The following is a 72,089-nucleotide window of genomic DNA, read 5'->3' on the forward strand; positions in this document are numbered from 1 at the left end:
CATTCACCTAGGAAGTGGGAGACTTGGGTTCAATTCTCTCCTCTGCAGGGGGGGGGGGGAGAAAGGATTTGAACAGGGGGTCTCCCCCTTGTCAGGAGCTAGGCTATTGGATATTCTGATGTTAAATAGTCAGCGGGACAGAGAGAGAGAGACTCTACAGCTTGGTGGTAATGGCATCCACCGAGGGTGGGGGAGACACAGCGTCCAGGCTCCCTATGCCAATGACACTTTATTTATTTACCTAAAGTGGAACAGTTTCAACAGGAGAGACTGAGGGAATTCCCCCCCCCCCCCGAATATCCCATAACTCAGTGGTTAGCTCACTCACCTAAGGCATGGGAGGTGGCTGTTCAAAATCCTTTCTCTGCCAAAGGGAGACTTGAACCTTGGTCTCCCACATCCTGGGTGAGTGCTCTAACCACTGGGCTAAAAGTTTTATAAGGGAGGAGGTGGTGGTGGTGCCACCAACACTTCCTCTAGTCGTTTTATGTGGCATTAGACAGGTATCTAATTCCTCTGCACAAGAAAGGGCTTGGGGATCTAATGCCCCTGACTCCAGGAGAGAGGTTCTTGGTTGGATTGCAAACAGAGATAGATGCAGCCCAGAGTTGGGGTACTTTACTCTGTGAGACAGGTGGGGTTTAGGACACACCCTTCTCATCAGCATCTCCCATTGGCTATCTTAGGCAGCTCCCTGCCTAGCGTGTAGCCCTTTGTGGATCCCATTCATAAGCACCCATCTCTCCCTATGCATTGTATTGGGATATTAGGCACCTAACCCAGGCTTGGTGGATCCCATTGTTGTTCCAATGATTTCCTAGGTGCCTAAAAGTTAGGCATTGCAATGCTGAACATTTCAGCTCCTAAGACCCTTTGTGGATCTGGCCCTGAGTCTCTTCAGGCTGGCCTTCCCATTTCTGTACTATAACTTCACTAGTATTTAGTTGGAACTTGAAGCGAATCTGATGTGTTGTGCTCTGCTCAAGAAAAATCAACGTGGTGACCTATGCTAAATGAGTCAAGTCTCATTTCACTTACTAGTGGACAGATCCCTGCTTCACAAAAATCATCATCATAATCAGCATCCTTGATGACAGTCTCAGCAAAGGCCAAGAACTGACTAGGCATCAAACTTGAACCATCCTCTCACAAGTCCTCCTAGATTTGGTTTAAGTAGATAAAAAAATTAAAATGTTGATGAGATTTTTCATTGAAATTTTAAAATGTACAAAGAAAAAATATTGGCTAAAATGTTTTGGGTTTCAGCTAGCTGTATTGCAAGGGCAGTGTGAGGAAGCTGGCACTGCAAAATGTCCAGGTTATATTTTTTGTATTGCTTGCTACAGGGTTAAGGTCTTCCTTACTGCCAAGTTGCGAGTTTTCACAAGCAACACATTCATTAAATTTGTTTTAAAAGGAGAGGAACATCAGGTTAACATACAAACAAAAAGCAACCAGCCTATTTTAATTGTGCCTGGAGATAATAAATAATGAGTATAGAATTATACTTGGCACTAGTTGTATGTAGTGCTTTACATTTTCAAAGAACTGGATGAATATTAACTAATCAACTTTTCATGTGCTGGAGTAGGAGAAACTTGCTCTTTTTGCGAAAGTGGGCCTTTTCCCTAATTTCAGTGTCCTTACCTAATAATGAAAGGAGTTCCCATTTTAGTAAGAGAAACAAAAACTGGAAATCTTTTTCCATCCAAAATTGCTTGCTGCCATGACATGTGATTTTTAAATATAGATAAACATGGAACTCAGTTACTAGGGTGTCAAAAAATGGGGAAAACATGGAAATGTTTGAGAATTTCAGATATTTTCATTCTGTAGGTTTCAAAAAAAGGGTAACGTTTTCATTTATTTTATTTGAAAGAGTTTGGGGGTTTTAGATTTTTTGTTTTATTCAGTTTTCCTTTCCCATCCTCTTTCTCCCTTGTTCCTTTTCTATTTTGCTACTGAAAAAGGGGAGGGAACAGGTATAAAGGAAAGAAACTTTGTGCAAACTGCTTCCCCCTCATTATTTGTTTTTAATAAACAAAAATTTCCCCAAACGTTTTCTATTTTTTATAGGTCATATTTGGATGAAAATAATTATTTGACCAGCTCTAGACAGTCTGAAGCAAAGTGGCACAACTCCAACAGAAGAGTCTGTTAGAGATTCAGATTGGCCTGAAATATGAGAGACCCAGGTTTGAGTTGCTTGTTTGCTGTTCTGGGGTGGGGATCTCTCTCTTTCTCCTTTTTCATTTAAAAAAACAAAACAAACAAACAAAAAACCACACACACACCCTTTGAAAGGTCTTGGATTTGCCCTGATGTGGAATGGGCAAATTTTTGAAATCTCAAAAATTTTGGAGAAATGGGAAAACCATTTCCTACTCAGCTCTGTGTGGGACGTTTGCCAGAGAAAAGCAGATAATGAAGCAAAAATAAAATAAATACCAGTTAATAACTTCATCTTGAATATAAGTTATTAGCTTAGTTTCTACCTTTCGTCTTACTGGGTCTCAGTATGCTCAAGTCCAGTGGCTCTCAATTAGGGGTACGCGTAACCCAGCAGATACACAGAGGCCTTCCAGGGAGTACATCAACTCACCTAGATATTTGCCTAGTTTTACAACTGGCTATATAAAAAGCACTAGCAACATCAGTACAAACTAAAATTGCATAGAGAGAATGGCTTGTTTAATACTGCTCTGTATACTATACACTGAAATATAAGTAACAATATTTATGTTCAATTGATTTATTTTATAATTATATGGTTAAAAATGAGTGAGTCTGCAATTTTTCAGTAATAGTGTGCTGTAAACACTGATTTTGTAAGCTTGTAGTTTAAGTGAAATGAAACTTAGGGTACAGAAGACAAATCAGACACTTCTAAGGGGTACAGTAGTCTGGAAAGGTTGAGAGCCACTGCTTTAGGCCAATATTTTTGATTGTTGGCAGTAGCTGTAATGTTATTCTAATGGCAGTACCTGTGAAATGTTAGAAATTACAGACAGGTTTCAGAGTAGCAGCCGTGTTAGTCTGTATCCGCAAAAAGAAAAGGAGTACTTGTGGCACCTTAGAGACTAACAAATTTATTTGAGCATAAGCTTTCGTGAGCTACAGCTCACTTCATCGGATGCATGTAGTGGAAAATACAGTGGGGTGATTTTATATACATAGAGAACATGAAACAATGGGTATTACCATACACACTGTAACAAGAGTGATCAGGTAAGGTGGGGTGGGTAAGATCAGCAGGAGAGTGGGGGCGGGGCGCGGGGGCGGGGCAAAAACCTTTTGTAGTGATAATCAAGGTGGGCCATTTCCAGCAGTTGACAAGAACGTGTGAGGAACGGGGGGAAGAGGGGAAAATAAACATGGGGAAATAGTTTTGCTTTGTGTAATGACACATCCACTCCCAGTCTTTATTCAAACCTAAGTTAATTGTATCCAGTTTGCAAATTAATTCCAATTCAGCAGTGTCTTGTTGGAGTCTGTTTTTGAAGTTTTTTTGTTGAAGAATTGCCACTTTTAGGTCTGTAATCGAGTGACCAGAGAGATTGAAGTGTTCTCTGACTGGTTTTTGAATGTTATAATTCTTGACGTCTGATTAGTTAAGATTAACCAATTAGTTAAGCCACTCCCACACTTCATGTGGCTGAAACAGGCGTTACTATCTCCACATTACAGAGGGCGAACTGAGGTGCAGGATAGTTAAAGCCAAAATTTTCAAAATTGGCGTCTCCTGCTGGGGGCCTAAGGCCGGGTCTACACTGGAAAAATTATATCAGTGTAGCTACATCGGCCAGGGGTGTGAAAAAACCACATTATGACCAATGTGGCTATGCTGACAAAACTCCCAGTGTTAGCCGCAGCTATGTCGATGGAAGAGGGTTTCTGTCAACAACGTGTGAGGAGGTGGTGTTCCTACACCAACAGAAAAATTCCTTCTGTCAGCATAGGTTGCGTCTATGCTATGGGGCTACGCTGGCATAGCCGCGCTGATACGGTCCACACAGAGCATAGACATATCTTCCATCTTTTGGATGCCCAAGTGAAGATACCTAGTTTTAAAGCAGGGAATCAAAAACTTGAAGTGTCCTATATTTTGGCCTTTATGACTTGCCCAAAGTTAGAAACGACTCAGCTGCAGCCATGGGAATAGAACTGGAAGGTCATGATCACCAGTCCTGTTTTCTAACCATTAAGTCTTGTGCCCAATTCTCCTATTGCTTAAACAAATGTAATGCCATTGCTTAAATGAAAGTGTTTGTAATTGACCCTGGTTTAAAGCCAAGTGGAGACTGCCTCCTTTACTTATTCAGAATGTCCTGATTATTTGATGTCCTACGAAGCCTCATTAGAGTTTCTTTTCTTGGTATCCCTGGCAAAGGGAACTGAAATCTCCACAGCACTGGCTCTTTTACATGTACCATGGAGAAATGCGGTGTGCTGACCGCTATGTGGTCCCATAGCATGTTTGTGACATGTTATGCCCGTAACGCATTTTGGGTCCAAACAAAGTGTTGCCAGTTGTACACAGATGTTTGTGTAAGGCTTGGTTCAAGCAACTAGGTTCCATCACTGAGCATCAGTGTGAGGAAAAGTCACTAGTATAGTAGCCTCAAGAGTGTATATAGTCTTCCCACTCTAAGGCACTGGTCATTGGTTTGGTCACTTGTCTGGTCTGCTTTCTGCACTACACTACGCAGGAATCAAGTTGCCCTGAAGCTTCCTACCTTTACAAATCATGCTATCCTAAGCATAGAGCTCAGCTGGGCATTATTTTCACAGCAGACATCATCATCTACTTCTGTGACCCAAAAGGTTCTCTCAGAGAACACCATCTAACATATGTGAGAGGCCAACATGCAGTCCCTGTTTCCCTTCGGGGAGAGGAGGCAATCCAGAGTCAGTTGAACTCTGTCATATGCAATACAATAGGGTATGATCACTAGTGACTGGCAAAGGTGGACAGCACCAGGAGGAGCCAGCAGTGACTTGAGACTGAAACCCAATATAACAAGATCTCAGCCAGCAATGGTCAGTCAAGCAGAGGGTGAAAACTTGCCCATTTTATGATGATCTCTAGCAAATCCTTGGCTCTTGCTCTTTGTTCTAGCCCACATTTCCACTACAAAAGTCATGAGGGACATAGATGGGAGAAACACAGTGGTAACCTGACCTGAGGCTACCAGTGGAGCGAGAGGCTGGATCACGTGATGCCTGCTATATTGCCAAGATCTATTTTTGGAGACTCATAATTGTGGAAATGGAAGCTGAGCCAGTCTGGCAGGATGGGAAAGTTATGGAGTAAGAGGGGCCCACTATGGCAGTAATGATGGATTTACGGGTGCAGGGAAGACTTTTCCATGTTCTTCTGAATGCTGCCGTTAGAGCCTCACGTGAGGTGGAGCTATTCACCACTACCTCTGCTCACCCAGTGCCTACTCCCTTCCATCTCTGTCATTCCTCTCTCTGCCCACCTTTGCAGCACAAGAGGGGACAGTTAAGCCAATCGCAGGGGCTCTCATTTTGGTAACATTTCAATTCCCATCTCAGCATTCCCCATGATGCTATTCCTCCATCACCATACCTTCATGCTCCTCGTCTGCTGGGCCAAATTAGGATAGAAGTTCTCATTTTTGTACTTACTGTAAGTGTCTGTAAGTAAGCCTGATCCTATGTCACCTGGCACCATTGGAGTATGTTACCTCATTTGTGGTCAAACATTTAAGAGCTCATAGCCCCAGATTCAAAATCTACAGCGCAGTGGTATACAAATTCCACACTTGGGTCATCCAGGGTTTGACTCCACAGAGTACTCAGAATGTATGTGAAAACCACTTTAATAACTAAATTCTAGTGAAAAACTCCCAAATTAGCCAAATTAGCTACTTCACGAACACCAAGAGATTAAAACAAACAGGATATTTCTAGTTGAGACAGTTGAAACTAGGCATTGATTATAAATCCAATTTTCTCTATCAGTCGTCATAGAAATGTAGGGCTGAAAGGAAACCTAGACCATCCCTGACAAGTATTTGTCCAACCAGCTTAACTACCCTTATAGTTAGAAAGTTTTTCCTAATATTTAATCAAAAACTGCCTTGCTACAGGTTAAGCTTTCCTACCTTCAGTAGATATGGAGAACAATTGATCACAGTCCTCTTCATAACAGGCCTTAACATACTTGAAGTTCGTTATCAATTCCCCCCCCCATTCTTCTTTTTGTAAGACTAAACAGGCCCAGTTTTTTTAACCTTTCCTCAAAGGTCAGGTTTTCTAAACCTTTCATCATTTTTGTTGCTCTCCTCTGAACTCTTTCTAATTTATCCATATCTTTCCTACTGTGTGGGGTCCAGAACTAGACACAGTACTTCAGCTGAGGCCTCACCAGTGCTGAATAGAGTGGGACAGTTCGCTCTTGTATCTTACTTACAACACTGCTGCTAATACATTCCAGAATCATATTTGCCTTTTTTTTTCCACAACCGCATCACATTGTAGACTCTCATTCAATCTGAGGTCCACTAAAATCCGCAGAGCTTTTTCAGCGGTACTACCACCTAGCCAGTTATTCCCCATTTTGTAGTTGCACATTTGTTTTTTTCCTTCTTAAGTGAAGTACTTTGCACTTGTCTTTATTGAATTTCATCTTGTTGATTTCCGACCAATTCTCCAATTTGTCAGGGTTGTTTTGCATTTTAATCCTGTCCCCCCAAATGCTTGCAACCCCACCAAGCTTGCTATCATCTGCAAATTTATAAGAATACTTTCCACTCCATTATCCATGTCATTAATGAAACTACTGAATAATAGCAGACCCAAGACTGATCACTGTGGAATTCCATTAGATACACCCTCCTAGTTTGACAGTGAACCACTGATAATTACTCTTTGAGTAAGGTCTTTCAACCCATTCTGTACTCAAGTTATAGTACTTTCATCAAGACTATACTTCTTAATTTTCTTATAAGAATGTCAGGTGGAAGCGTGTCACAAGCCTTACTCAAATCAAGATATATCCAGTGGTGAGCTGGAGCCGGTTCGCACCGGTTTGCGTGAATCGGTTATTAAATTTTGAAGCAGTTTTAGAACCGGTTGTTAACCCGCTTCCCTGCAGGGGGCGCTGAGGCTTTGATGGGCTCCGGCTGGGAAGTGATGTAATTCCTCCTCCGGCCGCCGGGGGCGCTGTGCGGCGGGAGCCATGTGGGCTGCCGCCTGGCCCTGGGCACGAGCCCTGGTGCTGCTGCTGCTCCCCCAACCCCTGGCCCTGGGGCTCCCGCTGCTGCCTGGTGGGTCCCCGGCTGCTCTGCTGTGCCTGGGCTGCGTCCTGCTGCTCGGGCTTCTCCGAGCCGCTCTCCCCGTGAGTTCCCACCACCCTGCCCGCAGCCAGCCCCTGCCTCCAGTCAGCCCCTGCCGCACCTCCTGCCCTGTATCCAGCCAGCCCGTCTCCAGCCACCCCTGCACCCCCTGCCCGCAGCCAGCCCCTGCCGCACCCCCTGCCCTGCCCGCAGCCAGCCCGTCTCCAGCCACCCCTGCACCCCCTGCCCGCAGCCAGCCCCTGCCTCATCCCCTGCCCTGTATCCAGCCAGCCCGTCTCCAGCCACCCCTGCACCCCCTGCCCTGCCCGCAGCCAGCCCCTGCGCACCCCCTGCCCTGTATCCAGCCATCCCGTCTCCAGCCACCCCTGCACCCCCTGTCCTGCCCACAGCCAGCCCCTGCTGCACCCCCTGCCCTGCCCGCAGCCAGCCCCTGTCTCCAGCCACCCCCGCACCCCCTGCCTGCAGCCAGTCCCTGCTGCACCCCCTGCCCTGCCCACACCAGCCCGTCTCCAGCCACCCCTGCACCCCCTGCCCTGCCCGCAGCCAGCCCCTGCCGCATCCCCTGCCCTGTATCCAGCCAGCCCGTCTCCAGCCACCCCTGCATCCCCTGCCCTGCCTGCAGCCAGCCCCTGCTGCACTCCCTGCCCTGCCTGCAGCCAGCCCCTGCCTCCAGCCACCCCCGCACCCCCTGCCTGCAGCCAGCCCCTGCCGCACCCCCTGCCCTGTATCCAGCCAGCCCCTGTCTCCAGCCACTCCCGCACCCCCTGCCCGCAGCCAGCCCCTGCCGCATGCACCCCTGCCCTGCCCGGAGCCAGCCCCTGCCACACCCCCTGCCCTGCCCGCAGCCAGCCCCTGCCACACGCACCCCTGCACTGCCCGCAGCCAGCCCCTGCCACACGCACCCCTGCCCTGTCTCCAGCCAGCCCCGCACCCCCTGCCCGCAGCCAGCCCCTGCCACACGCACCCCCTGCCCTGTTTCCAGCCAGCCCTGCACCCCCTGCTTGCAGCCAGCCCCTGCCGTATCCCCTGCCCTGTCTCCAGCCAGCCCTGCACCCCCTGCCTGCAGCCAGCCCCGCACCCCCTGCCCTGCCCGCATCAGCCCCTGTCTCCAGCCAGCCCTACACCCCCTGCCCGCAGCCAGCCCCTGCCACACACACCCCCTGCCCTGCTTGCAGCCAGCCCCTGCCCGCAGCCAGCCCCTGTCTCCAGCCACCCCTGCACTCCCTGCCCGCAGCCAGCCCCTGCTGCACCCCCTGCCTTGCCTGCAGCCCGCCCTGCACCCCCTGCCCTGTCCGCACCAGCCCCGCTCCCCCTGCCCTGCCAGCAGTCAGCCCCTACCGCACCCCCTGCCCTGTATCCAGCCAACCCCTGCCGCATGCACCCCCTGCCCTGCCTCCAGCCAGCCCTGCACCCCCTGCCTGCAGCCAGCCCCTGCCACACGCACCCCCTGCCCTGCCTGCAGCCAGCCCCTGCCGTACCCCCTGCCCTGCCTGCAGCCAGCCCCTGTCTCCAGCCATCACTGCACCCCCTGCCCGCAGCCAGCCCCTGCCGCACCCCCTGCCCTGCCCACAGCCAGCCCCTGCCACGCCCCCTGCCCTGTATCCAGCCAGCCCCTGCCACACGCACCCCCTGCCCTGTCTCCAGCCACCCCCGCATCCCCTGCCACGCCAGCCCCTGCCGCACCCCCTGCCTCCACCTAGCCCTGCCCCATGCCCCTGTCTGCAGCTGGCCCCATGTCCACTGGTGCCCTGCAGTTCCCAGGGCAGTAACCCAGCACACCTGCTTCAATGAGGGGGGCAGGGAGCAGCTGGGACCCACACATGTGCACACCCTAGGCTGACCAGACAGCAAGTGTGAAAAATCAGGACAGCGGGTGGGGGGTAATAGGAGCCTATATAGGAAAAAGACCCCAAAATCGGGACTGTCCCTATAAAATCGGGACATCTGGTCACCCTAGCACACCCCCAGGGAGCAGCGGGGACCCACACATGTAAAACGGAGCTCATTTCTAATTCAGGCCCATCTTTTTAAAAAAGAACTTTAGGCAGGGTTAACACACACCCATATTTTCCTGGACAGGTCAGGCTTTTTGGTTCTTAAATCACCGTCCAGGAGGCATTTTTAAATTTTAAAAATTCCTCCCGGGAAAATACTGACGTATGGTAACCCTGTCGGTACAAAAAATATATACTGGGGCACATCCCTTACATCAGAACTTTTTATAGGGAACCGGTTAAGATTTTGGCAGCTCATCACTGGATATATCACATTTACTGTTTTCCCCCTATCCACTAGGTCAGTAATGTTGTCAAAGAAGGAAATTAGGTTTGTTTGGCATGATTTTTCTTGAGAAATCCATGCTGGCTATTCCTTATAAGCCTATTATCCCCTAGGTGCTGATAAAATAACTTGTTCCAGCATCTTTCCAGGTATTGAAGTTAGGCTGACTGATCTATAATTCCCCAGCTTCTCTTCATTCCACTTTTTAAGGTTAGATACTCTGTTTGCCCTTCTCCAGTTCTCTGGATCTCATCTGTCCTCCATGACTTCTCGAAGATCGTTGCTAACGGTTCTGAGATTTCTTCAGCTAGTTCCTTAAATACTCTAGGATTAATTTCATCAGGCCCTGCTGACTTGAATACATCTGATTTATCTATATATTCTTTAACCTGTTCTTTCCCTATTTTGGCTTGTGCTCCTTCCCCCTTGTTAATATTAATTGTCTTGTGTATCTAGTCACCATAAACATATAACTAATAAGTAAACAGATAAATAAAAGTAATTTGCAATTTGATGGCATCTTTAATCTAAATATCTTTAAGCACCTACAGACATTTCTTCCTTTATTTTTATTACTGTAGTGTCTAAGAGCTGGGGTCATGGACCAGGACCCCATTTGCTATGTGTTGTTCAAACACAGGACAAAAAGACAGTCCCTGCCCCAAAGAGCTTACAACATTAATTAATTATGTCCAATCATACCACTGCATGGTAGATTAGTAGTTTCATGCCAATTTTATAGTGTCACTGGCAACACACAGTCACAAAGTTAGTGATAGAAAGGGAGAGTAGGATTTGGGTGTCATGATTCCTAGTCCCCTTCTCTAACCACTAGATAGCACTATCTCCCAAGCAAAGATGCATTAAACTGCAGATGAAAGAGTCCTGGAAATTTTATTCTTTGTTACGCTAAACTAAGTATTAGAGCTGCTCTGAAACCAACAAAAGCAAATTTTGGAAAATGTCCATGTTTTGTTGAATTTTTGTTTTTGGTTAATTTTTTTCAGCTAGCGCTTCTAATAGCTCTCTTCATTTTTCTCGAATCTGTGAGCTTTCAGTATCCGAGGTCAAAATATGGAAAGGAAATTGGACAATTGGCATGTGGCAGCTTAGAATAAAGCAGAAGTGAAAAGTCCCTCCTATGGCAAGAACACAGGCAAGTGTGCCTGTGCATGGAAAAATACAAACTGTATGTCACGTATCATGAGTGTTAGCATGAGTAGAACAAAAGATGTTCAATGTGAGAAATTCTTCTGGAAAAAGTTAGTTATCTGTCATATTTTAGTACTACAGACCAATTAGTCAACCCAATCTCCTAATTTACTGGTTGGTCTGAAGCATTCTAATCCAGCTCAAAATTGCACATAATAAAACCAGATTTTTAAAAAACTTTTCCCATACATTTTTAAATGAAATGTAAGGTATGACCTTATGACTGAAAGATTAAATCCAGTCTTAGCCAATAAAAATAGATTAAAAAAAGAGATGATGCTATTTTAAGCAGTGTGTTGGCTCTACTAGACAATTTCAGGCAGGCTTGAGCCCCAGTCTTGCCAAAGATTAGCACAGTCCAGAAGGCTGCAGCTGGCATGTCAAAAAATTACAGCCACAGTGATGGTAAAATATATCTGTTTAGGAAATAAATATTAAACAGAAAGCCAATGTTTATAAATAAATTAAGAAAGTGATCCCAACCTATGTATAAGTGTACCTGGAATGCAAAGGCAAGATCAGGCTTATAGAAAGGCCACACACAAAAAACCAAAAATCCCATTCCAAATTCCAAAAACTAAATACAACAGAAGCTTCCTTAAGCACTAAGGGTGCAATCCTGGCCCCACTGAATTCAACAGGAATTTTGCCATTGACTTCAATGGAGCCAGGAGTTTGCCACATAGGCGCCAACTCCATGTGTGCTCTGGAGCTGGAGCACGAATGGGGAAAATAGCTGCTGAGCACCCACCAGCAGATCCCCCATTTGCTCCCCCACCGCCTCCCACCCTCCGGCAGGCCCCGCAGATCAGTGCCTCCCCCTCCCTCCCTCCCCACTCCTCCTGCCCACCGCAATCAGCTGTTTGGTGGCATCCAGGAGGCTCTGGGGGAGGGGGAGGAGCGACGACACAGCACACTCGGAGGAAGGGGCAGAACTGGGTAGGAAGAGGTGGGATGGGGGTGGGGCCCTGGGGGAAGGGGTGGAGTGGGGGCGGGGCCTGAGGCAGAGCCAGGGGTCGAGCACCCCCAGCACTTTGGAAAGCCAGTGCCTGTGGTTTGCCATAAAAGGGCAGGTCCTCAGCTGGTACAAGTTATCATAGCTTTATAGATTTCAGTGGCGCTACCACATTTTATACCAATAGAGAATGGCCTCAATTCCTGGCCATGGACCTTGAATAGTCCTTTACACCAACGCAAAGGGAGTGTGATTGTCGACCAAACATTTATGTGTGTTAGGCCACAGTCACAGATTCAAAGAGAACCAAGTTAACATCTTCCACCCAACCTCTTCCCTCTACTCTGAAATTCTAGCTGGAAACAGCAGAGGCTAAAACAGAGCTTTCCAATAACCGCATACATGGCACTCACTGTCTTCAACTGGGCTTGCATAGTTGTAACTGAGAGCAGAATTTGATGCTACAGTTGGAACTTATTTAACAATTCTGCCAGAATAGACGCCACGTCTCTTCCCCCCAGTCATGCTAATTCTGCAAAGTTAATAGGAATAAAATTATATTTGTCTCTAAAGTAGGAGGACATGACTGAATATTTATATTATTTATTGTTTTCATTGTAATAGTGCCTAGAAGCCCCAGTCATGGACCAGGACCCCATTGTGATTGGCGCTGTGTAAACACAGATCAAAAAGATGGTCCCTGTCCTCCAATACTTATGATCTAAAGGAAACCTGCACAACACCTGCAAAACCATGGGAGCTTAAATTCATAACTTTGCTAGACCCTAAAAATCATGGACTGAATAAAGAAACTGGATTATGGCTTTTTACAACAATCTAACCTACTAACCCCCCCTTTTTTATCCCATGACCCAAGAGGTGTTGATTGGCCACTTCATCTTAAATGGTCTCTTACTACAATGGTTTTCAAAGTTCGGGCCACGACCCAGTACTGGGTTGCCTTGCTCAGCACCCAGGGACCCTGGCCGGCTAGTAAAAACGAGTAGTCCCTACCTGTTCTGACACTGCGCTGCGCCCCAGAAGAGGGCAGCAGCAGGTCTGGCTCGTAGGCAGGGGGGCCATGGGGCTCCATGTGCTGCCCCCACCCCGAGCAGCGGCTCCATTTCCCAGCCAATGAGAGATGGGGGGAGGGGGTGATGCCTACGGGCAAGAGCCACGGGGAGCCACTTGCATGCCTCCACCTAGGAGCTAGACCTGCTGCTGGCGGCTTCCGGGGTGCAGTGTGGTCCACGGTGCCAGGAGAGGTGGGAAGCCTGCTTCTGTACCCTGGCTGTGCCGGTGACCAGGAGCTGCTGGAGGTAAGCCTGTGCCCCAACCTGCTGCCCCAGCCCTGAGCTCCCACCAAACCCAGAGCCCCTTCCTGCACTCCAACTCCCTCATCCTCAGCCCCACCCCAGAGCCCACACCCCCTCCTGCACCCCAATCCCCTGCCCCAGCTCTGAGCCCCCTCCAAAACCTGGAGCCCCCTCCTGCACCCCAAACTCCTCATCCCTGGCACCACCCCAGAGCTTGCACCAGAGCCCTGATCCACTCCAGCATCCCAACCCCCTGCCCCAGCCCAGACCCCCCTCCCACATCCCAAACCCCTCATCCCCCCTCTGTTGGGTCACCGGCATCAACAATTTTTTTTCAAATGGGTCGCTAGAAAAAAAGTTTGAAAACCACTGTCTTACAATATAAATGTGTAAACTATTTATGCAAAACTAAACAATCTATTCCACCTTCATGGTTAGCATGTGCAACCCCCATTCGGGGAGGGTAACTCCCTACCCCACCTCTTCTGCAGAGGCCCCACCATGCCCCTTCCACCTGAGATCCTGCCCCAACTCTCGCCGGCCAGGAGTGCAGCCCTGAACCCCGGCCGGCCTGCTTGTGCCCGGAGCAGCCTTGAACACCAGCCAACCTGCCGGCACCCAGAGGAACCCTGAGCCCCTTCTGGCTGGCCGGGGCTGAGCCATTAGCGGTGGTTTGGCGAGGCTTAGCCTCCCCCAGCCTCCATTGCCTGCTGCTCACGTCCACCTTGTACTCAGAGTAGAACAGCTAAATACCTTTCCCAGACCTGCAGAAGAGCTCTGTGTAAGCTTTAAAATTTCTTTTTCACCAACCAAAGTTGGTCTATTAAAGGATAGTACAGAGACAAGACAGGTAATATCTAAGTATAAGACAAAAGGTAGATATGGACAGATAGATGAAGAAGCAAAAGGAAAAAATGAGATAGTAATGATCAGCATAATGGGCAGTGGTTTCATCACACAAGGAGCAGATCTGCTGAGCATAGGGACAACCATCACAATTAGCCAGAAGTTTTCAGGGATGATGACACACATCTGTCAGATGGAGGTGCTGACTTACGGCTATAGCACATGCAGGCATGAATTGGGTAGGTCTTGTGATACCAGGCGGCAAGGAGTGACCAAGCTAGTCGCAGGTGCCTCCTGTGGCTAGTTTCCAGTGCAGTGAAGAGAATAAAATGAACAGTTCCCAGAGGTTAAAGACCTGGGATTTTGGTGACGGGTCTTGAACTCATGATAGGGTGAGACCTTGTGGCCTTTGTGGGCTGAGGTCCCTTCCCCGCCCCGCCCCGCTGTACCCACTATCCCCCTTATGTGGGGGAGGCTGCTAGGACTCAGAGAGAGAGCTGAGTCCCGCGGGGCAAGATGAAGAGACCCACCCTGCATTGTGGGTTTTATGGTAAGGAGCCCTGTAACCTCCTACACTGAAACCACTTAAATGTCTAGCATGGGAGAGTATGGGTGATGGGCCGGTAGCACCCCTCCCCTGTGTTAAAGTGTCATAGAAGTTGCAGCTTACCACTTAATTCAATGCATGTGTCCATCCTCATTTTGCCGCTGTGTCCACATCAATAGCCAGTGATTTCAGGACACAGGGCGCGCACCTGCAGAGTAAAAAGGGGCTACTTTTACACAGCCACTTTTCAGAGCAGACAGAGCATCAAGAAAAGAAATAGTGATTCTCTCCAGACACGTAAGAGTGTGAAGCTGAACCAGTTACCTGCAGTAGCTGGAGCTACACTACAGAATCTCGAACCAGGAGAATATTTTCATCTCATACACTATTCCTGGAGGACATGCTATGATGCCCATTGCCAGGGCATCTCGTGGTACCTGGTTCTCTTTCACTGAGAAGCAGTCTTAAGAGAAACTTTCACAAAAAGTTTGAAGTAAGTTTTCAGTTTTTCCCAGGAAAGGTGAAAAAAAAAAAAAAGCTTCTGTTTGACTGGTTTCTATATATCTATTCTCTCTAAGCACCTTATGGCCACGAACATATAGCTGAATTGACTTCACTTGGCTATTTTATTAATGTGTAGGTAGTAATTAATTATTCTTAGCCACTGGGGTTAATCTATATGGATGTAGCAATGCAGAATAACCCTTCCCTACACATGATTTCTTTGAAGATGGAGTTTGATCAGTTGTACCCCTGCTCTGTTCATATTGGGGCTTGATTATATGAAGTGCTGAGCACTGCCATGAGATGTAGATCACTCCCTACCCCTTACTGACTTCACTTGTATAATTTAAGTTGTAATTTGAAATGGATTTATGTTAAACTATTGCAAGAGGCTATGGGGACATGATCATGTCAGTTTAAACCAGCCTTATTTAGGTTTAGTATAAGTCAGTCAGGAACAAGTTTAAGATAAACTGAAATCAGAGTGCCTACTCAGGGGTTTGCACATGTTTAACTCAACACGTGCAAGCTTGTGTCTAGACAAGGCCCCAACTCTGCATCTCACAGGATTATTCAGCATTTTGCAGGATTGAAGCCTTTGGGAGGTTCTGACCTAGTCACTGTGATTCAGATCCACAAAAGGACTTAGGTGTTACAATGCTCAGCTTCGCAACACTTAACTTTTAGGTGCCCTTTAAAAATCACAGGGACAACAATGCGATCCACAGAGCCCGAGTTAAGCACCTGGGCTCCCTGTACAATAATGAGGAGCCACAGGCTACATCTACACTGCAATTAAAAGCCCACAGCATATTTAAATGAGATGCCAGAGATATCAAAACCATTTGCTTATATATGGCATGAATAAATACAGATTTAAAGATTGTTGCATGCAAATTTATCATTTTATATGACGGAAAAATCATGTGTGCAAATCTTGCATCAAAGTTGTGAAATGGGCTACAAATGCAATAAAAATAAGGTATTAAAAAGTTTAACAAATGGTGGAGGGAGGGAGCACAAAGATCCTCCTTGCCTAGGGTGCCATGTGGTTTAGGACTGGCCCTGCCAGGAACCCCTCTCCTGGAGTCAGGCAGCTTAGGCTCCCATGTTTTTTCTTGTGAGAATGAGTTTGTGTGGAGTGAGGCAAGTGCCTAGAAGGCCAGTGGTGTGAGTGACAGCCTTATAAATTTTAATTCAGTGTTTAGAGCAATCTTAAAGAGTCACTGGGCCAGAGAGAAAGTCAGAGTCAGAAATACAGGATGAACTGGAATTTTTAGTACGTGAGCTACATTATGACCTAAATGGCATCAGAGACTTGGTGGGATGAATCTCATGACTGCAATATTGGTATGGAGAGGTAGACTGTAGTTTATTCCGGAAGGACAGGCGAGAAAAAAAGGGAGGAGGTATTGCATTATACAGAGAGAATATAGATACTTGTTCTGAGATCCAGAAGGAGGTGAGAGGCAGACTGTTTGAAAGGCTCTGGGTAAAATAGGGATGACATCATGTGAAGGATCTATAATAGACCACCAAATCTGGAGGAGGAAGTAGATGAGTCCTTTCTAGAACAAATAACAGAAATATCCAACCCACAAGGCCTGGTAGTAATGGGGGATTTTAATAGGGGAAAATACAACATTTCCAGTAAGTTCTTGGAATGAACTAGGGACAACTTTGTTTCAGAAAGTGGAGTAAGTAACAGGGGCGTAGCCACCGGTGGGCCTGCAGCCCACCCACTTAGCATCCAGGCCCACCCAAATCTGAGCAGGGCTGTAGGGCTGCCACAGCGGCCCAGAGCGTCACTTGGGCACATGAAATCCAGGACGGAGCTATGCGCCTGCCCTTCAGGAAGCTGCACTCCCTGCCTTGCCATTTCTGAGCTGCAGGCTCAAGGGTCCCCACTGCCCTTACCTCTCGGGCTGCCCAGCCGCAGGAGCACACGCTGGCATGCAGCAGCCACACCCAATGAAGGGGCAAAGGACAGCGCTGCAGAGACACATTAGCCCCAGCTGTTCTGTTGCCCTGCCCCCATCTCTGCCTGACTGTACCATCAGGCCTCTAATGGGGGAGGGGGGGGAGAGAAGAGAAAGGAGGCAAGGGGAACAACCACCCCACACACAGAGCATGGGCCCTCCCCCACCCAGAATGCAGCGTGGGCTGTTTGTGCTGGGAAAGCAACCCCGTGCATGGAGAGGGGTGGTCTCCCCCCGGAGGGGGAATGGTTGGGTGCCCACCCGTAGGGAGAACGTGGGAGTCCTCTGCGGGGGCCCCTGTCGGGTTCAGCAATGTGCAGCGCCGTGTCTAGCCCCTGCGGCGAAGAGGAGGTGCCATGGCTCCTCCAGGAGAGGTGAGCTGAGTCCGGCAGAGAAGAAGCTGCTGGCGGTGATTGCCCAAAGTGAGGCATGAACGTGCCCAGCTCTGCAGGTGTAGCCCTGTGTATGGGGGCACTGGGGCTAGACATGACATGACATGACATCAGGGGAGAAGCTGAGCTAGCACAGTCTGTCATTGCCCATCTACCCGAAAGTTGGGGCCCACCCAAATTTCCACTCCTAGCTATGCCACTGGCATGTAACCAGAGGGACAGCCATTTTAGACTGGATTCTGACCAACAAGGAGGAACTGGTTGTGAATCTGACTGGGAAAGGCAATTTGGGTGAAAGTGATCACAAAGTAATAGATTTCATGATTCTGAGGAAAGAAAGGAGTGAGCAGCAGAATAAGGGCAACTTTAAAAAAAGCAAACTTTAACAAACTCAAAATAGAAGTGAGGCCCCTGGGAAGAAAATATAAAGGACTTCAGGAGAGCTGACAGCTCCTCCAGGAGACAGTATTAAACACACTACAGCCAACTATCCCAATGCAAAGGAAAGGTAGGAAGAATATACAGCTACAAAAGGGGAATAACTGGCTAGATGGTAGTGCTGCTAAAAAGGATCTGAGGGTTAAAGTGGATCATAAATTGAATATGAGTCAACAATGTGATGCTTGTTGTGAAAAGGCTAATGTCATTCTGGGGTGTATTAACAGGAGTGCCATATATAAGACACAGGAGGTAATTGTCCCATTCTACTTGGCTCTGGTGAGGCTTCAACTGGAGTACTGTGTCCAGTTCTGGGAGCCAAACTTTAGGAAATATGTGGATAAATTGGAGAGAGTCCAGAGAAGCGCAACAAATGATGAAAGGTTTAGAAAATCTGACCTATGAGGAAAGGTTTAAAAAAGCTGGGTTTGTTTAGTCTTCAGAAAAGAATACTGACCAGGGATCTGTTAACTCTTCAGCTCTGTTAAGGACTATTATAGAGAGGACTGTGATCAGTTGTTCTTCTTGCCCACTGAAGGTAGGACAAGAAGTAATGGGCTTAACCTGCAGCAAAGGAGATTTATATTAGCGCTTAGGAAAAATCTCTCACATAATGATAAGGGTAGTTAAGTTCTGGAACAGACCTTCAAGGGAAGCTGTGGAATGCCCATCACTGACAGTTTTAGGAAGAGGTTGGACAAACGCCTGTCAGAGATTGTCTAGGTTTACTTGGTCCTACCTCAGCTCAGGGGGCTGGACTAGATGACTTCTCCACATCCCTTCCAGCCTTATACATCTATGGCTCTCACCCGGTGGTTAGGCACATACCTGAGAGGTGGCAGACCTGGGAGTCAATCCCTTGCTCCAATGACTAATTGTTTAGTCAAAGTGGAACAGCTTCAATAGGGAAGCCCACATCAGAATACCCTATATCTCAGGGAAAGATTTGAAGTGTGGTCTTTCACCTGTCAGGTGAGGTGAAAGACCACACTTCAAATCTTTCCCCCCCTGCATCAGGCAGATGGGGGAACAGAACCTGGGTATCCCACATCTTGAGTGATCACTCTGGGATAACAGCGATAAGGTATGCACCGGCACTATCACCACTGCCTCCTCCAGCCAGTTTTTGAATGGAGTCCTATCTGGTAGGCTGCCTTTGAGCATGCCTATTGGATTGGGCCCCACATGTGAGTTAGGCAGACAAATAAATACGTTCCCCAGTTCATGGGTTGCTCTGGGGCTTCATCGGGAGATAGACACCCAGGCACCTAGCATGGGGCACCAGTGCGCACGCTCAGAGGCAGAAACTTAGGTGCCTACAGAGTTAGGCAGCAACCAAGTGAGTTATGGGTCAGAGGGTTGCTTGAAACTGGGACTCAAGCACGCAAGTCTTGGCCTAGTTCTGCCCTCAAACACCCTGGGCAAAATTTAGTTGACTCAAACCAGAGTTACAGGGATGTAACTGAGTGCAAATGTTTGCCCAATGTAACAAACTGACTTCTGACTATGTAGTTGAAATTGATTAAAGGTTAAATTCCTGTGTATAGTGGATTTGATGCTGAGGTCTGCAGGGATGAGTTCAACTGTCTCAGCTGGAGGCAGGTTGTAGTGTTTCACTAATTCTCTGTATTTATTTGGACACAGAGGGCCTGATGCTTATTTATACTGAGGCCCCTTTATACCACTCTGGGTCCTTAATATAAATGAGAATCAGGCCCAGACTGCTAAATCAGAATACCATGGATCAAATCCACCTCTGACAGTCTGATGTAACTTTACTGAAATCAATAGGGTTGACACCAGACATGAATTTAACCTAATAAGTTTGATTCTCATATAAGCTAAGGCTGCTTCACATCACCCTACATTCACTTTAAGGCCCCTTTACACTGCCAAAGTGATGTGAAGCAGCCTGAGTGTAAATGAGAATCAGGCCCCATAAGTATACATTTGTAACTTCTTTCCATACACCTTGCATGTCTAAGTCTTTGTTTCTTAGGCACACACATTTTGCATATCTAGCCTTTAGTATCAATTTGACTTCAGATAATATTCAATAATCACTTCTTATTCCTGTTTAAGGTCTGACTTAATTGAAATGTACAGTGTTTTCACAATGAATATTGTTTATAAGCTCCGTTTCTTTTTCAAATTCCCAATATAAACAATCTCATAGGTAGGTAATTAAAACCATCTGCTTCTTGGTAGCCCTGTTACATTTGCAGCAGCATTTACATTTTTTCCCCTTTAACTTGAGAAAATAAACTGCCATAAATTTTTACCTTAGTGGATGAACCATCACAAAAAACCACTCGTGGCAGTATAATTCCTCACGATGACAAGACATATGCTATTAAATTTTCCTCCCAAACGAGCTTTCAGTTTGCTTATAGTGGAAGTCATTCTGAATCCTACTTTTGTTCCTTGTGCTATCAGAAAATTTACACATCTCAGTTCTTTAATCAAGCATTAAGGTATTTATAACAGGAAAAATGCCCACTTCTATTGTAGCTCTCTTCTGAGATCTCATATTGCTTTGTAGACATTAGTTCTCATAATGCCATCCAGCAGTAGATAAGTATAGAAGATAAGTACTAAAGTCGATGGAGCGATATTGATTGACAGTTGCTCAGTTTTATTTTACTATACCCATTGTATAGATGAGTAAACTGAGACACGGGGCATACAATCAGTGGCAGAAATAGAATGGCAAGGAGTTCTGGCAATGAGCCATAGCTTTCTGTTATTACTCTGACAAAACTCAATGGGCCCCACTACCTCACTGTATTCATGTTCTATAAAGATGTGGCCACAATATGGCCCAGCCTAATGCAGCCACGTAAGGGAATAAGAGACGTCCCCCCAGCACCTTGTGCTGCTGCAGCAGCATTAGCTCTCCTTACATCATGTCTTGGGTGAGGGGAAGAGAACAGAGTCTAATGTGCTTGGTACCCTTCACCTCTTCTCATTGCATAGGTGGGAGGAAAAGTTGAAGAGTCAGCAGAAGCTCTGCCTGCAAATACACTGGCTAGCGGTGCTAGACCAGTGACAGAAGAGAGCTGCAGGATATAAATAGGTGCTGTAATTTACTTCCTCCCAGGAGAAGAGAGGATCAGGGAAAACTGGCCCCTTTCTGATTCAACAATCCCTTCCCTGGGCTCCTCTCTACATGGGGCTGAGCCTAAAGGCTCAATGTAGTGCTCAGTAACTCACATCCAGTATTCTTCCCAAACCACAGCTCCTTTCCCCCTTACATCAAAGTTTTTCTTGCTTTTGTTCTTATTTTCAAATGATTGTTATATAAAAAATATTGGTAACGTTGTCATGTCATATCAACATAGCTGTACGTTTAAATAGTTGAGTCTATTTTAAAGGGAGAAGAAGCAACTTGTCAGAACCCATGCTGCATTTTGATCATTAAACTTTATTGCTTCAGTGATATTTCTTTCCTTCACAACTGAGTCCAATGCACTTACCACACAAAGACTGAACTACTTGATCCTTTTATTCTTGTTTTATTTCTATCTTCATTTGAAACAAACCAAACAGAAGCTAGTCACAATATTTGCCAAGTTTAGTCTGAACTGTTAAAGAAACAGGAGGGCAATTAGATCCCAGTGACCTTCAATGTCTTTTAAAGTTCCAAGGTTTCTGATGCTCATTACCTATGTCTACGTCTGCAATATCGACTATAGTTGGGAATAGGGAGAGATTTTCAGATGTGCCTTGGGTATTTAGGAACAAAAGAAAAAACAATTGTCACTTTTGACTCCTTTTGTTTCTTACGAAAGCAAAAGGCCCTTTTCCACACAGACTAGGTGAAATCCATTCCACCCAGGCAAAGATGGAGTATTAGGGCAGTATGTAGGTGGTGTGCAGCTGTGGAAGGGAAATCCATTATCATAAGCCCAGGGGCCAGCATACGGGCTTGCTGTAGCTGAAGCATCTTAAGCTGCAGGATGGTGAAGTTTGAAAGATTGTCCCCCTGAGCTATATTTTTTCCACAACAGTATGTCTACCCTTGGATATTTCTTATACCACAAGAATGCTGTGGGTGGCAGAGCTCTTCTCGCGGGAGATACAAGATAGGTGAACCTGATGCTGCCACCATTGATGGACCTGAAGTTTTGCACTTCTTCTGGGGTTCTCTGCATCAATAAGAATGTGAGGTGTCCTAATTTTTTTGCCTGCTACTTCTATAAGCACTATAGGATTCTGCTGTTTAATTACTATTCCACATTGTAGGATATCTGTGTTACAGTAGTGCCTGGATGCCCCAGCCACGGCCAGGGCCCAGGCCCCATTGTGATAGGCACTGTACACATATATAATGAAATGCTGGTCACACTTAGATCTTACAATCAAAGTACTAGAGACAACAGGTGCATAAAAGAACCAGACAGGGGAAACAGGGTAACCGTGAGATGATTATGATTAGTGTAACAAGCTGTGGTCATAGCACATCACAGGTTTTAGTTGTCTTTGTCAAGTGCTCTATAGCTCCTACTCCAGCCCCAATACAGCATAAGCAAAGAAAAACTAGTGCAGGTCATTCCCAGGCCTTATGCATTGCTTACCAAAACTTTGCATACAGAAAATCTGTTTGCTGCATAATATACTCCTGGGGGAATTCTGTGCCAAAAATTTTAAAATTCTATGCACAATTTTAAAATTCTGCAAATTTTATTTGGCAAAATAACACTACATAATAATGCCAGTTTCAATTATTTTGGCAATTTATTTCAAAATACCTTTTAGCAAGTAGGTCTGTAACAATATACACACAAAATTTCACCCAGGAGTAGAGAGTTAAAGAAACCCCTATGACAACCCAGCTTCTGTTTCTCAGCCCCGTCCCCTCCCCAGAGCCTAGCCACCTAGGTCCCCCCTAGCCTAGACACCTGCCCCTCTCTTTCCCCAAGAGCCCAGCTGTGGGCCCCCCACCCTTCAGAGCCCAGGGATCCAGAGGGAGAAAGCCTGATGCTGGGTCCAGGTTTGTATGGAGTTTCCTGCCTGCCACCATGTCCTTCCCTCAGGCGTCCTGGGAACTGCATCTGTCAGGAACCCTCTAGCTCCCTCTCCCTCCCCCTGGCAGTATCTGTGTGTGAGCTGGGCTCTGCAGAGTCCAGGTGCCCCTAGTGGCAGCTAGCAGCATTGCAGCCCATTTTGAGGGGGGAGGAAATTCTGCATGCACACCATTAATTTCTGCAAAATTCTGTATTGTGCAGTGGTGCAGAATTCCCCCAGGAGTATTAATAGTAAATCTATGGGATGTGGCAGGTATACAGTTGACAAGAGGGGTCAATCAGAGCATGTTTGGCTTAGTTTAATTCCTGTTGGGAAGTTTCATTGCTCAAAGACAGATGTTGAATGATTATGTGGATGAGGTGGAAACCTGGACAGATGACTAGGGAGGAGTATAAAAATATTGCTCCAGCATGCAGCGGTGTAATCAGGAAGGCCAAAGCACAATTGGAGTTGCAGCTTGCAAGGGATGTGAAGGGTAACAAGAAGGATTTCTACAGGTATGTTAGCAACAAGAAGGTGGTCAGGGAAAGCATGGGACCCTTACTGAATGGGGGAGGCAACCTAGTGACAGATGATGTGGAAAAAGCTGAAGTACTCAATCATTTTTTTGCCTCCGTCTTCACATACAAGGTCAACTCTCAGACTGCTGCACTGGGCAGCACAGTATGGGGAGGAGGTGAACAGCCCTCAGTGGTGAAAGAGCAAGTGAAGGACTATTTAGAAAAGCTGGACATACACAAGTCCATGGGTCCGGATCTAATGCATCTGAGGGTGCTGAGGGAGTTGACTGATGTGACTGAACAGCCTTTGGCCATTATCTTTGAAATTATCTTTGTGGTGATCAAGGGAGGGCCTGGATGATTGGAAAAAGGCAAATATAGTGCACATCTTTAAAAAAAGGGAAGAAAGAGAACCCAGGGAACTACAGACTGGTCAGCCTCACCTTAGTTCCCAGAAAAATCATGGAGCAGGTCCTCAGGGAATCCATTTTGAAGCACTTAGAGGAGAGGAAGGTGATCAGGAACAGTCAACATGGATTCACCAAGGGCAAGTCATGCCTGACGAACCTGATTGCCTTCTATGAAAAGATAACCGGTTCTTTGGATATGGGGAAGTGGTGGATGTGATATATCTGGACTTTAGCAAAGCTTTTGATATGGTCTCCCACAGTATTCTTGCCAGCAAGTTTATAAAGTATGGAATGGATGAATGGACGATAAGGGGGATAGAAAGCTGGCTAGATTGTCGGGCTTAATGGTAGTGATCAATGGCTCGATGTCTATTGGCAGCCAGTATCAAGCAGAGTACCCCAGAGGTCAGTCCTGGGGCTGGTTTTGTTCAACATTTTCATTAATGATCTGGATGATGGATGGATTGCACCCTCAGCAAGTTTGTGGATAACACTAAGCTGGGGGGAGTGGTAGATATGCTGGAGGGTAGAGATAGGGTCCAGAGTGACCTAGACAAATTGGAGGATTGGGCCAAAAGAAATCTGATGAGGTTCAACAAGGACAAGTGCAGAGTCCTGCACTTAGGATGGAAGAATCCCATGCACTGCTACAGGCTGGGGACCAACTAGCTAAGCAACAGTTCTGCAGAAAAGGACCTGGGGGTGACAGTGGATGAGAAGCTGGATATGAGTCAACAGTGTGCCCTTGTTACCAAGAAGGCTAACGGCATATTGGGCGCATTAGTCTGAGCATTGCCAGCAGATCGAGGGAAGTGATTATTCCCCTCTATCTGGCACTGGTGAGTCCACATCTGGAGTGTTGCATCCAGTTTTGGGGTCCCCACTACAGAAAGGATGTGGGCAAACTGGAGAGAGTCCAATGGAGGGCAACAAAAATGATTAGGGTGCTGGGGCACATGACTTATGAGGAGAGGCTGAGGGAACTGGGCTTATTTAGTCTGCAGAAGAGAAGAGTGAGGGGGGATTTGATAGCAGCCTTCAACTGCCTGAAGTGGGGTTCCAAAGTGGATGGAGCTCGGCTGTTCTCAGTGGTGGCAGATGACGGAACAAGGAGCAAGTCTCAAGTTGCAGTGGGGGAGGTCCAGGTTGGATATTAGGAAAAACTATTTCACTAGGAGGGTGGTGAAGCACCAGAATGGGTTACCTAGGGAGGCGGTGGAATCTCCATCCTTAGAGGTTTTTAAGGCCTGGCTTGACAGAGCCCTGGCTGGGATGATTTAGTTGGTGTTGGTCCTGCTTTGAACAGGGGGTTCATCCCCCCTTCCCCCGGGTCAGCTTAGTCCAAGGCTTTCCCTTGGTGGGGAAAACCAAACCAGAATAAGTAAGAGGATGTTACCAATGTCCAAGGCCCACAGGATACTTCCCTCTCTAGAGTAGGTCCTCCATTCCCTTAGGGAAGACCCCTTTGGACAACTGTATCAGAGTCTTGGGGCTTCCCACTGCACTACTGGAGCTGTAGGCTGCACATCGGCTCACCTCTAGCTCTGCCACCCATGTAAGCTAAATCCCTGCCTTTTAATTTCTCCAGCAGATGGAGCATTTGCTGCGGGTGTAGGAGGAAGGGGCAGGGCTGAGCCCAAAATTATCCCTTAACCCCTTGTTGCCTAGTGTGGAGTTTGTACACCCCATCACACACCCTTAGTTCCATCTCACCAGGTGAGGTCACATAGACTAGGGCTTTTGATCACCAGAGCTTCTGAGGTTAGGATAAATACAGTCTTGTAGCTTTGGTTCTCCAGCCCTGGAAATGGAGAAGAGACGATAGATTTGGAATATTTTGGGATTGAGGAAGCAGCGGTGCCTAGTGCATAGAGAACTGGACCAGGTTCTGTTCCTGGCTCTACCACTGGATTTCTGGGTGACCTTGGACCTACCTGTGTCTTAGTTTCCTCATCAGTAAATTGATATTTACTCTCTTCTAAAGTATTTTGATATCTATGGATGAAAAGCATAATAAAAGAGCTAGGTACTATAATTATTATTTAAGAGGTCTAAATATTTTTTATGGGAAATAATATTTGGCATGGCACTTTCTAATTTTAGCTTTAGTTATTTTGTGCTGTAGTTTGTTACTGGTACATTTCAATGATGCTAGTGTTTTTATTCTGAGGCTCCTAGAATGATACAGTGAATCTTAGGAATGAAAATTATTATTAATAATGCTTATTTTTTGTAGAATGGCAACATGACCATACAGGCTGAATATTCATATTTTTAATCCTGAGCCAGTAAAACATTTTCCTAAGTGAATAAAAACTGGAAAATATAAGGTTAATTATTTTTATTAAATGATGAATCTGCTAACTGCTCTTTATGAATATATTCAGTTCCATCAATGCATTCTCTAATGATTTACTCATTAATCTAGTAGTGCACAATAAAATTGTACAGTACATGTGTTTTTTGGTTATGGCCAATTGAAATTATAATTACTATTTTGTTTCCTATGGAAGTTGTACAAAAGCAAATTCTGGATTTGCATTTTAACAGCTTATTCATGTTGTTTTATTCCAGTGGTCTTCCTGTCCTACATACTGTTTTCCATATGAATATGATGTCTTGCAAGCATCTGACATTTCATTTAAAGAAACCTGATCTTCCTTAACTCTGGTTATTACAGCTTAGCTGTTATAAAAAGAGTAAGAAAATACTCGTAACATTACAGAAATAAATGGGACAGAGATTTCTAACAAGTGAAATTCACCCCATAGAGTAGGCCTGTACAACAGTTAGGTACCACTTGAGCACCATTTTGGGAACTTGAGGGGGACTTAAGATTTGCACAGGCCTCATGCAGACCCTCTGCACTGGTGAATCACATCCAAAAAGAATAACAGTAAGAGCTGAATTTTTCTTTCTCTTGTAAATTTAGTGCTCAGGAAAGGTGATAGGTTAACAACCTTATTGTCCTTCACAGTGCGCAGGACAGTGGAGCTGAGATGGCATGGAGGGTGTAGTAATTTGCTGAAAGAGGCCATTCACAAATTATTTCCAACCTCTATGATAGTAAAGTGGTCATCATGGAATTATGGCAAGCATTATGGGATGGAGCCATGCTCTATTCCTCCTTTACTTCCTGTTCCCCACCACCACCGCTCTATCATGATGAAGTTAAATAAAGCAGCAAGTTCCCAGACTGCTGTCCTGTAAGTACACTTATTTTTGTTGCACTGAGCAGTCCCTTTACAAAACCTGGAGCAAGGAAGGAGAAGGGTATTCTTTCCCTGGGATGCTACTATAATGGCTCAGCAATGTATTGCCCTAACCCTGGTCTGTGTCCCCGAGACACAATCTGACCCATGGGATGATATAGTCCTCTTGTTATCCTCCGCTCAGACAGAGTACACACAGTGAGAGTGCAAGCTTTCCCACACAGACCCACAAAAGAAGCATTAACCCCCCTGACCCTAGAGGTTACACCTCTAGGGCAGATCAGGTAGTTTGGTTGAGTCACAAGGCATGGAGGTGTAAGTTAAAAGAGAAAAAAATGGAGTAATTGACATTTAGAGACAAAACAAACAAATACCTTTTGAGGTTTAGACCTGATATAGTCTTTCTCCTACAATAAAAGTTAAGATATCACTACAAGTGTGACTGAGCGTTTGGCTACCTCAGGGATGCTGAGAAGAATAATTAATGTTCATAAAACTCATTGAAGGTGAAGAGGGCTGTAGAATTGCTAACTGCATTGTTATTTTCACCACAAAGATCACTGGAACTTTTTGCCTTATCATTTTAACCCTATTTTGAATGAGAGCCAGATTTTCAGTGGAAGTAAATTGGCACAAGCTCCATCAACTTCAATGCTGCTCCATTGATTTACACCATCTAGGGATCTTGCCCCCTGAATTCATTAGTGCTGCAGGAATCCCTTGTATTGTTCCTATTTTAGCATGATTTATTAGCTATCTAACCTGTGGCATATGTAGCCATAAGGTACATTTTCTTAATGATGAGTATCTGTAAGAAAAAAGAATATGGGACAAATGCTGCCCATTACCTTGGTGTAAATCACAGCAAATCCATTGACTTCAGTGGAATTTATTTGGATTTTAAGTGGTGTAACTGAAAGCAGAATTTGGCCCTGTGTCTATACAATTTCCAATGTCATTTTCTGGGAAGAACACTTTTGTTTAATAGTCATTGGGCCAGAGTCTCAGCTGGTGTCAGTTGGCATAGCTCCATGTTGACGACAATGAAGCTATGCCAGTTTATACCAGCTGAAGATCTGGCTTATTGACTTTTGGAATTATTTTTAAAGTCTTTGTGATGAGGTTTTATAACTATGAACAGAATAAGCTAAGAAGCAGGGGGATTTTTTTTTTAAATCAGTTATTTATTTATTTAAGGCGGGATCATATGAAGATCCCACTGTGTCATGTGTGTGTGTCCTACTCCTTCCTACAGTTCAGAATAATGATGATAATAATAATAATTCAGAATAATTTTCCATTAATGAGACTTCAGCAGCTTGCCAGAGTTGTCACACGCCTTGATGTCTTTGAACTTCTTCCTTGGAAGCTGCTGAAATCCTACAGGCAACTGCTCCACTTGGATATAATCCAGGAAGAGCTTTCTCCAGCTGCTTTGGTTTATTGTGCATCAGCTTCCAAAATTTGAGATCACAAGTCAAGCAAAAAGACTAAATGTAAATGCATACAGAACAGCCGGCACTCTCAGAGCCTGTGCTCCAGGACACCGCCATGACATGTTCTCAAAGTTATTGTTCACCAAGTTGCTTTCAAGATTTCTGGGGTTATGTCTGTCTATGATAACAGATCAACAAATGTCAGTTTGAATTTATGGAATGAATTAAAAGAATAAAACAATAAAAAGTGGCCTCCTATCTACAGCGGAGTCCTTTGGAAGGTCCATTTCAGATACTTTCCTTCACAAGCTAGGACTGAAGTGCTAATGTTCAAATCTCAACTCGGAGAAATAGATATGGGGAAGGACTGAGGTTCACAATGCTTAATCTCTGCAATCTCAAGAACTCAATTGTGTGGGATATGCGCTTCTGATACTGCTGCTGCTCCATAGGAACTCAAAACTCTCCATGTATCTCAGATAGTCTTCTCTTCTGCAAACTTAAACTGAACAGCTAATCATTTTTATCATCCTTTTTTAGGATAGAAGCTCTTTCTTTCAATTTGATCAAGTAAAATTTGGCCATATATAAGTAGCAGAATTTGCAAGTGAACAATATAGTTGAGACAAATGAAGTAGATGAGATAGTGTTCTCTCAGCTTTCAATATGTGAGTAATCCCCTTAAAGTTAAGGACATGCTTAAGTGCTTGGCTGGATCATGTCCCAAAGGATCAAATCCACTCTCATCTTTAAGTTCGGATATCCTGTGGTTTGAGAATTGCACTTGAAAAATAACTGGCTGAAAACTTAGAGCCTTTATCATGCATGTTTTCCAACAGCAGCAGTCTGATAGCCCCGAACAACTCATTCTTTTTACAAAATGAGAGGAAGGGACCTACAAAAATCTTCTGGGTGCCTCCTGTAAGAAAATAAGGCTCAGGAATGAAGCTGAAGAAAGGTTTTTCTCTTTCATAGCTCAAGGAAGATGTGCCAGATTTATACAGATGATCAAACATCTTTTCCACATTTTCCTGAAGAGGATTAGAACTTCATTGCCTCTCTCAGTAACACCTGAACACTTTATAACCCAAGAAGGTGTTGCCAGGTTTTTATGAGTACCACTAGGCAGCTTAGTGGAATTAGACTTGAATGGTATATGTGCATTTTATATGAGATGCTATTCTGTTGTTTAGTAATACAAAGATCACTGGACTCCGATTTTGCTCTCCTGTACATGATACACCATGTGTGTCTGACAGAAGGGAGCAATTCTTTCAAAAAGCCCCAAATCCTCCTTTGTCCTCTATGTATATGGAGAGCCCTGAGTGCAGTGAAATTGGTGCATAGGTAAAACTTTTTCCAACTGAAAATTGGGTTTTGAGTTAGATAATTTTTTTTTACAGAAAGTGTCTGTTTTCCACAAAAACCAAAACAAACAAACAAACAAACAAACAAGGGCTTTTAATCTGAAAACCCCAAACTGAAGTTTTTGGCTGAACACACAATGTTTTCAGGTTTTGAATTTTTGACAAAGAGCTAGAAATTTTCTGAGGGATAAAACCCACCTTTTTCTGATCAGTTTTGCTCTTGCTATTCCATAGTACAGGGGATGGTTGGAGGGATTTTGGAAACCCCCAAGGCGGTTACATACCATCTGTGTTTGAGACAGAGATAAGGTATTGTTTCCGATTCTCAGTTCAGATCCATGATCTGATGGGAAGACTTTCCCTTAGGTAAATAATGTCTTGCTCTTAGTTTAAGTTGTTGTTCTCACCAACAGTGTCTATTCACATTAGTCGTTGCATTTGTTGGACTTCTTTGTTGTTATCATGTTTCTACCATTTATGGGATCAAATTCTTTTGTTTCTTTCCAACAAATCTCTCTTGAGTAAGTGTAGTAATGTGGAGGTGCTAGTTACTGACTTTTCATATTTTATTATACAAGACAAAGCCTTCCCCCCTAATTTTTCTTCTCTCAAACTATGTTTAAAAGCATTCTGTACCGGCAATTTTTAAATCCTTTTATATATTCAGGAAAGCAGTGTAGTATAGAAGAGTGAGCCCAAGTCTGGAAGTTAGGAACTCCTGAGTTCTAGTCCCAGTTCTGCAACTGACTTGCTGTATGACCTTAGGCAAGTCACTTAATGTCCCCATTCTGTCTTAATGTCCCCATTCTCTGCCACAATGTCCCCATTTCTAAAATGGAATTAATACTTACTTACCACACAGGGTTGTTTTAAAGATTGATTAATGTTCATATGGTGTGTTCAATAGGTTCTGATATACATGCTAAGGATTAAGTGTGTGCTACATCAAAGAGTTTTCTTTTCTGATGTGCTATTCTGAAGCATTGAAAACTGTATGCTGCATATGGTATAATTGTTACCGAATTCCATTGTTGATGTGATTTAAATCCTCTTCCTTATGCTCTGGTAAATCTCTTTTAAATATAGATTATTTTAATTAGAGAGGAGCAAATTGGTTTGGATAAAATAAGAACCAAGCTGAACATGAACCTTTACACACAAACTTAAACCAAGCCCTTTTTGAGGTTCATATTTAATTTAGCTGCTGTTTTTAGTTTTCTTAATTAATTTTTATTTTTGCATAATGCTGTACTTCCTGTCTCCAGCTGGTAACGGAAAGGTTCTAAATACCAAGAAAAAAAAATATATTTTTGGACTTTTCTTTCCTTGAACAGATTTCATGCAGTTCTCACTCAGATTTCACTCTGCTTACTCAGGCAAAGTTCCTATTGAATTCAGTTGGGTTTTTACATGAATATAGGTTAGAATTTGGCCCTATACAAGCAGATTTGAAATTTGAAGATAGTTTATGTTAAGCATGTGAACTTTTTGGCCTTTCCTCACTGAACCTCTGAACTTTGATAATTAGGCTAGCTCCCGATTTCTTATATTTTCTTTACCCTCTGGTAAAACTGGTATATTGACTTTCATCCCCACTATTGTGAAATCAAGTCTTCTCTTCTTTCTAGTTTGAATGAGCAGTTAAAGAATTATTTTTATTATTAGTGGCAACTGTTTATAGGATCAAACCCCACATTTTCTTCTGCTGTAGGAAAGTAGTTCTCAGGCTCTCCTGTACTGTGAATTGTAGGTGAGATAGACTGTAGGACTAGAACTTCTCATTGACATCAGTGAGACTAGTCATGTGAATAAATGCTTATCAAATGAGCAAGAGTTGCACTAGATCTTGGTTAGTGAAGCTTTTTTAATGGCTAGTGATGTCGCCATTCCTTCTATGGGCTCAATTCTGTCATCCTTACTCATCTGGAATAGTACCATGCTCCAGTGCAGTCATACTCAAAAAGAGTGGCAGAACCTGGCCTCAAGTTAGTACTGAATAGAGCTCAGTGAATAATAGGCAGGAAATAATTTGCTCTCCCTGTGCAACCCTAATTTACAACGTGGCTAGGCAGACCTGAATCAGGGTACTGAAGTAGGCTCGCTGTGCACCCGCAACTTCACTCTGTGTGAGTGTGTTCAGATGGATTAGAAAATCAAGCTCTCAAGTCCACAAATAGTTTGTGACTTCCTTGAATGTATTCATTATTTGAAATTACCCAGTGAATATTTTTTCCATGTGAATTAAACAGACAGCGCTGCTCAGTGTGAGGAAAGATGGCAGAATTTGGCCCCTTTCTTAGCCTTGAGTTATATAAAATCTTTCCATAAAACATACATTTTATACCATATTTGGCCAGATTAAACAGTTGTAGTGTTCCACCCATTTGTGGGTGAGGCATTCCTTAGTATCTTTAACTCCCTCACTAGGGAGTACTGTTGAGGCTTTCTTCATGTTGTATAGCACCTTTGAGAGCTTCAATTAAAAGATATTAGGAAGTGCAAAGTATTGCTGGGCTCTGATTCCTGAGGTATAGACAAGGCTCCCACGGCCACCAGCATTCATATCAATGAATTATCCAGCCCTGCCCAGGGCATGGGCAGATGACTATGTACTTGGAGCTCCTGTGCCTTGTCTGCAAACAGCTGCCGCTGTTTCAACCATCAGTAGAGTCTCACCATTAGTGGTAATGGTGGGAAATTTCTTTTTTATTGAAGGGCTGGGGGAAGAAGGTCAGCATACACAAGACCATTCACTTCATTTGGAGTTTTGGAGCTCAGGATTTGACCCTAATTACTTCAAGTTACTGTTCAAGGGGGGCTCAATGCTGCAAGGTGCTGTGAACCCTCAGCTCTCTCTGACTCCAAGGGGATTTCATAGCTATTGTTGTGTGGCAGAGAAGATGATTTAATTCTGCTGGCAAGCTATTTAACTTAATAGTGAGAGCCAAGTTGGTTAGTTTTATTCTCATCTACAATTGCATTTCCAAGTCCACTAAGAACTGAGGGGAAAAACCACTATAAGGAGCAGAGGTGAAGGCACTGAACAAACCAGGCAGCAGAACATTACCCAAAACTCAAACCAGGCTTAAACCAAAAGGTATTTTGAGGCTATTTATAATAACAGTTAATAATGATTTGTCTTAATTTTCTTATATTTACATGCACTACAGCATTTCCTGGTTGAGGCCAGGACAGGTACACACTGGAGCTAGTTTAAATGTTTCAAAATTATTTTAATGAAAAAAGGATATTTTTTTCAGAAAATATTCACAGAAAAAAAATTCATGGAAGTAATTTTCACAGAAAATAATTCTCATTTTCTGACCAGTGCTAGTACTGATCTAGTATGGTATTTTACTCCTTTTTATATGCAGATCTCAAAATATTTTGTGAAAATCATACACGTTCATGACCTGCTTTATAGATTGACCAATTGAGACCTGAGTAGACAAGAAGTATATATCAGGTTTCTCGGGCCAGATTTGCAAAAGCAGCCTGTAGCTGTGTGTGCCTCACTTTAAACACAAAGGCCAAAAATCACAGTTGCCTAAAATTAAGCAACTAAATAACCTAATTCTCAGTGTTGCTGAGCACTCACGGCTCCAATTGACTGGAGCTGAAGTTCTGGGTGCTCAGGAACTCTGGTGATCTCGTTCAGGTGTCTGAAATTGGGTACTCAAAAACTGGAGTGCTCAGAGTTGAAAAGGTGGTCCTAAATCATTGGCAGATCTGGCAACAGTCTTCAGTCCAGTGTCCTGTCTGCTATCTCCCTGTAAGACCATTTTTTGCAGTACTGTATTTCCAACCTGATTAGCACCAGAAAATACTGAAAATCTCAATGTCATATGAAAGCCTGATCATGAAACATTTCCATCTTGATTACTAGAGCATGGGGGTTGGTATATATTTTTTAAAGCTGTTAGATACACATTTAGGAACATAGGAATTTCTACACCTTGTCTGATCAGTAATCCACCTAGTACAGTGTCATCTAACAATCGTGAGAGCCCGATGTTTCAGATTAATATTGCCAGAAACCCATAAGAGAAAACTGTTGAATAACCTGCCCATAGGGGAAATTTCCTCTAAACACTTATTTTGTTAGTGATTGGCTTATAGCCTGTCAGGGTTCCCTCCCCACTCTGAACTCTAGGGTACAGATGTGGGGACCCGCATAAAAGACCCCCTAAGCTTATTTCTACCAGTGTAGGTTAAAACTTCCCCAAGGCACAAATTCTTTGCCCTTGGACAGTATGCTGCCACCACCAAGTGATTTAACAAAAAATCAGGGAAAGAACCACTTGGAGTTCCTATTCCCCCAAAATATCCCCCCAAGCCCTTACACCCCCTTTCCTGGGCAGGCTTGAGAATAATATCCTAACCAATTGGTTACAAAGTGATCACAGACCCAAACCCCTGGGTCTTAGGACAATAGAGAAAACAGTCAGGTTCTAAAAAGAAGGATTTTATGTTAAAAAAAAAAAAGGTAAAAATCACCTCTGTAAAATCAGGTTGGAAAATAACTTTACAGGGTAACAAAAGATTCAAAAACACAGCAGAACTTCCTCTAGGCTTAGTTTCAAAGTTACAAAAAACAGGAATAAACCTCCCTCCAGTAAAGGAAAAATTCACCAGCAGAACAAAAGATAATCTAACACCCCTTGCCTGGCTTTTACTTACAATTTTTGTAATATGAGAGACTTTTAGGATGGTTTATAGGAGAAGGAGTTGTCTGACCTGATGCTTTTCTACTTCCCAAGAGAACACACACAAAACAAAGCCTTCCCCCCCACCCCAAGATTTCAAAGTATCTTCTTTCCCCATTGGTCCTTTTGGTCAGGTGCCAACCAGGTTATTTGAGCTTCTTAACCCCTTACAGGTAAGGAGGAATTCTAGGCTACCCTTAGCTGTATGATTATGACAACCCCCCCCCCCAAATCACAGACGGTGCTGGACAGCCTGTACCACACTGGCAGTGATTTCTTCCTGGAGCTCTAAGAGAAACCAGAGTTAATAAGAAACATGCACCTCTAGATATACTACTGATTCTATAAAAACTAACTATATTTTCCGCATTTCAAGGACGATTTTAACCAGTTGATTCTGGGAAACTTTCACGGGAGAGTGTATCAGCTGCTTTGTTAGAAGCTCCTGAAATGTGTTGTATGTCGAAATCAAAATCTTGGAGAGCTAAACTCCACCGAAGAAGTTTTTTGTTATTGTCCTTGATGGTATGAAGCCACTTCAGCGCAGCATGGTCTGTTTGCAAGTGGAAATGCCGTCCCCAAACATATGGGCGTAGCTTTTCCAGAGTGTATACAATGGCGTAACATTCCTTTTTGCTGATTGACCAGTGACTTTGCCTCTCAGACAGTTTTTTGCTGAGAAACACGACAGGATGGAATTCTTGATCTGGTCCTTCCTGCATTAAAACTGCTCCCATACTACACTCGGACACATCTGTGGTTACTAGGAAAGGTTTGTCAAAGTCTGGGGCCCTTAGCACAGGGTCAGACATGAGTGTTGCTTTAAGCTGGTTAAAGGCCTTCTGACACTCTTCAGTCCACTGAACTGCATTTGGCTGTTTCTTTTTGGTTAGGTCTGTCAGTGGGGCGGCGATTTGGCTGTATTGCGGTACAAATAGCCTGTAATATCTGGCCAAGCCTAAGAAGGATTGGACCTGTTTCTTTGACTTTGGGACAGGCCACTTTTGGATAGCATCCTCTTTGGCCTGTAGGGGGTTGATAGTTCCTTGACTCACCTGGTGTCCAAGGTAAGTCACTGCCTATTTGGCACTTTTTAGCCTTAACAGTTAGCCCTGCCTCCCTTATGTGCTCGAAGACTTTTTGCAGATGCTCCAGGTGTTTTGCCCATGAATCAGAAAAGATGGCCACATCATCAAGGTAGGCAACTGCAAATTCTCCAAATCCTGCTAGGAGACTATCGACAAGTTTTTGGAAAGTGGTGGGTGCATTTCGCAGCCCGAAAGGGAGCACATTAAATTCATACAGCCCTACATGGGTGATGAAGGCTGACCTTTCCTTGGCAGATTCATCCCGCGGTACTTGCCAGTACCCCTTGGTTAACTCTAAGGTAGAGATGAACTGGGCACGTCCCAGTTTCTCCAATAGCTCATCTGTGCGTGGCATTGGATAGTTGTCTGGGCGAGTTACAGCATTTAGCTTACGGTAGTCCATGCAAAAGCGTATCTTCCCATCTGGTTTGGGAACTAGAACCACTGGAAATGCCCATGCACTGTTAGAGGGGCGGATTACACCCATCTGTAGTATGTCCTGGATCTCCTGTTCTATAGTAGTTTTGGCTTGAGGAGACACCCAATAAGGTTGGGCTCTAATTGGGTGAGCATTACCTGTGTCAATGGAGTGGTATGCCCGTTTCATCTGTCCTGGGGTGGCTGAGAACATCGGCGCGAAGCTAGTGCACAGCTCCTCGATCTGCTGATGCTGCATACGCCAGAGGGTCATTGAGACTTTCACCTCTTCCATGCCACTGTCACTTTTTCCTTCATAGTAGACACCTTCAGGCCACTCAGCATCATCTCCTCCCTGAGCTCTAAAATGACAAACCCTTAATTCTTTGGAATAAAAGGGCTTTAGAGAATTAACATGGTACACATTAGGCTTTAGGTTTGAGGTGGTAGATGCTATGAGATAGTTAACAGCTCCCAGGCACTCCTGGACCGTAAATGGCCTTTCCCATGATGCTTCCATTTTATGGGCCTGGAGCGCCTTCAAGACAAGACCTGGTCCCCTACTTTAAAGGAACATTCTCCAGCATGTTTATCATACCAGGCCTTTTGCTCTTCCTGAGCATCTTTTAGGTTTTCTCTAGCAAGGGCTAAAGAGGTTTGGAGGGTGTTTTGTAGGTTGGTTACAAAGTCCAGAATGTTAGTTCCTGTAGAATGCGTAAACCCTTCCCATTGCTGCTTCACCAACTGTAATGGCCCCTTAACCTCGCGGCCATACACAAGTTCAAATGGTGAAAACCCTAAACTGGGATGTGGTACAGCTCTGTAGGCAAAGAGCAACTGCTGCAACACTAGGTCCCAATCGTTGGAGTGCTCATTTACGAATTTACATATCATGGCCCCCAAAGTTCCATTAAACTTCTCCACCAGGCCATTTGTTTGATGGTGGTAAGGGGTGGCAACCAAGTGGTTCACCCCATGAGCTTCCCAAAGGCTTTTCATGGTTCCTGCCAGGAAATTAGTTCCCGAATCTGTAAGGATGTTGGAGGGCCAACCTACCCTGGCAAAAATGTCTGTTAATGCCTGGCACATACTTTTAGCCCTGGGTGTTGCTTAGAGCTACTGCTTCTGGCCATCGGGTGGCAAAATCCATGAAAGTCAGTATGTACTGCTTTCCTCTGGGTGTCTTTTTCGGGAAAGGATCCAGAATATCCACAGCTACTCATTGAAATGGGACCTCAATTGTGGGGGGTGGCTGGAGAGGGGCTTTGACCTGGTCTGGGGGTTTTCCCACTCTTTGGCACACCTCACAAGACCGGACATAGGTAGAAACGTCCTTGCCCATTCCCTCCCAGTGGAAGGACTTCCCCAAATGGTCTTTGGTCCTGTTCACCCCAGCATGGCCACTAGGATGATCATGGGCTAAGCTCAAGAGCTTTTCCCGGTACTTCGTTGGAACTACCAACTGTCTCTGAGGCTGCCAGTTTTCCTGGTGCCCACCAGAGTTTCCTTGTATAAAAGTCCTTTTTCTACAACAAACGGGGATTGATTAGAAGAGCTGAGAGGGGGTGGGTTGCTCCGTGCCACCGTCCAAGCTCCCTGGAGGCTTTCATCTGCTTCCTGTTCAGCCTGGAACTGTTCCCCTGATGCTGGAGACATCACTGGATTCCTCACTGGATTGTGGATTGGTCCCTCTGAAAGCGATGCAGGTGATGGGGCTGTTTCCGCTGACTGTGAACCACTCTCCGCTGGTGCACTATGGGGTATTTCAGGCTCTGGCTGAGCCTCTTGTGTAGGGTTATCTGCTGCTGCTGCCAGTGCAGGCTTGGTGGTGCCCTCTGGTGTTGGAGCGGTAGACGGGGTTGTAAGTGCTGGACTCAGTGCTGGCAATGGTTCTGGTGCTGGTTGCTCCGCCAGTTCCGGTTTTGGGACTGGCTCTGGCTGGGTCTCTGTGACTGGATCCACTACTGCTGTCGCAGATGTTGGCATGGGGTCCGGTTCCACCACCTCAGTCTGGGTCTCTGGTAACACAGACTGGGCCCTTGTTGAAGGCTCAGGAACAGAGCTAGGTGTGACAGCTCGCTTAGCCTGGCTGCGGGTGACCATTCCCACCTTCTTGGCTAGCTTCACATGGTTGGCCAAGTCTTCCCCCAGCAGCAGGGGAATAGGATAATCATCATAGACTGCAAAAGTCCACATTCCTGACCAGCTCTTGTACTGGACAGGCAACTCGGCTGTAGGTAAGTTTAAAGATTTTGATATGAAGGGCTGAATCATCACTTGGGCCTCTGGATTGATGAATTTGGGGTCCACTAAGGATTGGTGGATAGCTAACACCTGTACTCCAGTGTCCCTTCACACTGTAACCTTCTTCCCGCCCACACTCACAGTTTCCCTTCGCTCTGAGGGTACCTGGGAGGCATCTGGGTCTGAGGACCTTTGGTGTGACTCTGGTGTAATGAACTGCAGTCTGTTGGGGTTCTTGGAGCAGTTGGCTTTCACATGCCCCAGCTCATTACTTTTAAAACATCGCCCAGCTGACTGGTGTGGGGTGACGATAAGGTGTTTGGGTTTTTCCTTGGGATGTAGGTGGGGCCTTGAGCTGCCCCCGGTGATAGGGTGTTGTCTCAGGTTGCGCCTTCTGATAGCCGCTCCAACTGCTACTAGTTTTTTTCTTTTCCACCATCTCCACCACTTTGGTTCCAATCTCCCCCGCCTCAATTACAGTTTTGGGCTTCCTATCTAGCATAAACCTTTCTGTTTCCTCAGGAACACCCTGAGGAAAAACAAAAAAAACAAAAAACAAAGCCTCGCGCCCCCCTCACCTCCCCGCACAGATTTGAAAGTATCTTCTTTCCCCATTAGTCCTTTTGGTCAGGTGCCAACCAGGTTATTTGAGCTTCTTAACTCCTTACAGGTAAGGAGGAATTCTAGGCTACCATTAGCTTTATGGTTATGACATAGCCTAAAGTATGAGGGTTTATATCCCATATAAATATGTTTTTTAACATAACTAATATAACTAGGGATGTTCTCATTACCTATAGAAATACATACTGTAATCCTTTTTTTGAATCTTGTCCTCAGTAATCACAGGTTTCAGAGTAGCAGCCGTGTTAGTCTGTATCTGCAAAAAGAACAGGAGTACTTGTGGCACCTTAGAGACTAACAAATTTATTTGAGCATAAGCTTTTGTGGGCTACAGCCCACTTCGTAGCCCACGAAAGCTTATGCTCAAATAAATTTGTTAGTCTCTAAGGTGCCACAAGAACTCCTGTTCTTTTTGTCCTCAGCAGTACCTTGTGGCAATGAGTTTCACAGAATAATTCAGTAAATAAATTATTTCCTTTTATTAGTTTGGATATTTGGATGTTTAGCCAAACTGAACTTAACATTCAGTATAAAGTTGTGTGAAACTTTTTCACCAGAGATCTGAATCACTAGCCAGATTTGCTGAAAGGTTCCTAAAGCTTGGCTAACCTGTGTTAAGTTTCAAGGATACCTGAGCCAGTCTGTGAAAACTAGATGCAACTCAGATGTTCTGGCATTTTAGGATGAGGATTTTAGGATTAGCATGAACCCCAGACTGAAATGAAAATTCAAGGGATGCAGATCCCTGTGGATTAAAACTGGAAGGAGAAAAATGGTTTGCATGAACCACACCGAACCAAACCGACACCAATTTCTACAGCTATTCTCTAATTGATTTGAGGTTAGCCATTTCCTGCTATTTTACAGCTTAATTATAAATTTGGCCTACTGAGCCTGATTGACCAGATGAATTGGGCATACTGATTCTGATGGTAAGAAAATCTCGGTTGATGTAGTTAATATGGCAAGGGGGCCAGAAGAGAGGAGTAGAGCAAAAAAGAAATTAACAGAGAGAGTATAGGAACGTGTTAATTGAAGTAGATTGTCCTTACTACCTTCTTCCCGCTCCCCCATATAGCTATTACACTTCTGCAGACTCTATTACAGTAAGTTATATTTCAGTAAGTGGATGTAAGTAGTTCAAAAGGAATCTAACTTACACCAACTTACACATCATCTCTGAATTTGGCCCTCTGAATCCTTCTGAGGAGCTTTGATTTTCAAGAGGAATGATTGCCACTCAGAGGCTAATTCTCTCATTGTGGAAACCACCCACCACATGACACATAGCACATTGGAGTAATAACTTGTGGGTGCTATTTTTAAGTGCTTTTCACCACATCTTCTAAACCCTCTTGCTGTGACATGCTGTCACAGCTCTGCTCAGAAATGTATGCAGACTGAAGAAAATGTATGTTAGTCTCATGAGTGGCTTTGCTCTCTGTGACAGATTATAGCCATTCTATCCAATTTTAATCTTTTCAGTACTGGTGCTTATGATTTTTAATTTTATAGTATTAGGACTGTGAACATGCCATGCATAAAACTGAGGATGCCCAGATTCAACTCATGCCTTCTTTTGGGAAGACCCAAGCACCTCTAGAACTGTAAGTGCCACAAGGCTATTTGAATATTAATGACATCTCTGCTTGACTAGTCAGAAGGATTTCTAGGGAAACATATGGGATGTCCTAATGACTTGGACTGCAGGCTAAATATAACCATTAAAAGTTATGCTGAGGACAGTTAACACCAGTCAAGAAATTTCCTAAAACTTCTCAGGAAAGGCATTGGCTAACATCTTGGTTGAATATCATTCCACAAATTAATCATAAGTGCGCTTGAAAGAAAATGGGTTACTCTTTCTAGGAGTGAGTTTCACAAGCGTGGGATGTAAACAGCTCTTGGAAGTTACAGGGGACCGACTCCATCTTGAGAGCAGAATGACAATGATGAGACGGGTAATAGGTCAGAAGTTATTATAATCTTTATTATAGGTTTAAGATTTATGAATGTCTTAAATTATATTTCCTTTCTGTAATTTAAGAAGGAACTAGTTCACAGACATTTTTGCAGGAATAAGTGACATATTTAAAGGTTTAACCTATTTTATTTTCTTTACTATAGCTTAAAATAAATACTGTTCCTCTTTGGTTTTATCTAATCTGGGTTGAATCTGACTGGAAATGAAAGCTGTACTGTCCTTGAAAAATGTGTTCTTCATCTGCCTTCAGTTCATAACTAGGTGGTATAGGGGGAAAACAGCATCAACTGCTGAGTTGTTCTGCTGACAGAGTGAATGCTTGGCCAGAGAGATAGGATTTAGCTGAGATAAATTGTTCTGGTAGAGGCGAGGGCCAGACTGGACATCCGAAAGGACACAGATTGAGTTTAATCCTTTCCTTGCCATGCTTCGTGAGAGTTATCACAACCAACAATGTAATTTGATATGTATGGTCTCATTCTGGTGAGGCCTTCTGGACAGACAGTCCTCAGCATATGTGAGCTGCTATTTCTTGCTGCAGGAATCTTTTCCTTTTGGTATGTACATGTTTGTTTAGCTTTTCTGGATGACAGCAGGGAAGGAAGGAAATCCTGAGATTCAGTTACCAGAGATGGTTGGGAATATGATATAAATATTTTTCAACATAACTTTTAAAATGTATTAATCACATATATATACGGTTCAAAGCACTGTAATATCTGGGCACTTCATTTATGTGTATCTTGCATATCATCTATGCTTTTATCATCTAATGTTTATTTTTGAGCTTTTTCTGTTATATAATATTCAGGCCTTTTTAAAAAATTACAATTTTAATTTCTAAAAGTATTTGTTTGAAAAATGTTTCAGGAGACGAATAGGCATGAACTCCATCCCCTTTGCTAACTCTCGTTTGCTGCTGTTTATTTCTTCTCACGGCTAGTATACATTTTGAAGTTTTCCATGGATTTAAAAAAAAAGACTTTCTGAAACTGAGAAAACGTGAAACAGGTATTCTCAAACATACGGGCCTCGATTCTCCTCTTGCTGACATCAATCTTACATGAATTACTTAAATGGAGTTACTTCAGATTTACACTGGTGTGGAGGTGAAGACAATCAGGCCCACAGTATCTGTAAAGAGAGAGAATGTTCATATGTTAGACGGCAGCCCATTTATCCCCTCTGTGATTATGCTACGCTATAGTCTCAAGATTTTGGGGGGGATTTTTGGTTATTCAGCAATTTAGGGTAAATCTTATATCACAGCTTCCATGTATATCATATATTATGTGATTCCTGTGATGCTGTTTAACAGGAGTGTCCCTTTAGGGGTATGTTTTCACTGCAGTTAACTTAAGTGTTGCTGCTTCTAACCCCACTCCAGTCCAAACACAAAACCTTTTCACCTGAGTTAAGTGGTGCTTTCAATCTGGGGCTGTAGGCTAAAATCTAGGTACAACTTTCATTTGGGCTGGCAAGAAGTTGCCCGCCCTCTTTGCAGTGAGACCACAGGCTAAATCACTCAAGTGCTGATAGTCCTCCAGTGCCTTGTCACAAGACCTCCCATGCTCTCACGACAGAAAAATTGTCCCATAACCCACTGGAAGAGAATCACAGAATGGCTCAGTTACTGCAGCATAAAGAACCGGGGGGATATGCCCCTGGAAGTTCTAATGACAACACACAAGTGAGTGCACTATCAGTAAGAATACAGAAAACCAAGTATGGCTTTGCAGTATGTCTGCTCAGACCCAGGCTAGGCCAAACTGGGTGATCAGAGCAGGGGGCCCACCACCTGCAGTAATTCTGCAGTGAAGAGATACCCTAAGGGAGGCTACTGGGCAGCAAGTCCCAGCCCCAAATAAGGGCATTCTGGTGGAGGGACCAGTGGGAGTTGTAGACTTAGCAGCAATGTGCGCTGGGAAAGGAGCAGGGATATAAATGCAGAGCTGCCTTTTCCTCAATAAGAGAGAGAAGCTAGACCTGTAGAGGGTAGGCAGGACTAGGGAGGAAGCCAGGCATCATGTATATTATATAATCCAAGTATATTGAAAAATAAGTGTGTGTGTGTGTGTGTGTAAAGATTATTACTGTAAATGCAGCTGCATCTATTCACCCTTATTTTAGGAGCTTATCAGCTCCATATCCGCTGACATTATACAGTAGAAAGAACATTTTCACAAATTATCTTTTCATGTTCTCTTTTTATCATCAGGACCTTTGTAAACCAACAAAGCTGTTGAAAACAGACACAGTTTCTTTACAACTTTTATGTATTATTCTGCAGTCACAGGAAATGGAGACAAAACTAAATGTGGAAAACAGTACAGTATTGAAGACTGCTCTTTTACTTTATTAACATTAAAACAAAAGTAACTGCTCTGCAGGATGTGAGAGAAATTGGACTCTTCCCACCCCATTGCTTCACCGAATAGTCTTTTATTTCTCTGTATCTAATTTAAATTAACATTGGAAGACAAAATTCAAGAGGTCCATTTTTTTTAAGATTTGTGAAAGATTAAAGAATTCTGACCAAATACAAAACATAATCTGAAATGCTTGATTCTTAGATGATTTAAAAACTGGGGTTTTTAAAAGCATATGTGATCAAATTCCATATATTCCCACCACTTAACTGGGAATCATAAAGATTGTTTAAGTGGTTATTCTGAAATCCAGTAAATCCACAATTAAGTATGAGTACAAGAGTAAAAATAACAAAAACAAAAATCGCATGTGAAAGGCAAGCAAAGTAGGTAAAGATGATCCCATTGCCAGTAAACCAGATATAAACTATAAACTAATAGAAATGTACTATTTAGGCTCAGTATGATTTCTTTATAATTAAAATGCCTAAATAACATTAAGTGGTGTTAATGATTGCATGATCAAACACATTTTTCTTCACACATTTTCCATACCGCTGAGAGCCGATGCAGCAGTGGGTCTCTCTCTAGGAAATAAAATAAAACTACTAGTTGTAAGTACATATGCCCACTAGATGTCACTACTAAACTGACAAAACACTGCCACCAACAAGCTTTTACACAACATGCTATTAATTTATAATAAAAGGTATCTGACAGCTTTATTCTGATGAATTATGGGAATCCAAAGCATAATTCCCAGCCTTTGGTTTATAAATTGTCATTGATTTTAATGTTCTTTGTAAAGTTGTGGCACGCAACAAATTTTCCTGCCAAGAGCTGTTAAATAAATAGTCATCCTTTGCTCTGAGTAGTACATTGAACTTGTTAGAGTGATGAGCAGAACGAATTGATGGTTATCCATAAACCATTTATGACAGAATGCACAGCATCAATTCAAACAATTATTGAATGCATTTATTATAGTTTTTTTTTTAAAAGCTCAACTGAGACGAGAGGAATATACACAGGTAATAGACAGTAGCAATTCCACACAGTTCTTTACAAGACACTTCTTAACTGACAACTGATTAGAATTGTTATAGGATTTGCTGGGGTACATCAAACCTTGCACTTGTTTTGTTTCCCGGTGTACAAAATTTGTCTTTAAAAAGACAGTTATTGTAAAGATAAGCTTATTGTCCTTTTTAAATATCAGCTACAAACTACCTGCTTTAAATGAAAGCTGACATAATGGATGTCTGTTTGCAGCTGATTTTAAGCTAGGATTTATATGTTTGGGCAGTGTTACTTGTGGAGATAAGACTATGGAAGAAATGCTTTAGTCGGTTACACGTAACATCCAACTTTAAACCAAACAGAACTACCTTTATGTAGGAATGACTAGACTGGGTTTTGGAAAAAATAACAGCCCCCAAACCTTTGCCCATGTCTAGACTTGAGCTATGACCAAACCCTTTTTAAGGTTCTAAAAAAGTTAGGTAAGTTTGTCCATTTTGGCACATCACCATGGTTCTGAGTTCCTGCAGGGAATGGAAGGGTTGAAACACTACTAATTAAAAAAAAAAAAAGTTGCTCCTGTGATATTCTTAGCCAGGATTGAAAGTGGGGGTGCCAGAAATCTTGCAAGAAAACTTGGTAAGGTTTTGCAGGTTCAGGGATAGATCCACAGCTGGTATAAACTGGTGTAGCTCAGACTTTGAAGACGTTTTTCTGATTTACGGCAGCTGAGGTCAAGACCCTGAGAATGTTCCATTAGCTAAGCTTCAGATAAGCATCCACATCTTGGGATGCTTCTATCATGTGAGACCTGGAAGTTTTTAAGACTTGCTTAGTGCTGTTTTTTAAATAATGTTAAGATTTCAATACAGGTGTCAAAAGACTGGAGAAACAAGATTGCAACTCCATTCTTACCTTATTTTATTGCCATCTCGATATTGGCAGCCCATGAGGTTCCAGAATATCACACTCTTGTCCTGGATTGACTGCTTCCCAGAAGGGCCACTTATGGACACACAACAGGTTTAAATTTGAATTTATTTTGGCTGATAATTTATCTCAGTTTGACTAATGAAAAAAGATTCTTTTCTGTGTGGTTTTTGTGGGTTTTTTTGTCATTTTAAAAGAGAAACTTAAAAGGGGGGGAAATAACAACGGAGAAACAAACAATCAAGTAGGAAATTTTCCTAAAGATGATTCCAAATGGCAGCTTATGGCCTTAGATATAAACACTGTATTTACCAACAGTTCAAAATGAAGTCTATAATCCACGCACGCTTATTTTTGTAATAGTTCTTTTTATTGCAGGCTATAGACAGACATTTGAATGCATGCAACACAATGTAGTTCACAGGTATAAGTGAATGCCAGCACACTTCAAAAGCTTTTAGAGATACAAGTCCAAAATCACAAGTATTTAAGCTATGCTAAACTAAATTAGATGGGAGAACGGTGTGTGTGTGGGGTGGGGGTGGGGGTGGGCAGGGAAAGAGTGGAAATAAGTGAGCAATGAGCTATATTAGTCAGTTTAAACTTATGCAGATTTTCAGTGTATGTGAGGAATAGTAACTATGTATTAAAGCCTACATTTTCTGAGGGCAGGTACTGATAATGCTGCTTGCCCTTCCTTGAGATGAATCTTACCTTGAGCACAAGGGGGCTCATTGGCATAAGATGCAATCCCTGCTCCAGTACTATTGAATCTAGCCCATTGAAATAATGTACTTGGAAGATGTATATTACTGGGGGAGGGGGTTGTTTTTTTGAGAGACAAGAGAATGTTTGTTAAAATCCACAGTGAAAGCTCTGCCAGTCGGTTCTTCTGTATCTCAGGAATTCAACATGGGGGGGGGGGGGGGAACAGGATGGGATTTTTTTAAGCATTTTTGACAATCATATCCAGAAAGTACAGCCGTTTTTCCCAATGAAACATCGGAAAGCTAAACTAACAGATCCTCCAAGTCCTTAGACAGACACCTAACCCAAGTTAGCAAAATAAACAAAAATCCTAAAGAAAACCCGTGGTGCTTTGAAGGACGACAAGGCAATATTCAAGATCTCGCATCACCACGCAGCTTTTTAAAAGAAACCCCCAGGAAAGATACCCTCCTGGTGCAAAACATCAAATTGCCATTAAAGTGAATGGAGCTATGATGATTTACACTGCCTGAGGATCTGGCCTCCTGAATTTAGAGAGATTTATCTGCAGGTCCCATGGGTTCAAGACAAAGGAGATTATATTCTTTCTCCACAAATATTTTCCAGTTCATTTTTTTTTTGCTCTCCCCCACCCCCAAATACCCCAAACAAGCCAAAACTAATGCTTCACACAATTTTTATAGGACCTTTGAGGACCTAGAATTTTTAAGTAATCTTTTTTGATGATTTTAGACAGACCATTAAGCTGAGGATAAAAGTCCCTGTGTTCAATATCTGGATACATTAAGCATTAGGCTTCAAATTTACAGCTTTCATTTTGACAAGGAAAATGGCACGTTTGGTCTCGAGTGCTACCTTGAACTGTTTTTCAACACTGAGACAGGTTGTCAGTCCGAGGGGAGGAGGTCTCTACACCAGCGGCAGTGGCGACTGCTCTTGTGGTATGTACACAAAGGTGGGGGACAGGCGGCGCTGCTGCCCATCTCGAAAGGCAACTTCAGTGTGTTTTTAAAGAAAAAAATTATCTGGGTTTGTGGGAGGTAGAAAGCAAGTGGGATGCGGTAGCTGACTGCAACAGTGTGGCTTCCCCCTATCACGGGGTTGAGTGTGTGTGTAAGTAAGTAAAATTAGGAGCCCCACCTGAATGATTCAGCTGAGATATCTTTGGAGGTTGGAATAAATTAGGACTTTGATTTGAGCCATCACTGGTGGGATTATTCCAAAATGCCTTCCTCCCTACGACACACACAGACAAAATGATATTTTGGCACACAAAAACCACCTTGTTTGAAAGAGAGGTTGCAAAACCAGACCCATTTAGCTGAAGCTCCCTTAGTTTGAGGAGCTTGGATAAAATAAGACTAAGTCAGGAATTTCGAGGACATTAAGGGCTTGGTTACACTTGCAGATGTAGAGCGCTGGGAGTTAAACCAGCCTTCGGAGACCGCAGCAGGGAAAACACCACTGTGTGTTTACGCTGTCAGCTGCAAGCGCATTGGTGTGACCACATTAACAGCTCTTGCAGTGTCACAAAGAGCAGTGCATTGTGGTAGCTATCCCAGTGTGCAAGTGGCTGCAGCGTGCTTTTCAAATGGGGGGGGGTGGAGTGTGACAGGGAGTGTGTTGTGTATGTGGGGGGAGGAACAGTGTGTTTTGAGGGGCAGAGAGTGTTTCAGCATGCTGTTTTGTAAGTTCAGACAGCAGCAGACTCCCCTCCCCCCCGCCGCGCTCTCTCTCTCTCTCACACTCACAGCAGCAGCTTTCCACAGTAATGGGTTGCTTTGTCCCGGAGCAGATAAGCAGCCGGCTGTCAGAAACGGAGCTTTGAAAGGGCATATCTGCATTCCTACAGCTGAGGTCAAAACAATGACGAGAGTGGCCACTTGACTTCAGGGGATTATGGGACATTTCCGGAGGCCAGTCATAGCGCTGTAATGCAACACGTTGTCCACACTGACACCCGTGCGTTTCAGCCAGGGCACAGCAAGCTTTATGCTTCTCGTGGAGGTGGATTACCAGGAGCGCTCCAGCTGCAGAGTCCAGGCACTCTAAGTGCCTTGCCAGTGTGGACACCTCAGGAGTTAGGGTGCCCGGGGCTGATTTAATGAGCTCTAACTTGCAAGTGTAGCCAAGCCTTTAGTCAAGGGAGATTGTATCCATGGAAGAAAAATGTGTTGACACACAGAAATATTTTTGGTGGGAAGGGAAGAAATCCAATGCATTCCAGTCTGATGTAGTAATGGATCAAGACTGATTTTATGTATAATATGTTGGTGTTTCTCCTTTTGAGCCTTAATCCTGTAAGCACTTACTACCGGTTTAGTGTACTGCTTACCACCTTGAGTAGTTTCAGGATACATCTAAACTACAGTTGAAGGTGTGATTTGTAGCTCAGGTAGGCAGACATGTACTAGTTTTAATCTAGCTAGCTCACTAAAAATAGCAGTGAAAATATGGCAGCACTCAGGCTTCAGTACTGGCTGTACAAGCTCACCTGGTCCCCCTGAGTATGTACTAGCTAGTGTTCCTAGACTGCACTGAAACCAGGGCTGCTACATCTTCATGGATATTTTTATCAAGATGAATAGATTAGCGCTAACACAGTGGGGCCTATACACACTGCAAATCACACCTTCAATAGCAGTGTAGACATAGGCTCATAGACTTAGTGGAGCTATTCATGGAAGTAACCCTTTCATCTAGTAATAGGTGTTTTCAGGATCAGGCCCTTAATTTAGGAAATGCGCTAAAGTGCCTCAGTTCAAAACTGTGTCTTGATTCTAGAAATCCAGGCAGACCTGCCAATCTACATCAGAATGTGCAACTAGGTCGCTTTCTTATAAAGCTTAATTTTAGTGAGCCCACTTTCTGAAAACAATACTTTTGATACTGTATGTATTGGAGAAACTGACTGAATCACAATCTACTTCCTTCTGCTTTCCTGAAGACAATAGAGTTAAATTGGTGTAAATAAGAGAGTAGAATTTACCCCCTTGATTGATCTTCATCCAGATTAATCTGCATTCAAAGTGAAAGTAGAACTGAAAATCAACATGGTCATAGAAAAATGCCTGAGAATTTTCCCATTTGAGCAGAGCTAGCGACAGTACCAACATGTGTCCTGATAATGGTCCCAACTCCTGAGGCGCAAAAGTTGTACCAGCCACAAACAGAGTATCCCAGAAAGCGCTGAAGAACCTACAAATCTCTATCCTGTCTAACTGTAGGAGACAACACATGATCAGTTTATGTAAATGCAAGAAGCATATGACTGGATTGCTGGCATTGGTCTGCTTTTATTGTTCATGTTTTTAACTTGAAGTGTCTTGTGATGCATCTGAGACTTGAAAAGAAGAACAGTAACAAAAGGAGTTGTTGTCTATTTGTTTGTATTTTTAAAAAAAAATTCTTATGGGCAGTAAATAACTCACTCAACGCAAGTACACTAGGCTGTTGTGTACAATTCTTTGTGGTGTGAGCTGACCTATCACCACAAATACCCCTCACATGTTTCTCAGAGACATTAATGAGAAAATAACATTGCAAGTCACAAGAGAGTGAGTCATAACATGGTCAATTAAACAGGCTTAATTCCAGTGGGACTCATGGGTGCTTGCCTTCCTACAGGGGCAAGATTTATGGAAAGCTGTGGGTTCAAGTCTTGGAGCTGGATTTTGGCTCCTAGTTTTTGTTGGTTTTATGACTATTTGCATATGAAAAACTATGTTCTGAAGGAGTTGGGATTGAGAGTATATATCAGTAATTTAGGGTAAAGAAATGTTATAGCAGTGTTGTAATTATCCTGCAAACAAGTATTATAAATCCAGGAAATTAAGCTGCAGAATTAAGGTTAAACATTGAAGAAATCTAAACATATAAAGCTACAGAAATGCACACTTAAGTCACCCATAACAGCCTTAAGTCTGAAGTGACATCTTGGGCAGGAGAGAGAAGTGTAATGTCAGGGATGGTGTCCCTAGCCTCTGTTTGCCAGAAGCTGGGAATGAGCGACAGGGAATGGATCACTTGATGATTACCTGTTCTGTTCATTCCCTCTGGGGCACCTGGCGTTGGTCACTGTCGGAAGACAGGATACTGGGCTAGATGGGCCTTTGGTCTGACCCAGTATGGCCGTTCTTAGTGTGTGAAATCCTGGCTCCATTCATGTCAGCTGAAATTTTGCCACTAACTTGAATGGAGCCAGGATTTCACCCAATGGTCTTTAAAAATCCAGGAGTACAAACAATATTATGCATTTATCATAACTGTACAGTTACTGCATGGCATCATCCCTCCTTTTAAGTTTATTTGGAGCCTAACTAATTTGTCTCTCCTAGTACTTATACCCTTCACATACTCATAGGCACTCATTCCGCTACTTGGTGTTTAGCCAACTGAGCCCTTTTTTAGAGCTGGTCTTCATTTGCTGACATAAGAGTTCCATCTGCAAAAACTAGTTTGGCAAACCTGAAATTTCTGACTTTATAAAACAGTCCTGTTCAGCAAACTTTTGTTGACTCGCGAGCAGGGTTCCAGCAGAGCTCTGCCTGCCAGGGTAGGTTTCCAATGGAAACCTACTTGGTTGGTTCCCTGCCAACTTGCCTGGTGGGCTGCTGCACACCCCCAGCTTCAAGGGTCCTGGACAGCCCTGCTATGTGGACTGCTTTGAAACCAGGAATCCTGGGTTTCCAAGGTCCGCAGATCCAGTGCAGCCCTGCCATGTGGATTGCCCTAGTGCTGGGGACCCGAGGGTTCCAGGGTCCGTAGCTCTAGGGCAGCCCTACCACGTGGACTGCCCCAGGCTGTGGATCCCTGGGCCTCCAGACTCCCAAGCCAACTGGGTCCCCAGGCTGTCTGCTCAGGAGTCAGGCAGCCCAGGGAACCAGTTGGCCCAGAGGTCTGAAACCCCTGGAGTCCATGTCATTCCCCTGCAGCAGAATTTTCAAAATGAAATTTGAGGTGGATTTCTGGCTCAGAAGAAATTTTGAAAAGTTTGGTTTTGGTCAGATTGAGAATTAGCCCAAATTCTGAAATATCAACATTTCTCGCAAGCCAGAAATCTGGAGTTTCAATCAGCTCAGATGATTTGTACTGTAACTTCATTGACTTGAATAGATTCATTTTGCTTTTTGAACCTTACCCGATCAGTAAAGCTGAGTTTTTTGTTGCAGTCACACCCAGAGGTCTCATCCCTCCAGCTCTTTAGTTGTTTTCTTTCTGTCAGACTGTATACGTACACACGCTAGGCAGAAAGCCCTATTCTCATCGATTTACCAAAAATAATCAAGATGGCTGTTTTGAACCTGCATTAGGGCCTGATCCTGTTAGATGCAGAGCACTTGAGCACCCCCTGAGCCCACGTTAGTTACCAGAAAATGACTGAGTGAGTTTGGATCAAGTCAACTTTTTAATCCCCTCCTAGTCCACTTTAAATAAAGTAACAGGTATTCCCCATATTCAACAGATGAATCTGCTGAGCAGTGATATGTAAGAGATGCTTATGCAGTGAACCAAACTGCACTCTGCTACACCCCTGGAGACTCTTGGCTATCAACAGGTTTGCAGTGGCATTGCTGAGAGCACAGTTTAGGGCAGCACATAACATGCAGGTGTTTGAGCTTTGCACTTCTAGATTTTGCACAGTGATAGAAAGTTATGTTGAGTGCTCGTGTTGTTATATGTAGTGCAGTAGTGCCCAGAGCGCCGGTCAGAATCAGGGGCCTGTTGCACTTGGTGCTGTACAAGCACAAAGAAATAGATAGTCCCTGTCCTGAAGAGCTTAACGGATCAAATTTTCAAAAACACCTAAATCCCTTTTCAACAGTGACATAGGCACTTAGGCGCTTAAGTTCCATTGACTTTCAAGTCAGTTTTGAAAATGAGACTTAGACTTTTAAGTTACTTAAGTGCTTTAGAAAATTTTACCTACCATCCAGTTTAAGAAAGGATTTTACAAGTGGGTGGAATAAACAATATTTAGTGTAGCAGGAACATTAGGGTAACAGCAACATATCCAGCTTGATGGTTCTAAGTCATCTAAAACCATTGTGTTGTAAAATAGAGGTATCTGCAATCCTCACTGACCATCCACCTAGCCATTGTCATTTGGCAATTTCCTACCAGCCATCATGGTAGAAGTAACTCTTGTTGAGGGATTTGAAGGAGGAGATGGAAGTGGCCTTATGGATTAGTTTGCAGAAGGTGTTTGATACAAAAGGTTGATCATGGTGGGAAGGACGGGTGGTGAAGCTGGCAATATTGGTGAGCTGGAAGGGACGGGATGGCAAGAAATCAAGAGGATGATGGATGATACCTATGTGGAGGGGGAGGAGAGAGTAGTCACATGGGACTGAAAGAATCGGGATCAGGAAACATCCCTAATACCCCCATCATGGTCTTTTTAGTGTAATTCAGAGGGAAGGAATGTAAGATAAATGGGAGGCTGCTGTAGGAGAGAAAGAGTGCAGAGGCAGTGTCAGAAGGGGAGACCTTGGTTTCTGTGAGAACAAGATGGAAGGGGCAGGAAATTGAGGTCATGGATGGCTGTGATCTTTCTGAGATTGCATGAACATTCCTGAGAGATCAGGAGGTGAGAAGTGGGAGATTGGAGAAGGTTTGAAGGGAAGGTCCAGGAGGATGGAGTTGGGGGTGAAGAAGAATGCAATATGAAATGTATACACTATAATGGGCAAAATGCAAACTAAGTGCTGTCCCATGATTCTGGCTGCTACTATATTTCCTTAACTTCAGCAGGATTTAAGCATGTGCTTAAACTTAAGCATGTACTTAAGTGTCCTTCCTGGGTAAGAATGTTTTCCTACTTAGGGCCAGTAGTGTTGATGGAAACTGACCCTGCCATGTGTATTGTAACCCTGATCCATGTCAGATGACTGAGGCCAGGAAATAAATACCAGTCTCTCTTACCAGTGTGTCTATGTGTCATACTCTTATTATAACAACCAGCATGAAACCCTGTTGTTTTTTAGGAGTTGTGTTTTCTGTACAGAACTCCAGTGTCTCTAGTCATAACAGCAGAAGGAGTTGTAGCAGCAACAGCATGCCCCCCTGTAATTTCTATTTGGATGAAGTTACCAAACTGCGTGAAGCAATGGGGAATTGAATCTGTAGTTGCCTATTTATTTATTTTTTTCTTATGTGACTATATCTTCCCCCATTGGATTCAAGATTACATTATAGTTCTGCTTAGGCCAGAAGGGTGAGGTGATTGAATGAAGTTTCAGTGAAATATCCAAGAGCTCAAACAAGTGGAAGAATTACAAATTACAAAAGAAAGGGCATTTTTAACGGGAAGCTGGTGCGGGAGGAGGGAGGTGAGGAAATGAAAATCTCGTACATATTTTGGAGTCGGGGGAAGAGAGAGAGAGATCGACAGTCACCAGTAATTTGTGTTTATAGTACTTTTCATCTAGGGGTTTCCCAACACTTTACAAATTGAAGTTAAAATAAGCTTCACTATTATCTCTGTGAACTAAGGAGTATTCATCTGGTTTATATATGGGTAACCTGAAGCATAGAGGTTAAATGACCAGGGTCACACTGTGATTAAGGCATAGAGCCAGGAACAGAATCCAGTATTAACTTCTGTTCCTTGCTGTAATCACTAGACCATACGGCCTCTCAATGAACACAACTGCTTTCTTCAATCGAATTCCTACTTAAATATTTAGCGTGGGATTTTCAAAGGAGTTTGACACTCATATTCCATTGAAATTCAAGTCCCTTAGGCTTCTTTGAAATGGCTGTTCTGACCCTTATAACTAGCACATGTACCATTTGTTCAGGGTGATGTAAAATGAAATCTCTGCACCTAGAGATTAGACAATGCTTTGCTATGATACAGGCTATTAGCCAGATGTCTTTGATGGGCACATATTGAGAGGGACAACTCACCAAGTCCACTGCCACTGGTGAGGCACTTCTAACATTACATTTGTATTTTTGTTTTGCTTTGTTTATTCCCTCATCTCCTGTTGTTACAGATGCCACATTACCTGTCTCAGTACCAGAGAGACATGACAAAATGTCTACCCAGACGCAAATGATAGAAGCAAAGATAACTTCTGATGAAAGGAATAGACTGAATTATGCAGTCTTTCTCTTGGATCAACCCAATGGCTCGGTGGTGGGGGCATTGTATGGTGAACACACCCAGGTTCAACACTGTGTAGACCATTATGGTCTGGGTATTCAGAAGCTGGATATGACATTTTTTGCCTTTAAGAGAGGTAGGGATGTGTGTGAGAGAGAGGATTGTAATGCATTGCTCATGATCATTCTCTTGGCTTGCTTACAACAGCCGAGAAACTGCAAAGGAGACATTCCTTTTCCTGCTGGGCCAAATGACATAGCCTGAAGCATGATTTGCCTATAGGATGGCAGGGAGGAGAATGAGGACATATGGGAGGTATGAAAATCAGAGTCAAGGAGGCAGAGGAAGATGATAATGACTTCCATACAACCCAGCAAAAATTCATAAGTAGCAATCTTGAAGGAATTGAAAAATGCTCAGTTGGTAGAAACCCTAGTGAGGGCAAAGAAATCTGAGAGGGAACCCACTTTCTGATACTTGAGGTCAGGAGTTAAAATTAGAAAGAACAAGGAAGAGGAAAATAATATGGAAGTCTTGAATGAACACATTAAGACTGAGTACTAGGCTAAGGAACCAATAGCATGGCTGGATTAGTGCCATTAAACTTAACTAAACACTCTCATAGTTTCCAGTTTCAGCACACACAGGGCTGTATGACACTTGGAGTAGATTCCTCTTGGGAGTTGCTGTCTGTATTAGTTGCTCCAAAATCCTGGTGATGAACATGGAGGGGATACTCTCTGGACATTACTAAAACAGCAGCCTCTTCTTTAATTTTAACTTCACCCCTCTAAATTCAGCAGATACTGCATGTCAGCTAGTGGACAGATGTCAATACAAACTGGTAGTTACAAGGTTTAACCTCACCAGGTTTAACCTCTGTCTAATGGCACCCACATTTCATCAGACCATTCAGCACATCTCTCCTTTCTGTTTCTTTTCTGTATGTAAAATATTTAAAGGCTTTTTTTTTCCTTCAAGGAGGTTGAACACTGTAATATCATTTTTGTTCATGGACCAGTGAACACTCCAGCTTGTCAGTATTCAAATTACTATCAAACTGTTTAGTACCTGTCTAATTAAAACAGAACTCACTTGCTGATCCCTTCATGCTAAAGCAAATTAAATCCTAATAGGAAAAGTGATATATCATTTAGATCAAAAGAAAATGAATAACTATAACATAACCACCTCCCTCACCATCTTTTTTTTCTTTTACAAGAAGTTGGGGAGGGGAATGGCAGGTGATGCATGCTCTCAAACAAAAGCATATGCATCACTGTAGTCTTCAGACAGCTCCTAGTGTTAGCAAAAAAAGCCTTCACTTGTAAAGAGGATGGAAATTTCCATCGCAAAAGGGGAGGATGGTATAGGGGATTGGAGAAGGGGGAAGGGCAGAGGAAAAGAGCATGGATTAGAAAGAGAATATATCCCTGCAATGTTTAAAACTGAATGGAGAGTTTTTCACCATTACATCATCTGCAGCAGGAGGGGTGATCTTCCTTGGAATTCCCTGTACTCTTTGTTTGGCACCATTAAATTGTGCAAGTTTCCTAGGGGAAGGGGCCACCCTAGTCTGATACTCTTGGGTTATTGATAAAAATAGAACAGAGAATATCTCCTTGTTTTCATTCTATCTTAACAGTTCTTCCAAGTGGAGAATGGTCTGTTCTTCTTCCATTAACAAAGGGTCCACTTGTCCTGGGGTATTGACTTGTTCTATGAGGCCTTCAATTCTTTGCCTTTTTTTTCTCCCCTTCCCCTGACCCTTCCTCTTGCTGAGTTGTAGCATGTTGCCTCTGGCTAGGAATACTAATGAGCATCTCCTTTCAAGAGCTTATGCAGATTCCACTCTGTGAATCAGCTGGCAAGGGATGCTGTCCAAGTAACTTACTTAGAGTACTGCCCAAGGGCAGAGTGTATTGCTGCATGGCATGCCTCATTCCCTGGTCTGAGAATAAAAGGTCAAAGAGTCTATTTTCAATTCAGGGGCTCCTATGGTATGGAGGAAAGGAGTACTTGTGGTACCTTAGAGACTAACAAATTTATTAGAGCATAAGCTTTCATGAGCTACAGCTCACTTCATCGGATGCATACAGTGGAAAATATAGTGGGGAGATTTTATATACACAGAGAACATGAAACAATGGGTGTTACCATACACACTGTAACAAGAGTGATCAGGAAAGGTGAGCTATTACCGGGGGGGGGTGGGGGGAACCTTTTGTAGCGATAATCAAGGTGGGCCATTTCCAGCACTTTACAAGAACAGTAGGAGGGGAAATAAACATGCTTCCTCAGCTCTCGTCCCCTAATGCCCCTACTCTACTTGTGCTACATTGATGACATCTTCATCATCTGGACCCATGGAAAAGAAGCCCTTGAGGAATTCCACCATGATTTCAACAATTTCCATCCCACCATCAACCTCAGCCTGGACCAGTCCACACAAGAGATCCACTTCCTGGACACTACGGTGCTAATCAGCGATGGTCACATAAACACCACCCTAAACCGGAAACCTACCTACCGCTATACTTAACTACATGCCTCCAGCTTTCATCCAGACCACACCACACAATCCATTGTCTACAACCAAGCTCTATGATACAACCGCATTTGCTCCAGCCCCTCAGAGACAAACACCTGCAAGATCTCTATCAAGCATTCTTACAACTACAATACCCATCTGCTGAAGTGAAGAAACAGATTGACACAGCCAGAAGAGTACCAAGAAGTCACCTACTACAGGACAGGCCCAACAAAGAAAATAACAGAACGCCACTAGCCATCACCTTCAGCCCCCAACTAAAACCCCTCCAACGCATCATCAAGGATCTACAACCTATCCTGAAGGATGACCCATCACTCTCACAGATCTTGGGAGACAGGCCAGTCCTTGCTTACAGACAGCCCCCCAACCTGAAGCAAATACTCACCAGCAACCACATACCACACAACAGAACCACTAACCCAGGAACCTATCCTTGCAACAAAGCCCGTTGCCAGCTGTGTCCACATATCTATTCAGGGGACACCATCATAGGGCCTAATCACATCAGCCACACTATCAGAGGCTCGTTCACCTGCACATCTACCAATGTGATATTTGCCATCATGTGCCAGCAATGCCCCTCTGCCATGTACATTGGCCAAACTGGACAGTCTCTACGTAAAAGAATAAATGGACATAAATCAGATGTCAAGAATTATACCATTCAAAAACCAGTTGGAGAACACTTCAATCTCTTTGGTCACTCGATTACAGACCTAAAAGTGGCAAATATTCAACAAAAAAACTTCAAAAACAGACTCCAATGAGAGACTGCTGAATTGGAATTAATTTGCAAACTGGATACAATTAACTTAGGCTTGAATAAAGACTGGGAGTGGATGTGTCATTACACAAAGTAAAACTATTTCCCCTTGTTTATTTCCCCTCCTACTGTTTTTGTAAAGTGCTGGAAATGGCCCACCTTGATTATCACTACAAAAGTTTTTTTCCCTGCCCCCCCCACCCCCATCCCCGCTCTTCTGCTGGTAATAGCTCACCTTTCCTGATCACTCTTGTTACAGTCTATATGGTGACACTCATTGTTTCATGTTCTCTATGTATATAAAATCTCCCCACTATATTTTCCACTGTACGCATCCGATGAAGTGAGCTGTAGCTCACAAAAGCTTATGCTCTAATAAATTTGTTAGTCTCTAAGGTGCCACAAGTACTCCTTTTCTTTTTACGGATACAGACTAACATGGCTGCTACTCTGAATCCTATGGTATGGCTGGCTTAGACAGAGCATTGAAGGATTCCTTAAAGAAAAAATGAGGAAAGCTTTTACAAATATACTTAAAGGCAGGGGAATGGGTGGCTCAGGGCTTGCTACTGGACTGCAGAACCTTTTAATTTTATGTTGCTGGTTCAAATCTAGCCCAAGTGAGAAAATAAGTAGAAAATGTAACCATATGAGGACTTGTATCTAGCCAATATGAAATGAATTTAGTGGTCTCAGTGCAGTTCTGAGTGGACAGTTGTCCACATTACAGATTTTCTAGTACAATTGGGCAACCTTCTTGAGAGTGACAGATGAAGTGTCAAGAGCTGAATGGGCCAGGTAAGTAGAACACACCAGAGAAACCATGGAGTGGCAGTTGTCGGAAATTGTGTACTTCCTCTGTTATGTGGATTAAAAAACTTCATTCACCAGTGACACTGTAAATAGAGTTATCTGTACATTTCTGAACCTAAAAAAGGGTGTACTTTGAGTTTATCTCTAAATATGGGTGAAAGGTTTAGCTTTTTTGGTGGACGAGGAGGGTCTGATCTACACTGTTTTGCCTATCCGTAGACTTAAAAGAATGTAAAGACTTTTAGAATGATGCCAGGGATTGAAAAAGTCAGTAGATACATTTTATATATATTGCTGGTGAGGGAGAGAAATGACGGTCCAGTGCTAGCCTGGGTTATGGGAGACCTGTGTTCAATTGCCTGCTCTTCTACCAACTTCCTCTGTGACCTTGGGCAAGGCACTTAGGCTACATCTACACTTTGAGCTGGAGTTGTAATTTCCAGCTCAGATAGACATGTCTATGCTAGAGCTGATTGAGTGAGAGCACTAAACATAGAAAAGTAGCTCCAGCAGTGTGAGTGGCAGGACTGGCTGGTCACCTGAGTACATGCTTTAGGTTTCAGATGGGATTGTACTTGGGGGCAGCTAACTTGTCACACCCCTGCTGATACACTTCTGTTTTTAGCACATCAACTCAATGAGAGCTAGTCTACTCAAGCTGGAAATTGTACCTTAGTCTCTCTGTGCCTCAGTTCCCTGTCTGTAAAATAGGGATAATACTGCCCTACCACCCAGGGTGTTGGGTAGAATACATACATTAAAGGATTTGAGGTCCAATACTGCAGGGATCAGGGCCATATAAATAGCTAACATTGAGTCTGAAAACTAAACTTTTCCAAATCACAGGATGTGGAGTCAGGGTATCCTGGTTCTTCCCCTGGCAGAGTGGTCACAGGCAAGTCACTTAGTCTCTCTGTTTCTGCATCTGTAAAATGGGAGTCATCTACTTTTATCACAGTGTTTTATAGTATTTTATTAAGTTTTTAATAAACTACAGTCCCCTGAGCATAGTGACAGGATATTGCCCTAGAAATAAAAGTTATTAAAATTATATTGATAACGTTTTATTTTGTAGCCATGTCACTGCCTGGATATTAGAGTGACAAGGTGGGTGAGGGAATATCTTTTATTGGACCAACTACTGTTGGTGAGAGAGACATGCTTTCAAGCTACATAGAGCTCCTCTTCAGGTCTGGGAAAGGTACCAAAGCCATGTCTACACTAGAGAGCTTTCAGAGGCACAGCAATACCGATGCAGCTGTGCTGCTGTAACATCTCTTGTGTAGCTGCTCTATGCTGACAGGAGAGAGCTCTCCTATCCACATAATTAAACCACCCTCAATGAGCAACGGTACCTATGTCAGCAGGAGAAACTCTCCTGACGACGTAGCGCTCTGCACACTACCCCTTATGCCGGCATAATTTATGTCTCTCAGGGCATGGAATATTCACACCCCTGTGTGACATAAGTTTGCTGACATAGCCTAAGAGTGTCACAGCCAAATATAAGATCAAACAGATAGTTTAGCATAAGTAGTTAGCTTACATTTTAAGGCAGTGGTCTCCAAAGTGGGGTGCACGCACCCCAGGGGGTGCGCAAGACGATCCATTGGGGGCCGCTGGAGCAAAAGGGTGGCACCGCAGGAGGAGCGCCGCGGGGGGTGGGGGGAAGGGGGCGGCCAGAGGAGCGCCGTCCTAAGATTGGCCGGAATGCGCCCCTTACAGCGTGCCACCCTAGACACGTGTTTCCTACGCTGGTGCCTGGAGCCGGCCCTGCGAGGTATCCTGAGGGAAGGGTGGGAGTTCCACAACGCAGAGGGGTTGATGATGGCTCCCTCACTCGTTCGTTCGCTTTCAGTGTATTGCAGTTTACGTGTGTCCGGTTAAATGGATTTATGGATTATATTATCTAGTTTTAACTAAACTAACCCTCACAAAATGGACAAGTGGCTTAAAAAGATTCCTGCAAAGAAACCGCAGATTGAAGATAATACTAATAATGTGAGCACAAGCGAACAACAAGAAAATGGCAGAGCCGACAGTTCTCCTACTCCTAGTACGAGCTCTTCGTCAGCCACATTACGAGGTAAAAACAATGATGATCTAATCAGATCTGACAAGAAGTCGGCCAAAAAAATTCAAAATTATCAAGAAGACTATTTGAAATATGGATTTACATCCACTATCGTTAACGATGAACCTCGTCCTAAGTGTATATTGTGCCTTGAGATATTAGCTAATGATAGTATGAAGCCATCACAATTAGCAAGACATTTAAAAACTAAGCATCCAGAAAATGAAGACAAACCTCTACAATTTTTTCAGCGATGTTTAAAGTCATGCAATACTCAATCCAGTACTTTACAAAATTTCACCAAACTTAATGATAAATGTTTAGAAGCTTCTTTTGAGGTTTCTTACTTAATAGCGAAAGACAAAAAGCCACATACCATTGGGGAAACACTCGTTCTTCCTGCCACAGTAAAAATAGATGAAATAATACATGGAAAACAATATGGCGACAAACTAAAATGCATTCCTTTGTCAGCAAATACTGTTGGAAGATGCATAGAAAACATTGCTGAAGATTTGAAGAAACAAATATTAGAACACATTACGCAGTGTGGGAGGTTTGCTATACAGTTGGATGAAAGTACAGATGTTTCTAACATGTCTCAACTTATGGTATTTGCTAGATTCTGTTTCAATAATGAAATACACGAAGAACTACTTTTTTGTGAGCCACTAAAGGAAAGATGTACCGGAGAAGATATATTCTCAACAGTAAATGACTTCTTTAATAAAAACAATGTTTTATGGGAAAAACTATGTAAGTGTAACCACTGATGGAGCGGCTGCTTTGACTGGAATAAAGAAAGGATTCCGGGGTAAGGTTACCGAGATAGCACTGCATCATTCATAGGCAAGCTATTGCAGCAAAGAAGTTGGAGCCAGAAGTGCACAAAGTGCTACAGGATGTCATTGATGTGGTTAATTTTATAAAAACAAGACCTTTAAATAGTAGAATCTTTGCAATACTTTGTAATGAGATGGGGAGTGACCACGAAAATCTTTTATACCACACAGAGGTTCGCTGGTTATTTCGTGGCAAAGTGCTTAAAAGAGTTGTCTAACTTAAAGATGAGTTACACATTTTTCTTTTACAAAAAGACAAGTGTTCCAAATCTGCAGACCTTTTCTATGATGACAAGTGGCTGTCAGTAGTACGCTACCTAACAGATATTTTCAAAAAAATAAACACACTTAATCTGTCCCTTCAAGGCAAAGGTGATGTTTTAACAATGAGTGAGAAAATAATTGCTTTTCGAAAGAAACTCGTGCTATGGAGAGAGCATTTTGAAAACAGATGTTTGGAAATGTTTCCATCGTTATGTGATTTTTGTTGCCGAAAACGATGTAAGTGTGTCACCTATAAAAACTCTCATATCTGCACACTTAAAAAAACTTGGAAACAGAATTTTCTAACTTGTTTAAAAATCTTCCAAATGAAGAGTTTCAATGGATTTTGAACCCATTTGTTAAAAATATAAAAACGCAACACCTTCTGATTAGTTTGCAAGAACAACTGATTGACATCAGGGAAGATGGAAATTTACTAGCCGAATTTCAACAAAAACTTTTGCATAATTGGTGGATGGGATTGAAAAATGAGTATCATGATTTAGTAAGCACAGCCAACAATGCACTTCTTCGTTTTGGATCTACATATCTTTGTGAGGCATCTTTTTAAGCTATGACAGCCATTAAAACCAAGGTGAAAAATAAACTGAACTTAGAACCAGACCTTCGAATCGCTGTATCACAAAGTGTTAAACCAAGATTTTCAAAAATAATGAAGTATATTCCGTCACATTGCTCTCACTAAAATATTAATAATAATATTTTTAGTGAGAGCAAAAAGGTTTTTTGTACCGTTAATAAATAAAATTTAAAAAAATTATTTTAAAAATATTGTTTTTCATCTTTATCTCATCCTTTTTTAATTTCTATTTTTTGTGTATGTTTTATAATGTACATAATATATTAGTACAGTTGTACATGTATATAATTTATATATAAATAAATATACATATATTGGGGGTGCGTGCTCAAAATTTTTTTACTGATGGGGTGTGCAATCAAAAAAGTTTGGAGACCACTGTTCTAAGGGAACGTTCAAGGTGAAGTGGCCTGTTAACACCCCTTTAGTCATAGGACAACCCCCATCCAATCACATCCCAGGGTTTTCCCTAGAGGACCATCCTTATTCCAGCCCTAGATTTCTCCATCCCTAGAGGACCATCCTTATTCCAGCCCTAGATTTCTCCATCTAGAATTTAGTTAAGGTTTGTAGAGCACTTTGAGCATCTCGGAAGAAACTGCTTCTACAAATGCCTAAGTATTATTGCTGTTAACATATAACAACACCAGAATTAAATTACTCCAAGAATATTCATTAATTTGACACCAATTGGCAGGAACTGATCACTGTATTGAGGTGTCTCAAGTTATTGTTACTCTTCCCCAAAATGACTTGTTAGAAAGCAGTAAGTAGAAAACTGGATGTAATGATGCCTTTGAAAATATTTAGGGGTTGTATTTTTGATTCACATCCTAATGGCAATTAATGTCAGCAGAATCATACAGGTTAGAGTGTAAAACACCTATTGGGTTACAGCAGTGTAGGACTGTTCCTTACAGTATATTCTCAAGTGTTTTGTCTTGTCTAGTTTTAACTTACTCAAACAATTGAGGCTTCTCTAGGGAGTCTTTCCCACAGTCTGGCATACCTCGCCATTAAGAAATATTTCCTTCTGTTCATCCTAAATTTTCCTCTGCTTATTTTTATCCCGTTAGTTCTACTTCATCCCCTGGGAACACTAAACCGTTCCTCTTCCTTACTGGTGTTTACAACCTTCAAATACATGTACATGATTATTGTATCCCTCCCTACCCTTAGTCCTCATGCCTTTCCTCCCCATCTCCTTAATTTCTCCTCCTTTATTGAATCTCTCCAGTTTTGTGACGTCTTTCTGATATTGGGGCACCCACAACTGAGTTCATTATTTTAGGAGTGGCCTCACCAGTGTCATGTAGAGATAAACTAGTATTGTTCTGATCCGTGACATGATGCTTCTGTTTGGGTACTCCAAAACACATTAGCTTCTCTTGCTGTCTTATTTCAGCAGGAGTTCTGATTCCACAAGTTCATGCACTTAGAGTTAGGCATGTGTATAAGTACCTTGTTGAAGTGGGGCCACATATATGAGAGGAAAAATGGAGCCTTTAGTGGAGGTGAGAGACTCTGCAGGATCTTTGTGGCAGTGGGAGAAATATATTGTCCTGGGCTTGCCATCTAACCCCATTTCATTTTGTGGTTACATTATAAGTACCATACCTTATTCTTATGGGAAAATATTACTCTTTCCAATCAGTCAAGTGCTTTGGCATGGAAACGTGCTAGACTGAGTAGCTGAGGAGGTCTGGTGGAACAATGTGCTTCATATGGTTTTAGGATTTCATCTCACTGGAAGCGGGGAACCTTCAGGACTAATGAAAACCATAAATATAAAAACACTTTTTGTATCTCTACAGTACCTTTCACTGAAGGATCTCCGAGCACTTAAAAGTATGTTAATTAGTTAAACCTCCCAGCAATCCTGCAGGGGAGGTATGTAGTATTGTACCCATTGACAGATAGATATGTTGATTACATTAAGGCAAAGGACAACATGTTCAAAGTGACCACTGATTTTGAACACCACAGTGTTTGGGTGCCCAATTTGAGTAGGATGTCTCAAGTTGGACATCCAAGATCAGTGGCTGCTTTTGAAAAGTTGAAAATTTGTCTGCATACTGCTTGTTTAACACCCCATAGTGAGTCTCTGGTAGATCTACAAACAAAAGCCTTGAGCCCTGATCCCCAGTTCTGAGCACTACCCTAACACTTTCTTCAGAGAAATGTGGTTATGCATTCACCTGACTGCTTTATTTTGCAAGGTTTTATTAAACTCTCCCATTCCTTTTAGTCACTGGTTTGTAATGCACTCTATTAATTCTCTCCTATTAATCGTATAAAATACAACTAACCTCCAAATTCAGGACTGGAATTCCGAACCATTCATTAGGTAGATTAAAGGGAATGTGGTAGGCTTCTGAGGTGACAGTTAAAGCTTAGCAGCAGGTTAGGGCTAATTTTTCATAATCTTTTCTTTTATGTTTTTGTTAATGAAGGATAAATGTTTGAGTCGAGTTATTCAATTCATCTGATCACTCTGAGGAGATTAGTTCTCAGACAATTGTCTTTTTTTTTTTTTTTTTTAAAGTTCAGGATAAAAAAAAGGTTCAGAGAAAAGTTTTTCCTAGACTTTCTCATAGCAACAAATGGTTCATTTTATTTTTTAAAGGTTATATATAGTGTAAGTCAAGAGGTGCTCATGTGTGATAACCATCTAGTATTCTGCAGGCTGGGTATGATCGATATCTTATTGTCCTTCTAAACTAAGAGTGGGTAAATGCTGGTAGATTGATTAGGCTGTAATTTTTGTGGGTGTAAGTGGATGAAACTCTGTTGAAGTCAATGGATCTGTGCCCATGTACACCAGCAGGGAATTTAATCCATTATCTTTAATAATAATAATAATTAATATTTAGCCCCCTATATAGAGCTTTTCTAATGAGGATCTCAAAGTGTCTCACAAATATTAAGGACTGGATGGTGCCTTTAGGGTCTTGCTCCTATATTGGTGGTGGTGCAATGCTGCATTGTCCTAGTAGGAGCTCCAGAAAGCACCATGCCTAGAGAGACACAAATCTTGCTAGAGATCCTCAGCTGATGGGGAAACATGGCTGCTGTGCTGCTTTTAAGAGGATGCAGCAGGTGCCCCCCTCTTCTGGCAGGGTGGAAAAGATGGTGGAAGCATAGCCCTAATGCCACCCTGTCCTATTAGTTCTCAAGTAAGTGCGAAGACTCTGATCAGGGTTGGCCACTGAGGCAAAGCTCCACGGGAGTAAGGGTGGTAGATTTGGTCCCCGAGTTAAGATTTCTGAGGTTGGCTCATTTTTTAACTCTCTTATAATGAGAACTTTGGGGGCATGGGGTGTGTCAAATCCTGTGCCCCACTTGTGCACGATTAAAGAGTATTTTAGCTTTTTATTCCCTAACAGAACCCTGAAGATGCTTGGGCCCACTGTGGGTAAAGTGTGTGTGTGTATAAAATGGGGGTCAGGCATTAGGGTTGGATGCTTGGAGCTGATTTGGTGGGACAGAGACTGCTGGTAAATGATCTCTTTGCATTATGAATCCCCATTCCTCTGAAAAGTCCTAAGGAAAACAGCCTTTTATAGATGGGGTAACTGTAGAGAGAAATTGAGTCCAATATTACGTCAAATTTGGGAATAGGAAATGGTTAGTTTGAAGATCATCCTCCTTTTCATACCTACCAGTTACAGTGTCTTTACCTAAAAAATGAGGTCCACCAAGAAGCAGAAGAAAGCGGTATAATTTGGGTGAACATCAGATAAACATCTAAATTTGTGGCTTACATCCTTGACAAAAATATACCTTCATCCTTTACATGTTTGCCTATCACTGGCTGTTACATTTCAAAGCTAATACAGATTTAATTTACATTCCCTGGGCCTGATTGCCCTCTCAGACCAGTTCTACACCAGTTCATCTCCATTGACTTCAATGGAATTACTCCTTATTTATGTGTGTGTGTAAACAGAGAGGAATCCATTTATTTTATTTATTTGCACAATACCCAGGGTGAAGGTCTTATGTACTGTGTGGAAGCTGAATCTAATTTTTGCATCAAGGCCCTCGAGTGTCTGTGACGTTCTGTTGAATTCTGAGTAAAATGGGAAATTCTGTGACAGCTTCAAGTAAATTATAGTTCAGTCACTTTTATTGAATTAAAAATGTGTAAATGAGCTATACAATCAGTACAGTAATCCTCGTAGTTTAGGCTACTATCAAATGCAATTGATTTTATGCTTCCCCTACATTTTCAATATGTCAGAGAATTCTGTACTGTTAATGTATAGTTACATTTTAGAAATTGTCAGGGGGAATGCTTAAGACTGTGTAGGAGACGTTTGAGGTTTATGTTATCCAGGAAAGGAAGCAGTTTGGGTTTGGGGCATCCAGCAGATGCTATAAGCAATGGGGAGGGGATGTATCTGCTCTCTTCCTCCCCCTTTTGTTTTAGCTCAAAGGTTACTTGACATTATTTGAGGGGGTTTAAACTCTTTGGCTCAGATCCTCAAAGGTATGAGTAGGGCCCTTCGTTTTCAATTTTTATTTATTTTTTCCTGGGAATTTCTTGCTGTTTATTATGACAAAACAACAAAAACAGGTGGAAAAAACTATTCATAATTTTTCTGGGTAAATATCGGGGTTTATTTTGGTGGACGGAAGGACGGGAAAAAAGTATTCAGGAGGGAGTTCAATGTGGTTTGCTGCAGAACTAAAACAGAACTCAAAACACAATTCCACCTCTGAGTTTAAGAATATAATATATCTGTAATCCCCAAATAAAACTTTTCATTTGAATATACAGTTTACTGTTGTAGACTTAGAACTGTTAGCCTACAAATATTTACATTTAATAATTGGGCCACACCATTTGCAGAGCATACACTCAACTTCATCCTTTTCTCCTGATTTTGTTTTTTACTTTCAAATACTTCTTTGTGTTCTGAAATGTATTCTGATACTGATTTTCATTTTCTTCCCATTTTAGTGTGTCAGATCTTTAAACCGTTTTCTGCTAACAGCTTGACATGTGTACATGGTGGGCGTGAGATTCATCAGTATGTTCAGATGCTTACACACTTCAGAGTTTGTTTACTGTGTGTATCTTCTAGACTAATACATATCCTTATTTCAACAGGCAGCTTTGCATATACACACATACTAATTTATTATCATAATACATATATCTCATGTAATGTATTGTATTTTCCTAATAAAACAAGTTACTTTTTATATATTTGAATGATACAAAAGTAGGGTGAAAATCAGGAAAAAAAAAGAATAATACTTTTTGTAGAACCTGGTACTTTTTTTTGGTAAAAATTGGTTTAAACTGAAAATGAAGGTGCTTAGGTATTAGGCATCTCACTCCCATTGAGGATCTGGTCCCTAGTTCTCTTCCCCAGCTGGATCTGGCTGTCCCACTGTCCCTGCCACAGTATTCAGCTCTGCATCTTGGATCAACACATCAGCTAACCATTTCTGCAATGCCAGTCACAGCTGGAAATAGTTAACAATATTGGCATTTGAATGTTCATAATTAGGTTTCAGATTTAGCCTCCCACTGGGATGAATGGGACTTCTCACACGTCTCAGAGAGATTCTCAGGAAGTTGATTCTTCATTGATTTATAGTATCATAGAAACATAGAGGGATCTTGAGGAGTCATCAAGTCCAGCCCCCTGCACTGTGGCAGGACCACATAAACTTAGACCATCCCTGACAGGTGTTTGTCCAATTTATTTTTAAGAGTTTCCAGAGATGGGGACTTCATAACCTCCCTTGGAAGCCTATTCCTGAGCTAAACCCCCTTTGGAGTTGGAAAGTTTTCCTAATATCGAACCTAAATCTCCTTTGCTGCAGATTAAGTCCATTAGTTTTTGTCGTACCTTCAGTGGACATGGAGAACAGTTGATCATGGTCCTCTTCATAACAGCCCTTAACATACTGGGAGACTGTCTCCCCCCATCTTCTGTTCTCAAGACTAAACATGCCCAGTTTTTTTAAACTTTCTTTATAGGTCAGGTTTTCTAAACCTTTTATCATTTTTGTTGCTGTCCTTTAGACTTTTTTCCAATTGGTCCGCATCTTTCCGAAACTGTGGTGCCCAGAATTGGACACAGTACTCCAGCTGGGGCGTCACCAGTGCTGAGTAGAGTGGGACAATTATATTCAGATAATTTTTGTTATTTGTCATTGGTAGCACCCAGAGCACTCAACTGAGGTCGGAGCCTTATTGTGCTTGGTGCTGTACAAACACAGAGTAAGAAGCAACCCCTGCCCTAAAAAGCTTACAATCTAAGTACAATGTAGACACAAGAACAAATGGAGATAAACTGGTCATTGGGAAGTTTAGACTTGAAATTAGACGAAGGTTTCTAACCATCAGAGGAGTGAAGTTTTGGAATAGCCTTCCAAGAGAAGCAGTGGGGGCAAAAGACCTATCTGGCTTTAAGGTTAAACTCGATAAGTTTATCGAGGAGATGGTATGATGGGATAACATGATTTTGGCAATTAATTAATCTTTAAATATTCATGGTGAATAGGCCCAATGGCCTGTGATGGGATGTTAGATGGGGTGGGATCTGAGTTACTACAGAGAATTCTTTCCTGGGTATCTGGCTGGTGAATCATGCCCATATGCTCAGGGTTTAACTGATCGCCATATTTGGGGTCGGGAAGGAATTTTCCTCCAGGGCATATTGGAAGAGGTCCTGGAGGTTTTTCGCCTTCCTCTGTAGCATGGGTCACGTGTCACTTGCTGGAGGATTCTCTGCTCCTTGAAGTCTTTAAACCACAATTTGAGAACTTCAGTAGCTCAGACATAGGTGAGAGGTTTTTCGCAGGAGTGGGTGGGTGAGATTCTGTGGCCTGCATTGTGCAGGAGGTCAGACTAGATGATCATAATGGTCCCTTCTGACGTTAATATCTATGTATCTATGAATCTACACAGGTCAGAGAAAGGGTGGGAGGGGTAACAGAGGCACAGAGAGAGAAAATGATGTTCCTAGGTCACATAGCAGGACAGTAGCAGCGCCAGAATTAGAACCAAGTTGTCTGACTCCCAGTTGAGTGACACATCTGCTTCTGGAAGGTTTTCTTCACAATCATGAGAGGTAGAAACTAAATATTTTTTTAAAAAAAAAGTTAAATTCTTCTCTACAATTCTTCAGTAAGGGATGGATTCTGGAGCAAATTTTGCAGCTGTGAAATAGCAAAATAAATGGGGCCTTACATATGGCTAACAATTATGGCTATTGAAGGTATGTTCTGAATATTTCATAACTGAATGGCTATTCACTATTTTGTTAGCCTCATGGGTGGCCATCAAATTAATTCAACCTTTCTGGGACTTCACAATGGCCTATCATTTTCTTTCTGGAAAATCCATGAATGGTTGAATTCACAAAATTTCAGCTTGAGATCTCTGAGGCTGAAAGCATAGTTTTGAATCCTCCTTCAGTGTAAACATGAAACACAAAAACAGAACATGTCAATCATGGTGATACTTTCTGTGTTTTGTCTTGACCTTGTGTAATGTTAGACAAATGGCATCATGGGCCTAATTCATGTGTCAGGGTAAATTACCCATGTTATGTTAAGGTTTGTTGTTCTACATTTTATAATATCATAGAAGCTTCAGATATAAAAAACGGATTAGGTCTTGCAGTCCATCCTCTTAAATGTGAAAAATACCTTTACAATATCCATGGTCTTTGTTTTAAAGAAACAAATGTTTTCTTTTCTTCATATTTTTCCCTTACTCTTTTTCTGCTTTAGAGCTAAAATTTAGGGAATGAATATAAATGGAATTTAAATATGGCACATCCAATCAGAATGCCAGAAAGGGAGTATTGTCTAGGGTTTACAGCAGGAGACTAGGTATTAGGACTCTTGGGTTCTATTCCCAGATCGACCACTGACTCTCTGATTCTGTGTGAATTTAAATTATGCAGCTGTCTCTCTCATTTATACATTGCAGATATCCTAGCTACTTGGGGCAAATTCAGCCTTGGTGGAAGTGGGCAGAACTCCTTATAATTTCAATGGGAGTGCTTCTTGCTTACACCAGGGCTGAGTTTTCTCTCTGTGGAAGAAGCATGGACTGAACTGTTGTGTCAAAAATGGGGTCTCGTACCAAAATCTTGTCTAACATATGTTTATTTTCTAACATAAAAGATTACATTAGACGATGATACTGGCAAGACTTGCTTACACAGATGCTATTGGTAGTTTAGATAAATAGTAACGCCTAGGATGCCAGATGTTGTGATTCATCCCTAATACTTACCAAACTATACTGCATATTACATCAGGGTCTACTGGTTATTTATTTTTCAGCCCAGTAGAATCCCTAATTGCCTATTTCCCCACCTCCCCTATTACTCTCTCTTTGTCTCAACTGCTTTTCTTCCCCCTGCATTCATACTCGCTTTGGCCTGAAGGATGGAGAAATTTGATAGTTCATCCAGGGATCAGACACCTTAGGCCAATGGTTTTCAAGTTTTACATAATGTTTACTGATGGCTACCAACTCATTTCCCATTTTCCTATGGGCGGGTGGGGGAGTGTGTATGAGGAGAAAAACAGAAAACCTTTGCCAAAAAGCACTCTGTGGTGGATACTAAAATAAGTCAGGTAGCAGATGTCCAGTCCAAACTTTGGTGGGTAATTAGCAGATTCAATATCCAAAAGAAGCAGGTAATTGTTGTGATTCATGAATCCTTTTCCAGGGCAGATACTTTACAGCTTGCAGATATTTCTCTAATGAGGGAGGATATCGTTAGCGCTGAGCGGTAAAACACTGTTTTCTTAGTGCTTGAGAAGAATGGCAGGTTTTTTTCTTTAGGGATGTTCTTGGCATAGACTATTCTTGTTCTTTTCTTTGTTATTTCTTGGAAGTCTTCTGAAAACTATTGATGCAGTATGCAAATTCAATACAGGAAATGTAATGTTAGATAAGTGTAATGGACCTCTTATTCAAAGGAGTTTTCTTTCTTTTTTTCTTTTTCTTTTTCCTGAAATTTAAATCAATACAATTGTATACTTTCTCTGCAAAAAGTCTGAGGAAAATACCATAAAGATTAGGTTGTAAAAGGAAACTGAGAAATTAGACAAGTACTAATAAAAATAAAGATACTGTTCCCACTGAAAATACACAACATGAGAATGATTTGCTGAGGAGTAAATGCCTGTCTTTGTTATTGCTAAACTTAGAGGTCTAGATATGGAAAGAAGAGAGTGGAAGATGTGAGAGAAGTTATAAGGCTATCACTCCTTCCTTCTTTTCTTTTCAGTATAATTTCAAAATATAGTGGGGAGGAGTCAGGAAACCTAGCAACCAAAACACTGCAGAAGCGAAAAGATTACAAATGTAAAACTATTAATAAAAGCTAGATTTACTACTGCATTTTCTTACTGACTAGCACAGTGTGTCCACACAATATTATGAATCGTGTCTTGCTACATTGGATAAACCTGCAGTCACTGCTTACAAAAATATTTGCAATATTTTTGCATGCAGAGGTGCCCGTGTGATTTTTGCGAAAGCCGACTAGGTTTTTTTTTTAGGGGGATTCTGCTGAATATAACTGCTTCTGTTTAAATAAACCACTGGAGCAGAGCACAAGAAGAGGAACCCAACAGCTTGTGCTGGTGGTGGCATTTGGCCACTTTGGAAACCATTTCCAGGCAGTTTTCTTTTGGCTTTTCCATTCAAACTGCTCTTTGCTTTCTATTAGTCTCTCCTTTCTCTGTATCTCTCCTCTTCGTTGTCTTGAAAACAGTAGGTCTGATGTAAATCAGCAGTCACTCCACTGAAGTCAATGGTATCACAATAGTATAACTGAGAGACCAAATCTAATTTATTTCACATTCTTTGTCTCTTTCCTATTTGCCCTATTTTCTGTTATCTACCCCTTCTCTATGTCCCAAGTTCTGTAATCTCTTCCCCTTTTCTTCCTCAGTCTCCTGCCTTTCCCATTCTTTTTCACCCTCTCCTTATTTTCCAGTTAATAAGTATAGTACCTGTATCAGTCATTGCCATTACTACTGGCAAGTATCTGCCATTTACTAACAGAAGTAAAACTTTCTAACAGAGCCCAAAAGATCCACAGAAAAGAAAACTAGTCTGTAGCGGTGACAATGAGCAGAGATGCATGAATAATTGATTTTTTGAGTCAGTGGCCAAACTGGGAAGAAAAAAAAATCAGTTTGTTTCAAACGGAAATGA

The 72,089-nt window shown here is 42.8% G+C and overlaps 1 long non-coding RNA gene across 1 annotated transcript; it reads right to left on the minus strand.

Moving 5' to 3' along the window:
* Nucleotides 1-6,714: 6,714 nt before the first annotated feature.
* On the minus strand, nt 6,715-34,903 carry LOC122462231. The gene is made up of 3 exons (XR_006284663.1): nt 34,716-34,903; nt 14,317-14,333; nt 6,715-6,725 (listed from the first exon to the last, which is right to left on the minus strand). It is a non-coding gene; the product is annotated as an uncharacterized LOC122462231 (long non-coding RNA).
* Between the last annotated feature and the right edge of the window lie 37,186 nt (nt 34,904-72,089).

Source organism: Chelonia mydas, chromosome 1 (genome assembly GCF_015237465.2).
Source record: "Chelonia mydas isolate rCheMyd1 chromosome 1, rCheMyd1.pri.v2, whole genome shotgun sequence".
In the NCBI taxonomy this organism is placed as follows: Eukaryota; Metazoa; Chordata; order Testudines; family Cheloniidae; genus Chelonia; species Chelonia mydas.